Source organism: Vitis vinifera, chromosome 19, assembly GCF_030704535.1.
Source record: "Vitis vinifera cultivar Pinot Noir 40024 chromosome 19, ASM3070453v1".
NCBI classification, from domain to species: Eukaryota; Viridiplantae; Streptophyta; class Magnoliopsida; order Vitales; family Vitaceae; genus Vitis; species Vitis vinifera.
In genome coordinates this window covers 22,436,968-22,509,056 of record NC_081823.1, presented here as the reverse complement: position 1 = coordinate 22,509,056, position 72,089 = coordinate 22,436,968, and the positions used below count along the sequence as shown (strand labels likewise).

Here is a 72,089-nt window from a genome sequence, read left to right as displayed (position 1 = left end):
AATGTGATTTATCCATATAAAGTGACTTAATACTTTCTCTATATATGCCAATTGATGAACTAAAAGATCATCTGAACAATGCTCAATCCACAAGCTGAGACAATATTTTGTTTTTTCGAATCTTTTATTTCAAATTCCATTTTTAAATAATTAATTGTTTTTGTAAGCTCTTCAAGAGTTCTTATAAGATTAAAATCATCCACATATACTACAATTATTATAATCTTGATTGTCGATTTCTTAATGAAAATGCATGGACATATAGGATTATTCACATACCATTTTTTTTTAGAACATTTTCACTAAGGGAATGTACCACATATGTTCAAATTGTTTCAATCCATATAAGGATCGTTGTAACTTGATCAAGTACATGTCATGAGGTTTTAAATAATTTGCTTTAAACATTTTAAATTCTTCAATAATTTCACACATTTGATATTCTAATTTATTTCCTTCCGGCATTCAAAATCCTTCATGGATTTTCATGTATATATCGATTGATCCATGTAAATAATTTGTAGCTACACTTAGAAAGTGTGTATTAAGTCTTTTTGGGACGACTACTACATAATTGAGTCATTACGAGAGCTAATACATGGTTTCTTCTGAAAACTTCATGTTATAAGTAAGGATGAAAATATCGGGATATATTGGAGAAGGTGGATACGATATATAGGTAAGATATATCGTCTGATGAAAATATCGAGAAATATTGGTAAATATCGGTAATATGTCGGCGATATATCGGTAATCACGGATATATCAGTAATACAAGTAAAATATCAGCTCTAAATGGGAAAAAATCGCTTAAATTTTGGAGATATATCGGTGAAAAATCAGTAAAAAATTAAATTATTATAAAATAAGTTAATTTTAATTATTTTTTTATTTTGTATACTAATTAAATATAAAACAAATATAAAATCATAAATAAAATTATCAATATTTTTAAATAAAAATATTTTGTATCAAAATGTACCAATATTTTTAAATAAAAATCATAAATATATTTAAATAACATAATTAGTACATTTGCAATAATTTAGTTTTAAATTAATTATTTTATTTTATTTTGATATTCAAGTGTAATAATAGTCTATTGAGAATAAATTAACTTATTACATTTTTAAATTAGTATAACATTGAATTGAAATTAATACATTTTTATAGTTAATTAATATGTTTTCAATAGAGATTAGTAAATTAACTTAACATAATAATATATTTAAATCACATAATTAGTATATTTGTAATAATTTAACTTCATGATAAGTCTACACTTACAAAATTCACATTTCTTATCCGCCGATACTATATAATTAAATTTAATATCGCAAATCATATCATACATATATTAATTTCTTCAACAAAATAAATTTAAAATGTCTATTTTACTTGTAATTTCATTTTTAAAAGTTTTTTTCTTACATTTTCATAAGTTTTGATGAATTTTTGATCTATTGATATTTTGTATCAAAATATCCGCTAATATATCTCTGATATATCCGTAAAATCCAAGTATTGATATCCGTGACTACCTATATTTTCATCTTTGGTTATAAGTAATGTTTAATGTCTAATGATCTCATTTTTCATAATACTCTAATATAAATGCTCATTTTATCCAATAGGATTTAGGCTTTAGTTCTCTTATTTTTACTTTTGTATTGGACTTCAAGTTATAATATTTCTCGTTTTGTTAATGAGTTTAGATATATTTAGATTACTTCTTTCCACTTTGACTAATGGTTTTGTACCTTTTTTTGTGCAATTGGGATCCTCATTATTTTTTAATGATGTTGAGTCACTTTGGAAAGAAGGCATTATTTTGATCCCATTTTATTTGACCTATGGAGATCTCACAATTTTTAGGTACCTATGCCTCTTTAGGAGTTATTGCCTTTTTAGGAATTATCTTCCTCTTCAAGGGATGTTGTAAAATATTTTTATAAAAACAACTTGCCAAATATCCTTATTTTTATAAAACATTAAAAAAAAAAAAAGGTTCTTTAACTTAAAAACAATTTCTAAAAACAAGTCAAACAAGAAATTTAAAATTTTAATAAAAATGAATATTAAAATTATTTTTATCTTTTAGTAATTTTTGTTTCACTAGAATAAAAAATTAATAAAAAAATATTTCATAATTAAAAGAAATAATTATCTTTAACTCATACATAATGTAGATTTAATTTTTATTTTTTAATAAGACTTAAATTGAATTTGATTTCATACTATTATAAATTAAATTTATAAAATAAAAGTACGACATTGTTTTTAAAAACAATACAAATTCTTTTATCCAAACAATGTTTTTTATTTTAAAAAACCATTTTTTAAAACATCTTGCCAAACACTCTTGTTTTTTTTTTAATAATAATAATAATAAAAAAAGTGTTTTTTGTTCTCTATTTTGAAGACAATTTTAAAAAACAAATTTTAAAAAACACCACCAAACAAGCCCTAAACTTTTACAAGAAAACAATTTAGATTTTAAAATTTCTCTTGGAAAGTTCTACAAAGAATGAACCTATCTTATTCTTAGTTTTCAGAGTTTTTAATCCTCAATTAAGTTTCTCTCACTTTGACAATATAAACATACAAAATTAGTTAATTTATTAACATATATAGTCTAAAAATTTGCTCCTCTTACTTTTTGATTTAAATTGTCATGCCGTTTGATCCTTCTCTTACTTTATAATTAAACTTGATTACAAGTCACGTCAGGTTAAATGAAGGGTTGTTTGCTTTACTTTGCTATAAATAGAAAAAAGTTATATCCTTTTTAAGATCCTTGGAGGTTCCTTGAGAGGTTTTTGGAGAGTTTAGAGGATTCCCCTTTGCTCTATATACTTTTTGTTTTTATCTCCTGTTAAGACATTGAGTCTTATTTATGTTTGTTGGCAATTTTGTTCCTATTCATCCCGATTTAGGAAACTTTTTAGATAGTGATTCACTCTCCACCGAAGATTCAAGGTTGTTGGTTCAATCCAAAAGTCATAAGTAAATCTAAAAAGATTTGTTTAGTGACAAGTTAGTGATTAAAGGGTTAAAGTGGATTGATATTTTTTTCTATGAACTAAAATGCTTAAATTGATGTTTTAGAATAACAAGGGATGCTTGAACGATGGAACCAACACTTACGAATTGGAACCGATCAAGTGCTTATCCAACTCTCAAGTACTTGAGGCACTCGAGCAGTTGTTAAGTGTTCTTGAGCGATCGTCCAGAATATGACAAAATTCTTTTTTTTTTTATTTATAAAATTCACGGGTATTCTTTTTGGTAAATTCTAGATACTGATCTCTTAGGTCTGTAAGCCTATATAAACTCTCTCTTAACCCATTTTAGGGTTGGACACTTTGAGAGAATCAACCAATTTACCCTATCATTCCCAATCTCTCAAGAAAGAATTCATAGGATTGAAATCTTGGTTGTTGGAAGGACTTGCATCCCTTTAGAACCTAAGTGGAATCCTTTGGAGCATTAGAGGTGCTGCATCACATACATGGATCAAGGTATAAATGTTGGATAGTAAGTCTTTAGGGTAAAATATCTATTTAAATTTGTGTGCTTTGAACTCAGTGGATTCTAGATTAGAGGTCTTAGACTCCGTGGTTTCTTATCTCCATAGTTAGTGTGGGGGTATTCCATGTAAAAAATTATTATATCCCTTGCTTAATCTTTGATTACTTTGATAATTCCTAATATCTTTAGGTATTAATTTGAGTAAATTTATTCAACTCTTATATTGTAATCTTTAAACACACCCATTCACCCACTCTCACCCAAGATGTTACCCTACTAGATAAAAGGTTTTTCAATTGGTATTAAAGTGGATCTTTAAAATCATATTTTTATCGATCATGCAAGTCCAATATGGAACAACTGAGATCTAAATAGTCCACCTTATTTTGATGAGAGTAACTATCCCATCTAGAAGGCCCAAATGGATTTTTATTTTTATTTTTTCTGAAAATGTAAGGAGAAAGGATTTGGAATATAGTGGAAAAAGGATGGGAAGCCCCATTGAAACTAGATGTGACTGGGAGATCTACTAGTGAATTAAAACCCAAACAAGAATGGGATAAATTAGATAAAATTGAGACTAATACTCAGACTCTTTTTATCATATTCAATGGGGTGAATCCTGACGAGTTTAATAGGATAGCCACTTGTAAACGTGCTAAGAAAGCTTGGAACATTCTCCAAGTAACTCATGAAGGCACTTCAACAATGAAGTTGTCTAACTTACAAATGTTTACCTCTAGGTTTGAAAGCGTTGGGATGCAAGAGAATCAAACTTCCTCTACATTCTATGTTGAATCAATTGACATTGTGAACTCTTCCTTTAACCTAGGAGAACTAATCCCTAACTAAAAAATAATTAGAAAAATCTTGAGATCCCTTCTTAAAAGATTTAGGCCTAAGGTCACTACAAGAGGAAAGTAAGGATATTGACTCTATGAGGGTTGATGAACTTGGTGTTTCTCTTTAGACCTATGAAATGACCATGGACACATTTTTCACATGCAATCCCACTCAATGGCAAGACTCACTTTTTAATGAATACTGATTTTTATAAAAATTAGAGTTGCTACTTATTTTATTTTATTTTTAAGGGAAAACAAAATAAGAAATAAAATCCTAAGAGTGACTCCTTTTGGAAGGAAAAGTATGTCTTTGAAAACCGAGTCCAAGTCTAGGGTTTAGGTTACCTATCGGAAAGGTACCATAAGGTAACATCACTTTAAGCCCTAAATAAAGGTTTCTACTAATCAAGTTAAGATAATAATGACAATTAATCGGTAAATCATGGATACCAAAGAGCAAAAATAGGGTAAAGGTGATAATAACAAAAAGTTTAGCAAAATACCACTCACACAAAACATGATATCAAATGAAATCAAACATATAAGAAAATGAAAGGAACGTATCTCAATTGCAATCCAAAGTACTTTCATAAAATAATAGGGTTAGTTCAACAAGTATAACATAACAAATGTCCTATAATACACACGATATGCATTCCACTAAAATCAATAATCAAAGTAGTGATCAAGGCATACCAAGATGTAACAAAGCATGAGAATATATAAAAACAAGACATATTTTCATGGAATTAAGTAAATAAGTGATAGAAGAAACATACCTTGATACCATATAAAGAGTTTTCATAAGACCGAATGGATTAGCTTAATGAATGAAATAACGGATGCAATATCATAGGCAAGAACTCATATTATATACAATCAAATCCAAAATAAAGAGCAAATAAGTGAAATAAGGTAAAATAATACACAACAATCAGGTTGAAGAATTCAACATATATTGAATCATAAAATAATTTCAAATAACATGTCAAGAGAGGGATATGAATATGAAAGAGAACTCATATAGTATATACAATACATCTACAATTTATAACCAAATTCCAAGCAACCTAAAAGCATGCCTAAGGAAGCTAAATTATCAACAACAAACAAGAATTTCAGTTATAAAGCAAAACAAAGGTATTCCCAAAATAAATCCTAAATAAATACCTAAAAATATTATTTCATCAAAATAAAATATGGAAAACGTCTTCAATATGTTTAGATCACAACAAAAAAAGCCTAAATTAGGTAGCAATTAATACCAAATTAATTCATGCTTAGGACACTACACAAAATAATCAACATGCGACCATAATAGAGGAACTTGTAAAATAAATCCTAAAAAAATATCTAAAAATGAAATTTCACTAAAATAAAAATTCTACAATATTCTTAACAAGTCTAGAAGACATTCCAATTACCCAAAAAATTTAATCATGTCTTGTTTAATACTAAATTTAATCACAAACACATTGGTAAGAAAAAAAAAAGAGCAAATTTCAATAATATATCAAAATGAATTTATTTGACTAAACTAGAAGCATGGTAAAATCAAGAAAAAAATTGTACAATACATTCAATATTCCTACATTATAGGAAAAATAAAAACATAATGAAATCGCATGAGCATATTTAAACTAAGCCAAATAGTCCCTAACTACTAAATGGGGTTAATGTATTAGGTTTAGGAAAAATAATTTATTTCTCCCACTTGGAGAATTGGTTTTCAACGAAAAAGGGTCCTAAAATTAACTTTGAGAAGTGTAGATTAATGTAAAAATAACAAATAAAATTAATAAAGTCAACAAGTACTTTAATTTTGCAAGAACAATTCAGATGTCCAGAATAAGGTTAAAATTGGACTCATGTAAAAACCGATTTAAATCTCTTAATTGAAAAATGATTTTAAACCTAAATTAAAATTTTTTGATAAATTTAGGAAGTTAGGAACATTATAAAATCATCAAAATAATTTTAGAGAACTTAAAGTGCCTTGACTCTAGTTTTTTATTTCAGAGCTTAATGAGTCATGTAAAGCGGTAGTAGACTTTTGTTTGGAAGAGTTGAATGTATGTTGGACTTCACCATGGTTTAGATTAATGTCCACAAATTTAATCCATATTTCCCAATCCTCCATACTCATGATGAAGCTTATAAGGACCAAGAATTACTTTATTATTTGAACCCATGGATTTTATTCATGTGAGAAAAAAGACAATCAACAAGAAAAATGCATACCAATTAAAACATGGTTGCATGTTTAAAAAAAAAATGATTTTTTTTTTTAATCTAGAGATCTAAGATGAATTTAGAAAATGGAGAATCAAATTTTTATTAAAAAAAACCCTTCAAAAATATTTTAAAACAAACAATTCATAAAAGGTTTCAATATGAGAACAAGAAAATAAAACTCAAGGGAAGAGAAGGTGTGTGTATGTGAATGGGAGAGTGGTAGTAGCTAAGTCTAAACTCAAACATCTCAAAGAAACAATCAAATAAATGGAATCTAAAGTAAAGATCATATCAAATGGTGTAAGGCCTCATCTCATGTCATATCAAGGGACTTAAACTAAGTGAAAGAAAACTAAGAAAAATAGTGAGTGAAATAAATCCTAAGCATCAATAATCAGTCATTCAATCAATGAATACCAAAAATCTGTGTGGCCTATGCATCCATACCAACCAAAGAGAATTCTTGTGTCTAAGCAAGATGGAAAGAAAAGAGAGAGATGAAGAGATGATCAATAATAAGACATGCAGAAAATTAAAAAGGGCTTACTTGAAACGTTTCTCCTCAAAAGAAAAAAAAAAAGAAAAAAATCAAACTTGCTTCCTTCAAACGAATTTAGTGGTGTATCCCTCTCAAAATTTAGCAAGCTCCTTCTTTTCTTAAACTAAACCAATCTTCTCTCTTATCTCACTATACCATGACTCTTTTACCTCTCAAGACTTCACCTTTTTTCTTTTAATTTTGTGGTAGTCGTGCATCAAGAGGAGTCACTCCTATGGAAACCATGCATCCACCCCAACCCCTCCAACATCGTTCACCAAAAGAGACTTCCCTCAATCTAATCGTATGGCAGTCGTGTATCCTCCAACCTCTCCAATGTCATATATAAAAAAAGTCCTACCTAATCTCCAAAACTCTCAATGTTTTCTCTTCCAATCTCTTTGCCATGAATCCAAAGTGAGATCTACTTCATCGAAAAACTCTATGGCAGTCGTGAGTATCCAAGAGAGTCCTATCTCCTCTAAAACCCTTAAAATTTCTATGCCATCCACATAAGAGAATCATTTCTAACCTCAATCTCAAAACCCCCAAAGACGTGTCTTCCAAGAGAATCCTTCCTATGGCAGTTGTGAATCCTCACTTTCCTAAATCTCCTTGCTTTCCTTATCTTCTCCTAAAGTCGTGATTATCCTCTCAAAGACTTCACTGCTCTTCAAACTCTAATAGCAGTTGTGAGTCAATCTTCCCATATCTCATTCATTTCCTTATTTCTTTCTCCATGTCATGCACATCCTTCCCTCCATATGGAAACTGTGTATATATGGCAGTTGTGTATATCCTCTAAAAGTCTCTCTAAATCTTTCATTTTGATTTTTTTTCATGTGGCAACTATGTCTTCCACTCATTCCTCTCTCAAGAGACTTTCTTTTTCTTTTCTCAATCTTTATGCACCAAGAAAGTCCTCCTTCCATCTAAAACCCCCAATGTTGTGTGTCTTTCAAAGAGTCCATCCAATTTGGTTGCCTTCCTTATCCTCTCCTAATAGCCATGCATACTTTCCAAAGACTCCCCAAATCTTCTTTTTTAAAAATTTCCTTTGCTTTCCCAAACAACCTTCATGCACATGCCATGCAAGGTGACATGAAATGCTACCCTATAGTGCAACTAAGAATTTTCCTAAAATAAAATTAGAGGGACTATCCTAAATTGCACCTTAATGAAATAAACTAAAATTCACTTAGATGAACTATCCTAAGGTGCACCTAAGTGAAATGAACTTTCCTAAACATGAAACTAAATGAACTATCCTAAAATACACCTAGATGGACTATCCTAAAGTGTGCTTAAATGAAATGAACTAAAAATGCACCTAGATAAACTATCTTAAAGTGCAACTAAGTGAGCTAAACCTAAAAATGTAATTAAGTAAACTAAATTAATTAAGGTGCAACTAAGTGAACTAAACCTAAAATGCAACTAAGTGAACTAAACCTAAAATACAACTAAGTGAACTAGACTAAGAATGTAACTAAGTGAATTAGACTAATAATGCAACTAAGTGAACTAGACAAAGAACATAACTAAGTGAACTAAATCTAAAATGCAACTAAGTGAACTAAACTAAAGTGAAACTAAGTGATCTAAATTAAGGTACATCTAAGTGAACTAAACCTAAAAATGCAACTAAGTGAACTAAACCTAAAAATGTAACTAAGTGAACTAAACTAAGGTGTAATTAAGTGAGCGAAGTTAAAGTGCAACTAAGTGAACTAAGCTAAGGTGCAACTAAGTGAGTTAAGTTAAAGTGCAACTAAGTGAATTAAACCTAAAATGCAATTAAGTAAACTAAACTAAGGTGCAACTAAGTGAACTAAGATAAGGTATAACTAAGCAAGTTAAGATAAAGAGCAACTAAGTGAACTAAACTAAGGTGAAACTAAGTGAACTAGACTAAAATGCAACTATGTGAACTAAACTAAAATGCAACTAAGTGAATTAAACCTAAAATGCAACTAAGTGAACTAAACTAAAATGTGACTAAGTGAACCAAACCTAAAATGCAACTAAGTAAACTAAACATAAAATACAACTAAGTGAACTAGACTAAAATGCAACTAAATGAATTAGACTAAGAATGCAACTAAGTGAACTAAACCTAAAAATGCAGCTAAGTGAACTAAATATAAAAATGCAATTAAGTGAGCTAAACTAAGGTGCAACTAAGTAGGCTAAGCTAAGGTGCAACAAAGTAAGCTAAACCTAAAATGCAACTAAGTGAACCAAACTAAGGTACATCTAAGTGAACTAAACCTAAAATACAACTAAGCGAACTAGACTAAAAATGCAATTGATTGAACTAAACTTAAAGTGCAACTAAGGTCACATTTGGGATCCATAAAAAATCCCTCAACAATGAATCTCCAAAGGTGGCTCAAAATAGTAAACAAATGAGTGACAATGGACCACCATGGGACGATTATAAGGCAAAGGGAAGTGAAGGAAAATATATAAAATAACATGTGCTATTAGGACAAAATAGAAAATCTACAAATATGTCCCTCTTCGATAGAGATCACAAGTATAATGAATGGATCACGAATATGTGAGAGATGAATGGAATGAAGTGAACTATACCGAAAAATAGAAAAGAGCCCAAAAAAATTTCCAACCACGTGACATGATGAGCTCCAATATCGGGTTCATATATTGAGGAGGTGAAACTCTGGATAAAAGAAACACAAAAAAGCACATACAATGAAATGATAGAAATAATGAATATGATGAAATGACGAAAACAAGGAAAAGAAAACTGTAATCTCTAAACACTAAGAGACTGACTCCAAACATCAAGAATGGGAAAAAAAATGGATCTAAACACCAAAACTATGAAAAATGAGATGCAATATGCAACTCTAGATCTAACCTCTTAAGGGTTACAAAGGCCCATAGATGCTAATCTATGGTAGTAATAATCTCTAAGGCTTATAGCTGTCAATCTATAGTGGTGAATCTCTCAAAGACCCATAGATATCCATAAGATTTGAATTAAATTTAATTTATATTATATAAATTGAATTTGCAATGTTTTTACAAAACTAAATAAATAAAAAATATTTTTAAAAACAACTTATCTAAATGATTTTTCTTTTTTCAAAAATATTTTTTAAAAACAACTTGTCAAACACCCTTATTTTTATGAAACACTATAATTTTTTTTAACTTAAAAACAATTTTTAAAAATAAATTTCAAAAACATGGCCAAACAAGCCCTTAAGTTTCATGCAAAATTGTTTCAATAATAAAAGTTATAACATAAGGTTTGATAATTCCATTTACTTAATAAAATAATAACACAGAGTTACCACAAAAACATTCTTGGAGAAAATTTGAAAAAGAATTTAAAATATAATTATTAAGAAATTGGATGAAAAATTTTCAAAATTTTAAAGGTTCTCGATCTTCTTAGCATGAAGCCCAATGGTACCCTTTATCATGGTGTTCTTACCTATCAAAACAACAAAATCACTCTATAGACTCTTGTGAGTGATCTACAACTTGTTGGATCCACCATTGTGAGTAGCAAGGATAAGAATTTGATTATACTCATTCGAAAGCTGACATAGCTTTTGATCATAGGCGATCTTCTTATCGCCCTTAGAGGGCTTCACCGTCATTGATAAAGAGACAAAAATGTTTAAGATGAATTGATAAACAAACAAATTAAAGGAAAAAAAAAACCCTAAGCAAAAAACAAGGACCATGATGAATCCAAAAATGATTATGTGTATAGGACTTATCCTATATCTACAGTCCAAAAATAGTTGTGCCTATAGGACCCTCGTGTAGTGGCCTAAAAAGGATTGTGTGTATAAGACCTTTATAGCAGCGACTAAAAAACTAGTGCAACCTTGTATCTTTCTAGGAAATTTTCCCACCATGTAACAACACCTTTAGATAGGAGTAGAGTAAGTGCAAGACTGTATATCATATTTTATTCACAGATTTTTTTTGCCCTCTATTAAAACTATGTGACCATTTCACTCTTTTCTTATAATGATAGCCTAAGAGTTTCAGTATTTGTCTCAACATCATCACATAGCACAATCTTTCCATTTACTAGGCTAGGGTCTAAATACTGGTAAATGCATTTCTTGAAATGCAACAAGACTTCAAACTCTTGGTGTATTGATTTTGGAGCTATATTTCATATTTGTAATACATTACATGGTTTTAAGGAAATACAAAAACTAAATGAAAAGGGGGTTATGTTGCTTATGGGGATAAAAGTAAGTGTTGTAGATGTGTCCATTGGAACCTTTACTCTAATGCTACAAGGAGGAAGTGTTTTGTTTTTAAAAAACTATCTTATGTGCCTCAAATTAGGAGAAATTTGATTTATGTTTCCAAATTTGTTGAACATAGTTATTCTTTTTTGTTTGGAAAGAATAAAGTTACTATTAAACTCAATAATGAATTTGAGGCATGTGGTCTTAAAGAAAATGTTCTTTATTTACTCATCTTTACTCCTAATGTTTTGACATGTGAAAATAGTAGCACATCTTGTATTATGAATACAAGTAAAAGAAAAAATATATGAGATTATCCTTACCTATGGCATTTGAGATTGGGTCACATTAATGTAGATAGAATTAATCAATTGGTAAAGGATGGTTCTTTAGATTTTCTTAAAATAGAATCATATCCAATTTGTGAATCATGTCTAGAAGGAAAGAATGACCAAATTATCTATTACTGGAAAAGGTGCAAGAGCCATAGGTGTTTTAGATCTAATACATATTGATATATGTGGTCCATAAAATCAAAATAAAATCATATCCAATTTGTGAATCATGTCTAGAAGGAAAAAATGACCAAATTATCTTTTACCTAAAAAGGTGAAAAAGCCATAGGTGTTTTAGATCTAATACATACTTATATATGTGATTCATAAAACCATGCATCAAGAGGAGGATATTCTTATTTTATTTTATTTTATTGATGATTATTCAAGTTATGGATATATCTATCCCATGAAACATAAAAGTGAAGCTTTTGTGAAATTCAAAGAATTTTGCAATGAAATTGAAAAACAAAAGGGTAGATGCATCAAATTTCTTAGATCTGATAGAGGATGACAATATATCTTCGATGAGTTTAAGAATTATTTAATAGATAATGGGATTATATCTCAACTCACACCTCTAGGAACACTACAACATATTGGCGTTTCAGAAAGAAGAATTTTACTTTATTAGATATGGTACGATCTATGATGAGTATGGAAGATTTACCTTTATCTTTTTGTGGTTATGTATTAAAGATTGCAACCTATTTATTAAATAGAGTTCTAATTCAGTTCCAAAAACCCCATATGAATTGTGAACCGGCAAGGAACCAAGTGTAAAACATTTAAAAATATGGGGTTGTCATGCACATGTTAAGAAACAAAATGCAGACAAGTTGGAACCTAAAACGAACAAGTGTTTATTGTTGGTTATCAAAATGAGACAATATTTTTATGACCCTCATAAACAAAAGGTTTTTATAAATAGAAATGCATTGTTCTTAGAAGAAGATTTTACAGTTGATCATAACAAGAATAATAAGATTATTCTTGAAGAATAAAATGAATATTTAATGAAAGATTCTCATGTAGAAAACTCAAAGCAATCCTCCTAAGCTTGAGAAGTCAATGGCTCAAATTCGAAAGAGTAATAGGATCTCACATCCTTCTGTTAGATTAAGTTTTTTGAATGAAGTTTTCACAATGATTTCATAAGAATGTGAAAAAATCTTTATTCTTATGAAGATATTATGTTAGACATAGATAAAAATAAATGGATTGATGTTATGAGAACAGAGATGGACTTAACGTGTTTCAATGATGTTTGGACTCTAGCTAACCCTTCTATTAGAATTAAAACAATTGGTTGTAAATGGGTCTATAAAAGAAAAAGGGGTTTAGATGGGAAGGTAGAGACCTACAAGGCAAGACTAGTGACGAAAGGCTATAATCGAAAGAAAATCATTGATTATGATGAAACTTTTTCACTAGTAGTAATGCTTAAGTCCATAAGAATCATATTAGCAATTGTTGCATACAATGATTATGAAATATGGAAAATGGACATACAAATAGTCTTCTCTAATGGATATCTTGCAAAAGAAACCTACATGAACCAACTGAGGGCTTTATATCTAAAGGGCAAGAACACAAAGTATGAAAGCTTAAAAAATTCATTTATGGTTTAAAACAAGCTTCAAGTAGTTGGGATATTCGATTTAATGAAGTTACCAAAATGTTTGGCTTTATTCAAAATCAAGATGTAGCTTGCGTATATAAAAAGGAACAAGCAGGTGCAATTACATTTTTAGTTTTGTATGTTGATGATATTTTATTGATTGGAAATGACATTGGAATGTTATCAACAACAAAACTATGGTTGTCTAACCAATTCTCCATGAAAGATTTGGGCGAGGCATCATATATACTTGGTCTTAAGCTCTATAGAGATAGGAGCAATAGATTATTGGGATTGTCCCAAACTACTTACATTGAGAAAATATTAACCAAGTACAACATGTAAGATTGTAAAAAGGGTCTTTTTCCTTTTCAACATGGAATTTTTCTTTCCAAGAAAATGTCACCTCAAACAAATGAAAAGTTTGAAAGAATGAAAAATTGTCCATATGCTTCTACAGTGGGTTGTTTAATGTAGAACTAATATGGCTCAGGCAACGGGTGAGGTAAGTAGGATTCAATCTAATCCTGGAGAAATACATTAGACAACAGTTAAAAACATTTTTAATTATCTTAGACAAACAAAACATCATTGTTTAGCATTTGGAGGCAGTCTTTTAAAAGTTGAAAGATACACCAATCCTGATTTCCAATTAGATCCAGATAATAAAAATTACTTATATTATATAAAAATCATCTTAATAATAGAGATTATGAACAATGAGATATGATTTCTAATTTCCTTATAATCTTCAAATATGTTCACAACTTATAAGCTTGTCATGGACAACATGCTTACATAGACTCATCCATTCCCAGAGGTTGCAAATTAATGGTGAAAGCACTTTGCATAACACTTTCAGCAGCATGACTCTGAGTGGTGACAACAATTTTACTCCCTTCAGCACCAACCATCAACAAAGCTTTCAGCTGATCCCACTTCTCAAAATCAGCTGATCCCATTACAAAATATTCTTTTTTTTTCATGGAACCAAAACAGACGGTCTTATGTTGTAAAAATATTAAGATAAAATGTCAATAAAAGAAAATAGGAAGAAAAATTAAAATTGATTAATTATTTTATAAAAAAATTTAAACTCATCTCTTTATTTTTTATATAAAAATTAAATAATTTAAAAATATATAAAATTTTAATTAAATTCAACTATATTTTATATTTTATTATAATTTTTCACTAATAAATTAAATAAAAGAAATTTGTTCTAAATATGTGTTTCTTATTTCAGTAATTCCTTGAAACCAAGCGTTGTTAGAATAGTAGGTTAACTAAAAAAAAATATTTTAGAAATAGGCTCACAGTGGAAGAATTGTTAACTGATTATCGAATGTCAACCATATGACAGGCAACTCCATTCAATTAGTCTCTCTTTTCCTTCACTTTTATAATTCCATTCTTACTTACATCACTATATATACATATATAGTGATTAACTGAAGAAAAAAAAAAATCTATTTGCATTCCTGGACTAGAGTACGTGATCATTTTTAATAAGTGTTTGTATAAAAAGAATTTAAAATAAGGTGAGATATTAAGAGGTTGTTTGACAGAGATTTTAAAAATAATTTTCTGTTTTTAAAAACAAAAAATAATTTTTAAAAATTCATAATTGTTTTTTATTTCTAGTTTTTAAAGACAAAATGAAATAGAGAATAACTTTTAGAGAACAAATACAAGTTGTTTTCACTAGTTTTTAAAAATAATAAAAAAATACAAACACTTTATTATTTCTCTTCTACATCAAATTATTATTTTTTATCTATTTTTTCACTAAACAAATTAATTTCAAACTAAACAATATTTAATGTGTTGAATTTATTAATGAGTCTATGAATTTTTAAAAATAATTTAAAACTTAAATAATAAAGTCATTAATACAAAAAATTTATGAACAAAAATTGGTTTAAAACAACTCTATTGTTTTTCTTTTACATAAAATTATTATGTCCTAATTTTTTTTTTACTAGGCAAATGAACTCTAAATTAAATAAAACTTAATATATTGAATCCATGAACAAGTCTAATAATTTTTAAAAATAATTTAAGACTCAAATAATTAATAAACTTATTAATACTATACATTTATATATAAAATTTGGTTTATAATGACTCTATTATTTTTTATTTTTTATTTTTGAGCATAAATATATTTTTATAATTTTTTTTACATCTATATATATATATATAACTATTTATCCTATACATATAACTATTTTTAAAAAAAAAATATCACTAGGTAAATAGATTATAAATTAAGTAAGACATAATCAATAATTTAAATTCTATAATAAATCCTTTAATTTTTAAGAATAATCTACAATTAAAAAAATGGATCCAATTAATTATAGATTAAATCAAAACATTTTAAAATATTATATTCAAAATTGAGTACTAAATGTGTGGATATGTAATAAAAAAACTTTGCTCATTTTATATGTTAAAAAAGTAAAACTTTATTCATTATTCATTTTAAATAAAATATTATTGATAATTAGTATTATTCATTTTTAATAAAAAAAATACAAAGATGTTAATATCCTTATGTTTCTAACATAGAATAAAATAATATATTTTCTACTAAAAATATAATTTATGATTGAATTATAATATTACTATTTATGTTTTACTAAAAAATATTTATTTTTTTAATTTACTTGTAATTACAAAATTATTTTCATTTTAAATAAGACTTCAATTAAATTTAATTAATTAATATTATATAAATTGAATTTAAAATGTTTTTACAAAAATAAAAAATAAAAAAAAATATATCCCAACAAGTCTTTTTCTTTTTTATTTTTAGTTTGTTGGTTTTCAAGGGTTATTTATTTATGCTTATTCAAGGGCTATTTATTTTTATAATTTCATGTTGATCAGTCAATTTAGTGCTCTTCTTATGATTGTACCCTCTTTAACAAGACTAACTGTAGTCTCTTCATTAGTAACCAATATCCAATATTGTGTTTTTCTTTATGTCAGTCTCTTCTAGAGGAATATATATATATATATATATATATATATATATCATGTTTCAAGACTTTGAATATAGATCTATCATGTTTTAAGATTTTGACTATACAGATCTATCATGCTTTAAGCATATCTTACATTCATTTGCCACTATAGTGGCCGATTCTCGTACTAGGACATCAATTTATCACACTATAGTGAGTTTTATATTTATTTGTTGTAGTATTAGTTAATTATCCTTTAGGGACATTAACTCATACTCAAAATTTCATATCATTCTTTTGAAATCAGCTTATCTCCCCCTTAATGACAAGAAAATTGCCTCAGTAAATTAGAAATTTGCATAACGAATAATTATACCCTTCAAGGGCTCAAATATATCAATCACTAGTTAAAGAAACTTTTGGTTCTTTAATAGATGCCCAAATGACATTTTAAAGAGTTGATGCATCATTGTTTACTAGACCAAGTTGGTCATCTTTGATTCTTCTAGATTTGATAGAATGCAAAGTGTCATTAATATGGATTCATGTGCCACTAATGACATAGTATGAACTCATATGAAGCTTTCAACCAAGTTTTCATAACTTGATATATATGGTAATGACATCAATTATTGCCCATGTCATTATACAAGAGAAACATCGTATAATATATTTATTAAGCAATTGATATTATGTATAAATAAAATATTGACATGCATTAGCAAATATGATATGTAATATACTAAATAAAAAGACACAACATAAGAAAACAAATATCCTAGGTGAGGATTTAATAATAAATATTTTTCATCACTAATCAATCAATCAATTTTACTATTAGGATTTTCAAAGAATGTTATAATAATTTAGGTTAAATATGTTGACCTTCCATCTACTAATCTTTTTATTCTAATTCTAGTAATATAGAATGAAATGTTTGATTGTACAATTAGTACACATAAAAGATTGTTACATGTTTAACCCTTATCAATCATTTTCTTATCACATATGGTAGGTTTATTCTTCAAACTTGTTTTATTTTTTATTTTATATTATTATTTTTACCATGTTACCACTTTTGGTGGTAAGGTGTGAACTTCGTTTTAGAAAATAATGACCATCATTAGTTAAAAAGTTATTAAATAGATTTAGATCACATCCTAGTCTATGATCATATAATAAGTCAAACAAATATTATATTTTGATTATATTAAAATTGAGAAAACAAATGCTATGTTTAGTTAAGAAAAACACCCAAAAGGGGGGGGGGGGGGGGGGGGTGAATTGGGTTTTTAAAATTTTTTCAATCACAACAAATTAAAACAAAATACAAGCAAAGTAAAGAGATAGAGTTTAGAAAATTCAAACTCGGTTTATAGTGGTTCGGCACTTCCTTGCCTACGTCCACTCTCCTCAATCTCCTAACCGAGTGAGGGTTCCACTAACTTGAAACTTCAACCAAGCTTCCAATCTTCTTACGCTTGGATTCCGGCTCCAATGAGCTCTTACACAACCTCTTCAAGATTCAACCCTCTTGAAGGCTTTAATACTCAGATTGTTACAAGATATAATCACTCAACCTAGCTTAAAGATGGCTCAAATACAAGACAAAGCTAGGATGACAAACAAAAGTGCACTAAAGGATATGCAAGTGGTGATTTAATGCACAATGAAAGAATTGAGAGCTTTTTGATCAATAACTGGTAGGTAGGCTTTGAATGCAAGTGTTCTATTCTCAATAAATGAAGTGGAGCTCTCAATTTATAGGTTTCTAAGCTCGGGAGTCAAAAACAGCAAAAGGCAACCTCGTCTGGTCGATCTAGGGGTCGACCGGTTCACTAGCCGTTGAAGCATTTAATGCATGACAGGTTACCGTTGCCTCAATCGGTCCTCGACCGGACCTCGACCGGTAAAGGAATCACCTCGATTGGGAAGAGAAGACTACTGGGAGAGAAAGAAGGTTTTTGACCTTCCTCGACTGGTCCTCGACCGGATGACCACAACCGGTCAACCGGTTCCTTAACCGGTTGGCCATAGCCTCGATTGGTTGAGCCTTTTTGGCCCCGAAAAACCTATTTTTTTATTCCTTTCTTTTTTAACACTTAGGCAAGGTCTTTAGGTAAATTATTAAGCCAATTTTGAAACATTTTGCGTAAGGTAAATTAGTTAAAAACTCGGGCTTTAATGAAATCGACATTTTAAAGAATAAACCGAGTTTTCTAAGATGCATGAAACGTATGAAAATCCTAAGTGCACTCATGCATTCATCTTACATTAGTTTCCTATGATCACAGGTCTTCCAAGCGTGTCGATCTTTTATCCATTTGGTCATTTGATGAATTTTCGAGTTTATACCTGAGATTCTTAAACATTTAAACCAATTAGTCACTTAACCATGATTTGTTATCATCAAAACCCGATTAGGAGAACCCTTGGGCTAACAAAAATTATATACAATAACAAGCTAAACAAAGAATTAAAAATATTTAAGTAAATGTATAAATGTGAAACACTTGTAACTACGCATTTTCATGAAACATGAACACTATTTTTAAAAATAAATATTATTTATCTAGTGTTGTTATTGCTTCATTTTCAAAAGTGATTTAATTTCTTCAAAGCATAAAATTTATAGTTCTAAATATTTCAATCTTTATATCCAATAGAAAGAATATTAATGATACAACATAATCCAAATCAAAGAAAATAAATCAATAATTCAATTCTTAAAAAAAAAAATCATATTTCATAATTTCAAGCTATGAAAATATATAGACTATCTTTGGTAACTGTTTTTAAAAACAGTTTTTGAGAACAATTTTTGAAAATTGTTCTCAGATGTTTTGTAGAACAAAAGTCTATTTACAAACTTAAAAAGTTTTTAACATATTTTTAATATTTTAAAATAATTTTTAATCATTCTACATGTTTGTATAATTATTTTTTAAAATAACCCTTAAAAAACAAGTGAAAACAACTTAAAATGTGTAAAAGATATTATCTAAAAACACCTTATTTTATGTTTTTAAGAACATAAAATAGAAAACGATTTCCTAATTATCAAATATGTTTTCCTTTTTTTTTAAAAAAAATAGCAGAAAATTGTTCAAAAACAATTACCAAATAAACCCATAAAATTCTTGTAACTATAGGTATAAGTGAAACAATAATTTTATATCATAATATTTACAAAAAATTTTGTTACACATAATATATATTGCTTCATATATATGGCTTTATGTCATAAATTTTCTATATGGCTTCTAGCCATGGCTCTTAGCTCTGGGAAATTATATTATATATATAAAATAATAATCTCTATAGTTTCCATTTATAGGAAATATATATTTGCTTTCATAAAGCTTCAAACTATGAAAATATTTTACATTTTTTTTCAAGATATAAGAATATATAAAAAAATTTCCACATACTTTTAGGCTATAAGAATATGTAAATAAATTATTTTATAGATTTAGATTATAATAATATACAAATTATTTTTCATATAGCTTGAAACAACTAAAATAATTGTTATATAACTTTTAATGATAAGAATATATAAAAACATATACTTACCTTCTCTACATAACTAAAAGTGATGTAGTATAATAAAATAACTTTATATTTTTTTCTACATAAGTTGATCATGAGCAACAATATTTTCATATTATCATAAAGTAAAATATTTACCATAAACTCAAGAAACTAACATAATAATTAGGTAACATTAAAATAAATAAATAAAAAGAAGTGAAAGAATAAATTTGTCATAACTTCTAGATATGGATAATTTTATTACGATAAAATGAAAATTTTGCATATCATTACGTTATGAAATATTCTCTATATAAAATTTTATAAAATTGTTGATTGACAATTTAGTTTTATATAACTTTTATACCATAGTTAGAAATTCTCTATATAACTTTGGGATATAAAATTTTTTATTAACAATTTTACTTTATATAACTTCTATTTAAACAAAAAAAAAATAGAAATTGTTTACATTGGTTCTACTATGAAATAATTACCAATATAAATTATTTTTTTAAATTGTTTTTTAGAGTTTCTAATAGCAGGAAATCCTCCACTGATGATAGGAAGATATCTTCTGCTGAAATCAATAATAAATCCTCCATTGAAATCAGCAAGAAATCCTCCACCAAAATCTCCATTTGACATTCAAATGTATATTCCACCTATGCATTTATCTCTCCTTATATTCTGCATTGATCCTTGTCAATATTCTCTCCATTTTGTTCCATTTTTGTAGACTTAACAAAGGCTGCTCTCTTGTATATATTTATTGTCAATGAAATATAATATGCAGATTCTTTGAAATATCAAAACCATTTTTAGTTTAAGAAAATTTCCATATAGCTTCTAGCGGTACCAAATTAAAATATTAACATTTTCAAATTTCTAGTTCAAGCATAGAAAATATGCCTTACATAGCTTTTGGCTATGAAAAAAAATTCTATATAGTTTTTATCTATACATTATGTTTTATATATTTTAATATAACAAAAATATACAAATATATATATATATATATATATATATAGCTTCATGTTATGAAATATTCATCGTATATGTTTTAGTTATATAATTTTGTTTTGTATAACTTTCAATTATATGATATAATTAAAAGGAATTAGAAATTATATACATAACTTCTGTTTATGTCTTTGTAACTTTGTAATTTCCCAAATAATTTTTGGAAATGGGGATTTTAGATATTTTTCATAATTTTTTACTATAAATATTTTCTACATTATATTTGCACATATTTTTGTATTTAAATAAGAAAAATGAATAGAAAATAAAAATAAAAGTAAAATTTTATCATGTACCTTTTAAACAAGAAAAAATAGATTCTGCAACAATCGGAGGGGAGAAATTTCTGCAACAATCGCCAAAAAATCTACGATATATTGGCTCTTGGCAATAAATTCCCAATATAATGGGAAAAAGGGCAAAAAAAAAAAAAAAGATGAAAATCGCCGATATTTTGGCAAAAAAGATATTTCAGCGATTTTTCGGTCGGTAAACTTGGGTTAACACGCTACAGTGCACTGCTACGACCACCAGGGCAAGCTTACCTTTGTTAAATAGATTGCACTTAAAATATATATTCAAAGTCATCTTGTAAAGAAAATTTTAAAAGAATATTTTAGAGCGCAAATTAAATATAATTATCTTATAATTAAATACAAAAACTTCTTTTAATTGATTACCAAAAATAAAAAAATTATCATAATAATTTTCTTCATAGTGTTTTCAATATCATTAATGAATTAATTAAATATTAAAAAATTGTACATATGTCATAATTTATTTTATATTATTTAATACAATTGAATTAAATGGATCCTAATTTTAATATTAATATATATTTTTAAGTTAGACATATTATAATCAAATATCATAATATTATTATGAAATAATATTTGATATAATTTAATAATAAATGTATACTTATAAAATTCATATTTTTATCGATGCATACGATATTATTATCAAATATGATAAATCATATTATACATATATCAAATTCTTTAATAAAACAACTTTAAAATATCTATTATACTTTTAATTACATTTTTATGAAGTTTTTCTTGTATTTTTATAAATTTTGATCAATTTTAGGTTTATCGATATTTTTTTCCAAAATATCCGTCGATATAGCTCCGATATATCCGTAAAATCAAAGTACCGATATATCCGTGATTACCGATATTTTCATCATTGTCTTCCACAAACACTTTTCTACAAGAGTTTATAGAAGTTTTCTTTTGTAGAGATTTTCATGCTAGTAATCTATTAGAAATAAAAGGAATAATGAAGAAAAGAAATAGAGAAGAAATAAAGTTATATAAAAACTCTAAGATCTGATTTTCATTGATCCATATGTCCTATTTATAGGAGTTAGAATCAAATATAATATTTAATTCCTTACTAGAAATAACAAAAGTTTTTATGGGTAACTTTGTGGTCATTCACAATTATTAGTGTATAATTATAATATATATTAAAATTTAAATAGTAAATAAGACAATATTTTAAGATAATAATAAAAAAAAGTAAAAATAAATTTATATATCTTTTAAAAAAATAAAAAAAAAGTATATAATAATATAATTTGATTGTTTTTATTAAATATCTAAAAAAATGAATATAATTATATAACATAATATACATTATAAATATTATAAAAACATTAATTCAAGCTTAGATTAGACTCAAGTTGTTCGAACCTTGGTCCCATCCCAATTAAAATTAAGTTTGGGTTGAAAAATTTTAACCCAAGTTCAACTTAAGTATTGAAAATATTTGTCTAAGGCTAATCAAATGTTGTGTTGGGTTCTTATTGTGTTGGGTCTATTAGAATTAAAATACTCTAATCCTATTTTACAAAAATGACAGTAAATGAATGTGAAAAATTGAAGTACAAGAACATATGAGATTTATAGTGGTTTACTTTCGATATGAGAGTTACGTCCACTTGCAGCTATTGCAGATTTTCACTATGATGAAATGGAGAATACTTGAGAATCATAAAACACCTCTCACCCTCTAGATTACTGGAGATTTGCTTTTTATATTTTTTTTCTCTCTCAATACACTAATCTAACCAAGACAATTACCCTAAACATAATATAATTAAGGTAACCAAATTACATGTGTGAAATCCCTAAAATACCTCAACAATTGTCCAGTCTGCACCCTTCAACCCCTAAGAAGGGAGAGGGGGGCCTTCCAACCCCCACGTCAACCTTATCTTCAACCCCTAAGAAGGGAGATGGGGGCCTTCCAACCCCCACGTCAACCTTATTATGAAGGTCGATCCTCGTGTTGTCTCTGTGTAGGGTTAATCTAGATTAGGATGATCATTGTCAGGATAATAATTAGACTCCAAACACCTTAAGACGGTTAACCAATCCAAATTACACCTTTACTATAGAGATGAGAAATTATTTTCTTATTTTCAACTTTTTGAAAATATTTCTTTCAAAAACAAATAATTTTAAAAACATTTGTAAAAATACACTGCTTTGTGCTATAGAAGCCATTGAAAGTGACTTGACGAGGAGAATTGAATGGGTGAAATAATGTATTTAAAATATTTTGTATTTATAAATAATACATTTAAAGAAAATGATAAGTGCTTTTATATATATATATATATATATATGATTTATTGATTGAAATTAATTAATTTTTTGTAACATATGTGTTTATAATGATTTTCTTATATTTTAAAAATAATATTATCTTCTTCACCTTACGGATTTAATTTATTTGCAAACTTCTTATAATAATTTATTTTTTTCATTATTATGATTTTATAGCATCACAAAATTGTTCGATGCATGTAGAACATGCAATTGCATTTAGAAATGGATTGTATGAATTTGTTTTAAAATTTTGTTTTTTAGGTTTTGTTAGTCCAAGGTGTCCCTAATTGAGTTTTAAGGATAATAAAATAAGATCAATGATATTAATGGTTCAATCAAGTTAATTGTTTAAGATTTTCAAGAAATTAAGGCCAATTCAAATCAAATCAATAGATAACCTTATTTAATAAAGATTTGATCACGTTGAAGACCTTTGATAGAGACAATTGTAAGATTGATTTTGTTGGTGTACTTGATTCAATTAAAGTCTTTTTAATGCACTTAACGATTTCAAAATCATCCTTTATGCATTTTAAAATGATGATTTGATGTTTTTTAATAAACTATAGCTCAAATTCTTTCAAAAATATATTTAAAAGGTTTATATGGTTTGAAAATGATGATTTGATGTTTTTTAATAAACTATGACTCAAATTCTTTTAAAAATATATTTAAAAGGTTTATGTGGTTTGAAAATGATGATTTGATGTTTTTTTAATAAACTATGGCTCAAATTCTTTCAAAAACATATTTAAAAGGTTTATGCAGTTTAAAAGTGATCCAACAAGTTCTCGACCTCAACTCGATCTCAAACTTGCAAAAATAGTAAGATCAACCGGTTAGATAAACTGCCTTTAGGAATATTTTAAACACAAAACAAAGGAAGTTCAAGAAAAGAAGTGAAAATAGCAAGCCATGGGCAAACATATTTGTTTTGGCAAGCAGAACCACAAAAGGATTGCTTGGAAATGATTCCTTTATGGTAAATAAGATCACTAGAAAAGGAACGTACAAACTACGAACGAAAAGAAAAGTACATTTCATGTTCTATTTCTTTCCATTTATCATCCATTTTTTATTTCCTTGGCATTTTTAAGGAAAAGACATAGCCTAAAGGGAAAAAAAAAATTGACATCTAAACTTGTTAATGGTATGCAATTTGATGGATTCATTGTCCACATCTCCAAAAAGCTTCGAAAGATAAAAGTGCTTACTTTTTCACTTATGTCATCGTAGTAATAAATGATGATTTATTAATCCATTGTTTCAAAATATACACTTCTCTTCAAATTTTACGAGGGTTACTAGTAGATGGAATAAAGAAATTTCGAAGGGGATGGAATGAGAGGTGAGTGTAAATGGAACTTCTCATATCTTACAAATCATCCCGAAGTTTGAAAATAATTTTCTTTCCCTGAATTTTTTCTTCACGGTACTTCTTTGGTAGACTTGATTCCATGCAGTGTGGTTTCTTTTCTTCCTAGGTTTATAAAATTAGGGTAAGTCATATCATTAGTTTGGTTAAGGATGGAAGTTGAAAAGCTCACATCCCTTGTATGAATTTCCCTTTCATTTTAATATTACAATGAAGCTTTAGTTGAAGTTAGATATGGTGGTAAAATAATTTTATGGTTTTTGGTGTAAGAAATAATAAATATTATTTATATTTGAAAAATATCTTTGTATCCACTAAGGGTCGTTATCTTTCACATATCATCTTGATAAGGAAATTTTGTATATTATTTTTGTCACGAATAAAATCTAAAAAAAAAAAATCAAAAGTCAAATGATAGATTTTGACATGACGCTTAACCAATTTTGTTGTCAGACTAAAAATTTCATTTCCAAAAAAATATCAAAATTAGTTTAAATATATAAGTTGGATCAAAATAAGTCAAACATCCCATTAATTTCAATTCCACATCATGTTAGGGTTTTACATATAGAGCCCAAGTACCCATCAATTTCTATCTCGATTCTATTTACCCAATTACCCCTGGTTACAAGTTTTATCTCACTCACTCAGTGAAGTTTTTTAATAAAGATGAAAATGTCGGTTTTGACGTAGACAACGATAACTTAATTTTATAGATATGGATATATCAGAATATAATAAAAAATGTCAATAAATATTTTGATATAAAATATGGATAAGACGAAAATTGATCAAAATTTATAAAAATATTAAAAAATTGCTCACAAATGATATAAAAAATAATGATACATATATTATATGTTATAATTGATATATGAAAAAATTAATATATAAATTATATAATTTGTAACATTTTACAATAGGTGGTATTTGAAAATTGATTTAATATGGAATTTGAAAATAAATTTAATATTAAAAGGATTAATTTATCTACTTTATAATATATATATATATATATATATATATATATATGTATAATTATTATATTAGTATTTAATTCATTATTTTTATGTTTTTAATAATAAATAAATGAAATTTGAAAAAAAATAATTAAAATCAATATATTTATTAAAAATTTATTTTAGTATTTTATTTTTTAAAATATACACAAAATGTAAGTGCAAACATAAATACATGTGTAAATGTAAAATACTTATGATATATAAAATTTAGGTGAAAACATAAAGTATATAGAATGTAGGCCACAATGATAAACAAGGGCATGGTGGGCCCATTGGTGTACGGAATGCTTTTTGAAGCATGGATAGCCAAGTTCAAAGATAAACAAATCTAGAAAAGATAAAAAAAATTTGACAATAAATGACCAAAAGTTTTGAAATATCGGGTATGAGATATATTCACTTAGATTTTGTATTAGAACCCAATCCATGGATATTCGAAAAATCAAAGATATATCGATGATACATTCTAATATTTTAGACCATGTTTATAATTTGGTGACACTCCTTCAATTAAGATTTATTATCATATAACTTAACTATTCTGAACCTATGCGTATCTTAGATATCATTTTCAAGCTGTTATTTCATCGATAATAGTATATTACATAATCTACAAATCCAAATAATTTAGCATTTTACATTTGATATTTGAGTTAAGTATCATTTAAATAGCTTCATATTGGATATCCTTGGTGATATTATGATGAGGTTGAGAAATGTTAATTGGATCCACCGTGCTTTATTGATCATAACTTAATTGAGAATTGTCGACACCGACATAACATATTACAATTTAATTAAAATCATATTTAAAAATCAATTTAATCCCCATAATGTATTTGAACTATGGAATTTAGGTTTAATGCTATAAATACGTGGAATATGGACAGACAGGTGATATCAAAAAACCAGAACCGCTTTAATTATAAACATTGATTAAACAAAATGGAAGTTGAGTGCATTGCAAGCTTGTTAAGGGTAAAGCAGAGATGGTAGATGCTCGTTCTCTTTTTGAATGAAAAAACATGACTTCCATGTCATCTCACCCATGTGGGACTGCCAGGTTGGCATGCAACTCTACACCAAGTCACCAAGTCACCAACTAACCCCGTACCAGGACCAGGAGAAGGTCGTCCAATTTAATAACATCCGTGGTGGGTCCCAAACATTCATCATTACCATGCCAACCTTCCTCCTACTATTACTAACCCACACAAAAGGAGCAAATAAAATATACCCATTTTATGCCGTGTTATCAGAACTTTTAGCAACTTGCTTTTGGTGAACTTCTGTTGCTTTTCCACAAGCATCGTCTTGGAATGCTTGGGAGAGGCCTAAGTCCGTGACAATTAGCTGAAAAAGTAAGCTAGGGTTTGTTTCTTCAGATTTGGCTGAGGTGTGTTCTGTGTGGAATCCATTAAAGCCAAACTTTCTTTTCTGCTCCTTTGTCGGTGTTCTGGTCTAGGGTTTTTTTGACCTAAATCCTTGTTGGGATTCAAAGAAATGGACACTGGAAAAAGGCGGTGAGCTAAGACTTACTTGTGAAGCAATGCCCTGTTTTTTTTAGGTTTTTGCAAACGACGTCGTTTTTCTCTGGTTTGATCTTTTTTTTTTCTCTCTGCTGAGTGGTGTGAACATGGAAGCTTCTGGATTGCAGGCGCTCTGATTTATCCATGCGTTTCCTGAAACGGCGTCGTTTTGTTGTCTCGATCCTTCTTCGAATGACACCTGTGGCAGTGTGAAAATGGCGGCTTCTGCTTCCGAAGCGCAGAACCCACTGCTAGCTCTGGCGGTGTGAAAATGGAAGCTTCAGGACTCTGGAACCTCTGAACGGACTCAATTACTGGTTTTGAAGTTTGAATCAGTGTATTTTTCAATGCAATTTTGGGGGTTTTGATGATATGGAAGATATAGGGTTGTTCAAACAAGGGTGGAAATGGGTTCAATCGAAGAGCAACAATTACTCTGCTGTGAAAACAGCTGCAGGCGGTTTTCGGGACAAAATTGGGAAATTTATGGAGCGGCATTGGCCGATGGTGTGCAGCGGGTGCACGAAATTCTGGCGATTGGTGTTATTGGTATTGCGGAAGTGGAAAGATAGCACTGTTCGGGGTTTTCGATCTATTATAGAACTGGGTTCGGCGGCTTTGCTTATTATAATGTGGAGTTGCTTTCTTAGTTTAACTTCAATGACTTGTCTAGTTTATGTACTGCTTAGTATGGTATGCTACATCTTCCCTTTTTTGTTGCATATTTAGCCTTTAATGTCTAGTTTTTATTGTCAGCTGCATGTGGAAAGTAGTAATTGAGTTCTATTAAGTGTAGTGTTTGCTTTCATTTGCAATAATATCCGTTGCTTGAATTTGTTGTGGCATATTCATTTTCTTTAATGACATTAATGGGTAGATGGATATCATCTGCTGGTTAGATAACATTGGCCATGTAATAAATTGGGGAGGAATTGGGAGGGTTTGGTTCGGGCTTTTAAATGAAGTTCCAAGCTGTTGTTTATGCAAGTTTTGATTTTAGGGCATAAATCTGTTGGGGCCTCATGATTAATTGTGGGGTCTCACCACCAACTTAACCTCCATCTTGAGGAGAGAAGACGAACAGGGCTCACTGGGTCAGGTTCTGCTCTGATTTCTCCAGTTTTTAAGAAATTCACTGTGCTCTTATTTTGGGGATGCACATTCTCTTCCTTAAATAGAGATCAAGACCTGTGTAGTTTTCTCTTTTGTCTAGTTTCCATTCACATTAGAGTAGTTCCTTATGCTTAAATATAGGCTGTGACCTTTGTAGTTCTGTTTTCTCTTTAGTGGAGTTCAATTTCACATTAGAGTTCTGTGTCTCATTAGTTATTTATTTATTGGATGAGAAACTCCTTGCTTTCCCACAATGGATAAAAAGATGGTTAGCAAATTCTTCTTACATTTGCTCAGACAAGAACACTTTGCAAGAGGTTGTCCTTTTCTTCTTTTGAATTGATCCAAAAGTCAAAATTTGACAATATATGCGATCTATTTATGTACATTAAGGCATGAGCTGGATAGGGAGCGTCAAATGAAAATATGTGGTCTGATGGTTTTTGGATTCTATGATTGAATAAGCAGTGGGCATAGTAAACCACTTTTGAGCACCTCCTAGACTTGGGAATGTGAAGCTCTTATCAAGAAGCAATGGACATAAGATTTGGGTTCTGTATGAATAATGCATACATAAAAGGTCCTTATCAGCTCTCTCTCTCTCTCTTTTTTTTTTTTTGGTTTGTTTTACACCCCAATAGCTCATATTCAGCCATGCTTGGTCATAATAGGAGGACAACAACAAATGTTATTAGCATAGCAAAATTGTATATCCCATCATTAGTATGTTTGCTTGTGGTAATTATGGTCTTTTAGGAGAATTCATGACTGCATCTTTGATGCATTGCTTGGACTAGTATATCTGAGTATGCTTAATTGGCTAGCTGTAGATAGCCTCAGGACTATAGAACGAAGGAAAGTATTGATGGTGATTCTAACATATTGCAGTACAAAAGTGTGAGACAATGGGATAGAATTCAATTAAACAAAGACGATCTTTTTCCTAAGTCCTCGAATTTTATGATTGGGGAATTTCATAGATTTGAAAATTGGATTCAAACCCATGTCCAAACCCATGTAGCATATGATTACCATGAAAGACATTTCAAAATTTCATTTAAATTTTATTTTAGTAGCTTCTTGAAAATGTGGAGTCATTTCCAAGTGAATTTGATAGTCTTCATTATCAAATTATCATTAGTTACCTTAGGCACACAAATATGGTTGTAACACACCATTTAGAGAGGCTTATTGTTGCCCTCAGGAAGCCAACATCATATCTTTCCTTTGTCATTTACTTTACATACGAAGTTGCTTGGACATCTAATTTATGTCTGAAGTTGTTCTGGGATCCAATGTCAAATGTTGGAATTAATCTCTTCCCAACTCTGTCAGTTCCACTTTTGGATCTGGATAGTACCAATTTTGTGAGATATTTCAATGTCTCAGAAGTCAGAAATGTTATAATTTTAGTTTCATTGAGATACTCTATCCCAGTTTAAATTTCTCAATCCTTTCATGATTTTTGAACTTGGGCCCTTCTCTGTAGTGAATGTTCTCTTGCTAATTTTCCTTCATCTCACTCTAGTTTGATATTCCCAAGTGACAAGGATGTTGTAAACATACTGTTGATGCCAGTAAAAAAAAGATTTAAATTAAGAAAAAGAACAATTACTTAGGGTTCATCATGCGGGAAATGGGCCTGCCTTGTATTCACATGAGAGATATCAAAACAAATAGATTATGATTGGGTGATGTGTGTTTAAGTCGTAAAAAAATAAGTGTGATGTTTAAAATGTTTGTCAAATAAAATGTAACTATATTATAAGACATTAGTAGTTTAATAAGCTAAATAGGTCAAATAAATATCAATAACTGAATTCTGTGCCTTAGTGAGTTAAAGATGTAGAAAGTCACACTCTTGACTGAGCATGCTTCTGACAAGTACACAATCTGTTCCGTTAAGTCTGATCAAAGAAGGAAAATAGATGTATAATTCATACAAAAATGCAAATCTATCTGCACAGCACAAAAATAAAAAATGAAAAAAATTGAAAAACAAATCATAGAAGTAAACAATCTTCTAAAAGGAAACCAATTTTTTGCTCCAGATCTGATATGTCTTGTAAGGAAAATTACTTTGTTATTTCTAAAGGTGCAAGGCATTTTTTAACGGCCTTTTATTGGTACCCTTACTTTGTTCTAAGATCAGTAACTCAATAACTGTGAGGGCTTTGTTGAAGAACATTAGAGAACAATGTAGAGTGTCCTTTGGCTTTGCCACTGAAGTAAGTTGCGCTAGGCCTCACTATTAGACATATTTATATATATTTACTGTTATTTTATGTTTCTAGTTTCTTGGCATTATCTCTTTCATGTCTTATGTCTTTTTAGTTCATTGTTCGCATTTGTTTCTGTTTGCTACTACTATGGATAAACAAACTTTGGTATGGAAGCAAAATGGTGGACATTTGGTAACTTAAAGATGTGATTTATTGGTATACTGCCTTTTTGGAATGAAGGTCAAATGAATGGGTGGAGGATATAACATATAGATATAGCACCTATAAAAAAATTATAACATATAGATATAGCATCTCACTTGCACTAGTATCTTGAGTGATGTGATTGATCGAACAAAATTAAATAACAAAGGTCAGCACTTGCAAGTCATGTTATCTATCTTTCTGGATACTGTTGAACTTGGCTTAATGTTCCGGTTATTTCTACATAGGCTTGCTAAAAGTTTCTCCTTGATTTACTAAAGGGATATTTCATTGTTGACTATTTTCTAAATGAGGTGCTAAAATAAAGAGTTGGATAGTATTAATTTGATTGGATTTCTTAAATTTTTTCTTAAATGAATTTAAGAATAGCCTCTAAGAGTTGGATCCATATTATTTCAGGGAGCTGCTGGAACTGCTATTCAGTACTTGGGCTATACTCCTGGGCTTTTTATTGTAGGGCTGTTTGCTATACTGATTTTATGGATGTATGCCAACTTTTGGATAACTGGGACATTGTTTGTGGTTGGAGGTATGAAATGGCTTTCTCCCAAGTAGTTTGAATTTAAATGTAATAGACATGACATATTATGAGTACATCCATTTCATCATCTTTCTTTTTTCTTTTTTGGTTAAATATATTGTTTTCATGAGTGGATAAAACTCTAAGAATCTGGTAGATCATGGGCTTGTCTATATGATGCATAAAACACATTCAAGGGTTATGCCACTCCAAAGTTGTTGAATAGTGTAAATCTCAATAAGGCTTTTCTTTGTAAATGGAATTTGCGTTTCACAAATGAGAGAGAAGCCCTATGGAATCAAGTGATCAGAGGGAAGTATGGGGAAGAAAGAGGGGGATGGTGTTCTCGAGAAGTGAGAGAGGCGCATAGTGTTGGGCTATGGAAAGGGATAAGGATGGACTGGGACTTTGTGGGTTCTAGGATTTCCTTCCTTGTAGGTAACGGGTGGAGGGTGAGATTTTGGAGGGATAGATGGTGCAGGGATTCTCCTTTGTGTGTGTCCTTCCCTTCCTTGTTTGCTTTAACCGATGATAAGGAAGCGTGGGTGGTGGATATTTGGGACTCCTTGGTTGAGGGGGAGTGGGGGTGGGGGTGGGGGGTTTCTCAAGAGCCTTCAATGAGGGAGGTGGAGGAGGCAGAAAGCTTCTTGGAGCGGCTGCATGGGAAGAGAGTGCGTGGAGATGTGGAAGGCATGGTGTTTTGGACCGAAACAAAGAGTGGAAAGTTCTCGGTCAAATCCCTCTACCTTGCTCTAGAGGCAGGCGACCCTTTTTTTTTTTTTTTTCCTTCAAGTTGCATTTGGAACGTCTGGGTGCAACCCAGGATTAGCTTCTTTGCTTGGGAGGCTATGTGGGGCAAAGCTTTAACCTTGGATTTAATTCAGAAAAGAGGATGAGCCTTGGCAAATAGATGTTTTTTGTGCCATGAGAAGGAAGAGACTATAGACCATCTTCTTCTTCATTATACAAAAACAAGGGTCTTATGGGATTTGCTCTTTACTTTGTTTGGGGTGTCATGGGTGCTGCCTTCCTCAGTTAAAGAGACTTTCCTTAGTTGACATGGTTATTTTGTGGGAAAAAAGCTCAAGAAGGTGTGGAGAGCAACTCCTCTTTACATATTTTGGACGGTTTGGAAGATGAGAAATAGATTGACCTTCTATGATGATGTGTTGTCAATCCAGAGACTCAATTACTTTTTTGTTTTTTTCTCTTTGGTTAGAGGCCAAGTTGTTTATGGTTGATCATCCTCTAACTTTAGTTAGTTTTATTAATTGGTTGGGCTCTAGCTAAGGTTGTTTTTTGGCCCAGTTGGGTGCTTGTTTATTTGTTCTTTTTTGGTTGGTTTGGCAGTGGGTGTACATGTATTGTATACCTTGAGTTGCTCTTTTGGTGCCTCTTTTTTATAGATCTTTTATTACCTATCAAAAAAAAAAAAAAAGTTGCCGAATAGTGTAATAAAAGGTGATCTATTGATTCCCACTGCTTTGTACACAGAGTGCAACAATTTGGACTAAGGGTTTTGAATTGTTTTTCACTTAAAGCAAGTCATTGATGTTAACCTTCTTGTTGGTCTCAAGGTAGGTCAGCTGCCATCAACCTACCTGGGGCTGCCCCTAGGTGCGCCTAATAAAGCTGGTTATGTGTGGGATGGGGTGGAAGAACGGATGAGGTGGAAATTAGCCCTTTGGAAGCGGCAATACCTGTGTAAGGGTGGTAGAATCACCCTCATAAAGAGTACACTGGCTAGCATGCCATTATACCAGCTGTCCCTATTCCGTATGTCTAAGGTAGTGGCGAGAAGACTTGAAAAATTGCAAAGAGACTTCTTGTGGGGAGGGGGAAGTACGGAAAAAAAAAGCACACCTAGTCAATTGGGAGAAGGTGTGTGTGAGCAAAGAGAAGGGGGGGTTTGGCTTGAGGAAAATAGTCCATTTGAACAAAGCCCTTCTTGGAAAATGGGTATGGAGATTTGCTCGTGCCAAGGATGAAATGTGGAAACGTGTTTTGGTGGCAAAATACGGGCAAGAGGATTTTGGGTGGAGAACTAAAAAAGCAAATGGGGCGTTTGGTGTTGGGCTTTGGAAAGAGATTATGAAAGAAGCAGATTGGTGTTGGAACAATATGACACTTAAGGTTGGAAAAGGCACCAAAATCAGGTTTTGGAAGGACACTTGGTGCGGGGATGTGGAGCTGGCCTGAAGATTCCCTCAACTCTTCAATGTGGTTGCCCAAAAAAGTGCCATTGTGGGGGAATTATGGGACCAAAATGCTGGTCAAGGAGGCTGGAATCTAAGGTTTATTAGAAGCTTCAATGATTGGGAGCTGGCCTTGGTTGACGAACTGCTGCAAATCCTAAGGAGTCAAAGAATTACCTTGGAGGAGGACTTGGCCTTATGGAAAGGGGGAAAAAATGGGAAGTTTGACGTCAAGGATGCGTATGGGCTGTTGACCAGCCATAGTACATCTTTGTTTCCCAAAAAGGGCATTTAGGTGGAGAACGTGCCTTCCAAGTTAGCGTTTTTTACGTGGGAAGCTACTTGGGGGAGGGTTCTTACTATTGATAGGCTTCAAAAGAGAGGATGGCAGATTCCTAACCGGTGTTATTTATGTGGTAGTGATGAGGAAAATGTAAATCATCTTCTTATCCATTGTATAGTGGCTAGTGTGTTGTGGGGGATGGTCCTTAGTCTGTTTGGAGCCCAGTGGGTCTTTCCAGAAACTGTAAAGGAGGTGATTTTCAGCTGGAAGGGTTCTTTTGTGGGCAAAAAGAGGAAGAGAATTTGGAGATCCATATCGTTATTTATTTTTTGGACGGTGTGGAAGGAAAGGAATAGATTAGCATTTAGGGGGTGGGGGGAGCTAGCTATACAGAAAATTAAGTATTCTTTTGTCTGTAATATGTGGGGGTGGGCAAAATTGTATAATGGTGCAGAGTCCCGTTCCCTTATAGGTTTCCTGGAGTGGATAGCCTCCAGTTGAGGGCTGGTGGGTTTTTTGTTGTTTTTTTTTGTTCTTTGTTGTGAGGCCTTCGTCGCCTCGTATACTCCCTGTATGCTTTGCGGCGTTTGCCTTTGCTAATATATGTGTGTTTACTTATCAAAAAAAAAAGATTTTGCAACTCTTTCTCGATTTAGGAAGGTGGAAGATGGAGCTGTTTGGGTGTTCACGGGAGTGTGTGGCCCGTTCACCAAAAATGAAAGGGAATGTTTGTGGGATGAGATTGGAGCGATTAGAGGATTATGGGAAGAACCCTGGTGTGTAGGGGGCGATTTCAACATTATCCTTTCTCAAAGAGAAAGGAATAGGCAAGGGAGAATAACTGCAGCGATGAGGAGATTTGCTCAGGTTATAGATGAGTTAGGCCTGGTTGATCTTCCTTTGCAAGGGGGAGGGTATACTTGGAGTGGGGGGCCTAATAATCAGTCATGGGCTAGGTTGGACAGATTTTTGGTTACTTCCAGTTGGTTAGATCAATTCAGTAGTGTGATTCAAAAAAGGCTGTCTAGGCCTGTTTCTGACCACTTTCCTATGTTGCTAGAGGGTGGAGCTATAAGAAGAGGTCCCTCCCCTTTCAGATTCGAAAATATGTGGCTTAAAGTTGAAGGGTTTAAAGAGCTAATTCATAGCTGGTGGCAGGGAATAGAGGTTAGAGGCAGCGCTAGCTATAGGTTGGGTACAAAAATGAAAGAGATCAAACAAAAGCTTAAAGTGTGGAATAGGGAAGTGTTTGGGAGATTGGAAGACAATAAAGCTGTTGCTCTCCAATTAGTGGACCACTGGGACCTGGTGGAAAGTGAGAGAAGATTATCAGAGGAGGAAACAATTTCAAAAAAGGAATCTAAGGAAAGTTATGCTAAGTGGGCTTCTTTGGAAGAAACTCATTGGAGGCAGCATTCAAGGGAATTATGGTTAAGGGAAGGGGACAAAAATATAGGCTATTTTCATCGAATGGCGGCTGCCCATTGTAGAATCAATCATATGGACAGAATTAAGATAAACGGGGTGTGGCTGACCGAGGAAAAGGATGTGAGAGAAGGGGTAGTTAATGCTTTTCAATACTTACTCACAGAAAATTCAGATTGGAAGGCGGATATAGAAAGGCTGCAGTTGGAGCAAATTAGTCAGCAAGAGGCGGATAATTTGGAGCACCCTTTCTCTGAGGATGAAATTCATAGTGCCCTGATGGAGATGAATGGGGACAAAGCCCCAGGACTGGATGGATTTACTATGGCATTTTGGCAAAGCTGCTGGGCTCTAGTTAAAGAGGAGGTCTTGGATTTGTTTAAGGAGTTCTATGAGCAAAGTGCCTTCATCAAGAGCATCAACAATACGTTTTTGGTATTGTTACCCAAGGAAGGGGGGGCCGAGGATCTTGGGGATTTTAGGCCAATCAGTCTTTTGGGGGGGTTGTACAAACTATTGGCCAAGGTGTTGGCCAATGGACTCAAGAAAGTGATAGGGAAAGTGGTCTCCATAGATCAGAATGCATTCGTAATGGGCAGGCAAATCCTTGATGCCTCTTTAATTGCAAATGAGGTGATTGATGCTTGGTAAAAAAGGGAAGAGAAAGGTCTCATTTGTAAGCTGGATATAGAGAAAGCCTACGATAGTTTAAATTGGTAGTTTTTGATGAAAGTCATGAGAAAAATGGGGTTTGGATCAAAGTGGTTGGGTTGGATGTGGAGTTGCATATCCACAACCAAGTTTTCGGTGTTGGTGAATGGAGTGTCAGCTGGTTTCTTCCAAAGTTCTAAGGGGTTGCGGCAAGGAGATCCTCTTTCTCCTTACCTCTTTGTAATGGGAATGGAAGTGTTGAGCACTCTCATTAGGAGGGCTGTTGAAGGGGGATTTTTATCAGGGTGTAGGATCCGAGGAGGAGGAAGACAACCGGTGCATATATCCCATCTGTTATTTGCTGATGATACAATAGTTTTCTGTGAGGCTAGGAAAGAGCATCTAACTCATCTAAGTTGGATCTTGTTTTGGTTTGAAGTCGCGTCAGGGTTAAGGATCAATTTGGATAAAAGTGAAATAATCCCAGTTGGCGAGGTGGAAGAGATGGAGGAGATGGCAGCGGAATTGGGCTGCAAGGTGGGTTTTATGCCTTCTGTGTATTTGGGGTTGCCCTTGGGGGCTCCTAATAAGACTACCACCATGTGGGATGGGGTGGAAGAGAAGGTGAGGAGAAGACTTGCGCTTTGGAAACGCCAATATATCTCCAAAGGCGGGAGACTCATTCTCATAAAGAGCACGATGGCTAGTATACCATTGTATCAAATGTCCCTTTTCCGTATGCCCAAGTCTGTTGCACGGAGGTTAGAAAAATTGCAAAGGGACTTTCTTTGGGGAGGAGGAAATTTGGAAAGGAAAGTGCACTTAGTTAATTGGGAGGTTGTTTGTATGGAGAAGGAAAAGGGGGGACTGGGCTTAAGGAAGCTAGGCCCGTTGAACAAAGCCTTGGTGGGTAAATGGATATGGAGGTTTGCTTGTGAAAAGGAAAATCTGTGGAAGCAAGTGCTTTTGGCGAAATATGGGCAAGAGGGTTTTGGTTGGAAGACCAAAAAGGTTAATGGGACGTTTGGAGTAGGGGTTTGGAAGGAGATTTTGAAGGAAAAAGATTGGTGCTGGGAAAATATGGCTTTTACTATTGGAAATGGTACCAAAATCAGATTTTGGACTGATCTTTGGTGCGGTTGTACAGTGCTGTCCCAAAGGTTTCCTCACCTTTATGACATGGTTGCTCATAGAAACGGCACGGTAGAAGAAATGTGGGATCAGAATGTCGGCCAAGGAGGTTGGGATTTAAGGTTTGTGAGAGATTTCAATGATTGGGAGTTGGATATGGTAGGTAATTTGCTTCATGTTTTGAGGGGCTATAAACCTACCTCAGAAGAAGATGCAGTTTATTGGAAAGGGGGAAGAAACGGGCAGTTTAAAGTCAAGGAAGCTTACAACTTGGTGGTTAATACCGTAGCTAACAACTTTCCGAAAAGTAACATTCGGGTGGATAAAGTTCCAACTAAAATTTTGTTTTTTGCTTGGGAGGCCACTTGGGGGAAGGTGCTTACGTTAGATAGGCTTCAGAAAAGAGGGTGGCAACTCCCGAACCATTGTTTCTTGTGTGGCTGCGAAGAGGAATCTGTAAATCACATTCTCGTACACTGTATAGTGGCAAAAGTCCTGTGGGATATGATCTTTACTTTGTTTGGTGTTCAATGGGTCTTTCCAGAAACTGTAAAGGAGGTCTTATTGAGCTGGAGGGGCCCTTTTGTAGGGGAAAAAAGGAGAAAGATATGGAAGTCTATCCCGTTGTACATTTTTTGGACTCTTTGGAAGGAAAGAAATAGATTAGTTTTTAGGGGGGGAGTGATAGCAATTTAGAAATTAAAAAATTTTTTTATCTGTAATTTATGGTGTTGGGCGAGATTGTATAGTGGAGAGAGTTCGCTGTCTCTTATAGGCTTCTTGTAGTGGATAGCCTCCAGATAAGGGTTGGTGGGGTTTTTTTGCTTTTCTTTTGGTTGTGAGGCTTAGCTAGTTTGTATACTCCCTGTATACTTCGTGGCTTTTTGGCCTCTTTTCAATATATTCAGCGCTTATCTATCAAAAAAAAGATTTTGCAACTTTTTCGCTTTGAAATTAGAAAAAAAGTAGTGTCATCTGCAAATTTCAAATAATACACCCTAGTTTTGCTTCTCCCCACTAGGAAGCTTTGTTATCAACATCCTACATAAAACAATTGCTACAATGGTGAAAAGGAAAGGAGAAAAAGGGTCTCCTTGCTTTAAGCCTCTGGTTGCTTGAAACCATCCTTGTAAAACCACAAAAGTAGTGAGGACAAACATCCCCTGATCCATGATCTCCATCTAGTACTAAACTCCCTGTCAAGTGCATGGTCTAAAAACCCCCCATCCACATGGTCATAGGCCTTTTAGAATTAATTTTGAAAACTGTTCCTTCCTCCCTCGATCTTCTTTTCTCATCCACCATTTCATTGGTTATCAATACTACATCTAGGATTTGTCTCCCCTTTACAAAAGTTCCTTGGAAAATGTGGATAGTTTCATGAAGTACTCATTAGATGCAATTTAAAAGAACTTTAGTTATAATCTTATATAAGCTTGTGACCAAGCTGATAATCCTAAAATATGATATTTTGATTGGACTCATTTTTCAGCATTAGAGCAATAAAGATGGCATTGGTGCTCTAGTTAATTACCCCTACTAATATGAAACTCCTTAAACACATTTCCTTTTTTATTTTTTATTAATGGATTCTCCTTTATCACATCCCAATACTATTGAAAACATTACTATAGAGAAACCATCAGGCCCCAGGTTCTTTTCCTTGTCTAATTGAAACATAGCTTTATGAACTTCCCCTTTTGTAAAGGGTCAGTCCAGCAAATTTTAGGAATCACTTCCCTACATCATAATTATAATAACCCTAAGATATAATTATTATTATTATTATTACCCTGAGATCTTGAATTCTTACCTCGAGCTTTTCTTTTAATAAATAAATCTCTGATATGTTTTGAAACAAAATCACATGACTTGATTGTCTTGGCCCACATTTTTTTCCTTTGATAACATGGAAACCCACTAGCCTTGCTTCGCAGGAATGGATGGTATATTTGGTAAGACTAGGACCTAACATTTTGAAGGAGGACCTCCCCGTTTGAGCTGCCCATGGGGAGTATTGTTGCGGCTTACATATGGGAACCCTTTGCAAAATTTCAGCATAAAATTCTAGTGTATTTGGTTTGATGTGTAGGTTAGCATAGATCTGTGTCTTCTAATAAAGTTCTTCTATCTTAACTCTAACATCCAAACAATAACTTGGTATCTCGTTAAACATGATAGCAATGTGGATTAGAGAAACAGTTTCTGTTTACTTTTGTATTTTGGTCATCTTTACCTATTTGACATGAGTGCCTCCTATCGATGATAAGCACTATAAAATGGCTATGTTTAAGATCTTTACTCCACTGCTGCATTTCTTTAGATCTAAAATACTCTAATTCTCTACCATGAAAATGCAGGTTATTTGTTCTCCCGAAATCATGCCCGGGTTGTGGTGCTGGTGGCAACTCTATATGCTATCTATTGTGTCAAAGTTCGAGTTGGATGGTTTGGAGTATTGCTCTCGATAAACCTTTCATTCATCTCAAATGATATATTCAATTACTTGCTCCCCTTGTGTGACAATGTGAGTGAAAGCCAACACTTTGAAGAGCAAAAAGAATCAGAATCAGAATCAATTACAGAAGATGATATATCTGGAAAATGTGACTTCTCTGTTCCTACCGAGGAAGCTGAAAAACTGCAGTCATGTAAATCAAGCAGCAAAGCAGCTGCTACTATGACTGTTATTAGTAAGCTGGAAGAGTCTTCTACTAGCCAGATTGTTAAGGAAGATGCAAGTTCAGTGGATGAGATGAACAGGATATTATGTAGTGTAGATCATTATGATGCGTTGGGATTTCAACGCCACAAGAAAATTGATGCTGCTAGTTTAAAGAAGGAATACCGGAAGAAGGTCTATGCTTTTTTCCTTTTCTTTTTTTGGGTTTTATGCTTGCACATTCTTTCTTCTACAATTTTTTTTTTTTTTTTTGATCAGACTTTCTTCTACAATTTCTCTTTCACCAAACGTAAGCTGGATTAGGCTAACATAAGTGTCAGTTCACTGATAATGTTGATGTAAGCTTCTGAAGGGGACTTAGCTGCTTACTCAGGTGGAGGGTGGGGTTTGAAGTTTCTGATGCATAATCTCAGTTTCCTTGTGTGCTTGGCTTCTTCTTTGTATAGATCATTTTTCAATATTCCAATGTACATGTGTGTGCACACGTGTGTGTGTGTGTGTGTGCATATTTCATTTTAGTGTCTGGAAACAAGGAAGAGGAGGAGAGGTGCTCAATGTAGGACTATAAAATGGAAGTAGCATCTGATATGCTGCATCATTGTTGCATTGCACCTTGTGAGGTGATTGTAAGTTTATACAAGTGGTGTGGTATGCTTACTGTTTTCTTTATATGTGTGGGTGTAGGCCATGCTTGTGCATCCTGATAAAAATATGGGGAGTCTACAGGCAAGCGATTCATTTAAAAAACTTCAATGTGCATATGAGGTAATTATCTTTTGCTGAAATTACTTCTATTTATTTTATTTGTTCTTTTGTGCTACTTAAAATATATGTAAGAAATGGAAATGGAAATGGAAATTGCACTTTTAATACATTCTCTTATTTATCAAACACACATATATATATATATGTGTGTGTGTGTGTGTGTGTGTGTGTCAAAAGGAAGTTGTGGTTTGGCTCTTTATTTTTATTTTTATTTCTGGAAAATTACAGAGGTATAGAACTTTCAGGCTATTTTTGCTAATCATAGTGGCATAAGTCTTTTTCAGGTTCTTTCTGATTCTACAAAGAAGCGAGATTATGATGAGCAGCTGAGAAAGGAAGAATCCAAAAGTGTATGTCAGAAGTCGCATGGAAGTTCACATCAGGTATCAGTTGTGATGTTGACATGGTTGTGGATGTTATTATCAATTAGTGTGGAGATCTTACTTAGTTAAAGTTTTATCTCTTTGAACCAAATTATAACTAACATGGAGTTGTCACTATTTCGAAGAGAGTGAGTTAACAGTTTACTGTTGAACTATAACCTCATTTGTAGGATTGAACTTAATAATAGCTTTATCATAAGCAGGGTAATCCAGATTATTGCTCTGAAGAATCAAGGCGTATACAATGCACGAAGTGTGGCAATTCACATATATGGGTGTGCACCAATAGGACGAAGGCCAAGGCAAGATGGTGTCAGGTCTGGCCTTTTCGAATTTGTTTGTGAATTTCTCTTACTCATTCAATCACTTACTCATCTCTGCATCATGACTGGTCTTTGGCATCAGGATTGCTGTCAATATCATCCAGCCAGGGATGGAGACGGATGGGTTGAATATAGAGGCTCATTAGTCTTTGATAGGCCTCAAAAGGTAATTTTCTTCCAAGTAGAGGACCAACTTGTTAAAATTTTGTGGGTGTGGAAACTGACCTAAAATTGTGTGTGGTTTTTGACTTCTGATAAGTTGGTAACTGTAATTTAATCTTAGTTGGTCTATTTTCTGATTTCTGAATGATATCTATATGGATTCAGATCTGACAACCACTTAAATTGGGAGTGTTTGGCAGAAAGTTCTATTTTCCAAAAAACAGTATTATTCTCAATACTGTTAAAGGAACAGTCTGATTACCATCATGTTTACTAATGTAGAGAAGTGTTTATAAAAGCTCTCTGTTGGTGGGCAAAGCCTATGAAAGGCTATATTTTGGGGGTTTTAAAGATGGAAGACTGTTAGGTTTCAAAAGTAGTGTCATTGAAATTCTTGAAAGCATGTTGTTGAAACTTTTGGATAGCAGACAATCCATGGTTTTGGGCAGATGGTCTGAAGGTAGAAAGAAATTGAGGGTTAAAAAATAGGACCTAGGTTAGAGAAAATAGAAAAAAAAAATGACAGGTCTGATGGGGCTAGAAAATATAGCAATGGCCCCTCATCAACTACAACTTTCATATTTTTTTTTTGATCGATAATCACAAATATATTAAAGGGCAAAGGCCACAAAGCATACAGGGAGTATACAAATCAGCCTAAAACAAGAACACAAAAAACAAGCACCCTCACCCACCCTTAAGTGGCCGCTAGCCACTCCAAAAAGCCTAAGAGCGAAGAGGACTCCTCTCCAATATACACCCTAGCCCAACTCCACAAGGTACATACAAAAGAATTTTTGAGTTTCTGTATATCTGAAACACCTCCCCTAAAAGCTAATCTATTCCTCTCCTTCCATATCGTCCAAAAAATACACAACGGGATGGAATTCCAAATCTTTTTCCTTTTTTTCCCCACAAAAGAGCCCCTCCAACTGAATAACGCCTCTTTAACTAACTCTGGGAACACCTACTGAACCCCAACAAGGGCAAGGACGATCTCCCATAGGGCCCTTACCACTATACAATGTAAAAGATCAACTACAACTTTCATATTTTCATCAATCAAATTCAAATTTCATTTTACACCGAATGACTATCTATACTCTAGAAACCTTACTAGGCTAGTGAATATTGTCTAAACAAAGCTTTCTAATACAGGGACCAAATAGGATTTAATATATAAAATATGAAATTTTGAACATCGAATTCCTGGTTTGAGATCCCTGTGAAAGAAGGCAGAAAGATGGGTAATTGTGCCTCAACATCCACTTAAACTTTATACCGCCATATCTACTCTCAAGAGCTTTCTAGAACCAAAGCTTTGATATTTTCATAAATCCAACTCTAAGTTTCATTTGACACCAAATGATCATATTAATTATTGAACTTCATTTCACACCAAATGGGTAATTCTACTCTTGAGAACTTTCTAGGCTAGTGAAAATCTTCTAAAAACAAGACTTGCCAATATGTTAACCCAATAGAATTCATTATCTGAAGAGATTTCTGAACACATTATGGCTAGTTGTGATCCAATAGAAGACTGAAGCAACTAGGAACTTTTAGAACATAAAAAAATTTAATGAAAATTGAAACTTAGGACTTCCTGCTAGAACTTTTGAATCAACAATACCCAAGCAAGAAATATACCCATAACCAAGCTACTGGTAAGCCTGTACCAGAAAACTGTAACTAATAAAATTTCAAAAATGCCCTTGGCAAAACTAAAACTCACTATAATGTTTATAATGATAAACAAAGAAACTATTGAATCAAACATCTATAACTGGCACATGCCTATGCACAAAAATGTTTCTGAACTTATGTGCATCCCAAAACTTTAAGATTAAACTTCCAAAGAGGATACATCTTCTCCAACAAAGCAACCAATAGCATGATATGATCTGGGTAAGGTAACTGTATTTGATTAATTTTATCGCTTATTATTTAGTTGAATGGATAGCAGTTATATGGTTCAGTTAATTGTTACTCTTAAAAGGTAAAATATCTTGGCTTAGTATGGGTTTCTTATGAGTTGAATAGCTTGAATATAGAGGGGTACTTAGCAAGACAGTTTGTCTTCACTGTCCTCTTCCACTTGGAGCTAAAACCTAAAAATGATACAGCCAAAAGCACGTGGAGGATTTACTTAAAATGAGTGCTGCTAGTGTGCAAGGGTTCAAATACCAGAATCTATTCCTTTTTATATCCCCATACCTGTCATTTTGTTTCTCATTGCTATATTAGTAGGGAAACATTTTCTTTGTTAAGCTGCATCTTTGTCGAATACTACTGTCTATTTCTTTCCCATTTACTGTGCTTTGACAGAAATTATTTATTTTTTGTAATGGTTTGATTGGTTTTTCCCCCCATTTCCAGGTAGAAATACCTCGTGCTTTTGTTTGTGCTGAGAGCAAGATCTTTGATGTGTCAGAATGGGCTATTTGTCAGGTTAGAAGTTTGTTTTTTATGTGTATTTATTCAAACAATTTATCATGTATTTGAAGATAAAAAGAAATTCATCAAAAAAAAAAAAATGTATTTTAAGATAAAAAGAATGTGGAAAGCCTTATGGGTCAATATCAAATTAGCTGCCAAGAATGGAGAGAACAGAACAACCTAAGGGGAGAGGCAGGGCAAGAGCTTATATGTTTCCTGCATCAGTTCATGCCAACAAAGAAGATAACATGTGTGAAAACATCATGATTCATGTTAGATTAATTGAGTCTCCCTTCTACTGTGCTACCCATGATGAGTCATGCACATGGCCTATTGATGCAATGACATCCATGGGCCATCCCAAATGATTGTGATAATTCAGGAATTCCAGTCACCCTGTTTGATGTTATGCAGTGAATTGATGTCTTATAAGTAAACCATGCTCCTCTTCCCCTATGCCCACAATGGAAAAAAAAGGACAGGAGATAAGATTTAGTTTGTTTGATGTGTTACTACAAATTGGATGGTTTAGATGTTATTGAATATCATTTTGCATGAAGCACCATCCTTTGGATCCATCAACATCTATGCAGAAGATGGGAAACAGGCATGATGAGGCTTTTTGAACGCATGGACAGCTCCTTCATCCTTTGGCTGTGTTCTAGTGCTGGTTTTTGTAGCTTTAATTTGTACTCCGCTGACTACTCAATTCCCTTCTTAGTATTTTACGGTTTGAAATTGCTCCATACAGGGAATGGCATGCAGACCCAACACCCATCGTCCGAGCTTCCATGTCAACATGGTTGGTTTGGAGAAGACACAGAGATCCAAGTCAAGTAGATTCCCATGGGACTTAGGTGCTGAAATGATGGATGAAGATGATGAATTCGAGCTGTGGTTTCAGCAGGCTCTGGCGTCAGGGCTCTTCTGTGAGCCCTCCAAACGTAGAAAGAGCTGGAGTCCATTCAAGATGCATCAGAAGAAAGGGAAGCAGCAATGGCGAAGATGGTCCTGAATGACCCAAGTAAAGGTGGTCACAAGAAAACTTACTGTCCACCTGAAATGGAAGATGAAAAGGTTGCCCATACCATTATCATCAATGCCCGATTGATGAAGCAAGAAGAGGCTGGATTTGATCATAAAGGAGAGGGACAACTACCAACCGTTCTCACCTGCTCCTTGTGCCTGTAAATAGATTCAGGTATTTTAAGGGAGCCCTTTCATCTTGAAAGTATCATTTTTGTTGTGGTACCTTCTGGAGAATGTTGGTGTTGGAATTATTAGAGAAAAACCATAAAGATCCCAACCTAACCGGGTGAATGCCTCCTCTTTGTACATTGTTGATACAGCTGAAACTCCCGTCTTACATTACTATGCAGTTGTAATAAGACCAAAAAAAGGAAGAAAAAATCTGGGCAACATGTTAGCGATTCTTATAATTTACCCCATTTTCTAGCCAATTTCTTCTGATTTTCCTGGAGCTTTGAAGAGTCGAAGGATGTCAACAATTTATTAACTGCTTTTAAAAATAATTTAAGACAAATAATATTTTCAGAAAACAAGAATATATTAGGGTCCATTTAACAATTGGTTTCAAGAACCGTTCTTCATAACAAAATAAGAAAATAAGAAAATATGTTTTGGCAATTAGAACTGTTCTTAAGAAGAGAAACTGAGATGTTTTTGGGAATAATTTTTCGTTGTTTTATTTTATTTTTACTTGTTCTTTAAGGATTGTTTTAGAAAATAATTATATAAGAATGTAGAATGATTAAAAATAAAGCATTTGGATGTCAAAGTTATTTTTAAAGCATATTAAAAAAAAATTAAAATAGGTTGAAAATATTTGAACTTTCCAAACAGGTTTTTACTTTATAAAATATCATAAAATTCTCAAAAAATATTTTTTAAAATTATTTTCGAAAATTACAAAACAAGGTTTTAATTTTTCTATCATACAATTCCTATAGAAATTATTATATAAATAGTGAAGATCAATGATTTGAATATTGGAAATATTGATGGTTGGGTTTTATAAAAATATCAAAAAATATAAAAAATTATGGGGCAGTAATAAAAATATTAGAAAAACTTCAAATAATGATAAAACAAATAATAATACATATTGAAGTTAAAATTTGAAAATATATTTTATGCTAAAATAATAAATTATATAAAAAAATTTGATATAGGTATAATTTTTTATTATTTAAAAATTATATGTAATTATATTTTAAAATCAATATTTATTTATTTATTTATTTATTTATTTATTTATTTTTTTATTTTTCATAATAATTTAAATGAAATTTGAAAATTATAGCAGGAGATTATACCATATAATCACAAGCTATTTAAAATAATAATAATAATCATGATTTGAAATTTAAAACATTTATAATTGTTTTTTATTTAAAATTATTTGTAATTATATTTAAAAATATATATTTATTTTCATTTTATTATTAATATTATTTTTCATAATAATTTAAATGAAATTTGAAAATTATAGATAGAGACTATTTATATCATATAATTGCAAGCTATTTAAAAAATAATAATTATTACTTGAAATTTAAAAATTTAAGATAGTTTTAAAAATGTAGGATAAAGTGATATTTTTTTGTATGACACTTATTTTTTTTTTATATATAAAAAGTTATTATTATTTATTATTAAACAATTTCTTAATTTAATTTTTTTTATTTATTAAAAAAGGTCAAAGGGTGTTTGATTGGATCGGGGTCAACCCGACGATGCCCCGTTAAAAATGGGCCAAGATCGAGCCCGGCCCATTACATTCACCTGACTGCCACTTCTCTGTTTTCCCGCCATTTCGCTTCTGCTCAGAAGTCTCAGACAACCAACGGTCTAATGAAATTACCATACAACCCTTCCACCATTAGAAGTGAGATAGTTAAAAGGAGAGGAAAGAAAAAACTAAAAAAGAATCGTTATTTTTCTGTCTTCTGTTTGGTACCCGAGAAAATGCAAGAAAACTAAAGAAGACGAAGATTGTTAATACAAGTGAAGAACTCAACTGAAGTAAGCCAAATAGGGGTGATGGTAGTTGATGGCGGGATTTTCTTTTCTGAGATTTTCTCAGCAACCAAACAGAATGTTAACAGGAAGTGTTATTCCATGATTTGCTCTATTGCAGATAAAACTGAATTGAACATGGAAATAGCGAGACTTCAGGATCGGATCGATCAGCTTGTGACGGAGATGCTTGTTGAGACGAGTTATTCCATCTCTTTTTTTCATCCTTCTTGGAAGTTTTGGTTTATTTTCATTAGATTTAGGTTTGAATTTTGTTTCTTGGATGTTGTTCAAATAATGAAAATAGATAAAAATTTTACGTAATTTTGAGCATTTTCTCTGTTGTGTAAGTGATTTATTGCCCACTTTCAAGGTTTTGTTTGGATATTGGGAAGAGCAATGGGAAAGGAAAGGAGAATGTTAAAAAATAGCTTGAGAAAAGAATCAATTTTGGAGTAATTTTCATAATTTTTATTCCTTCTTCCCAAAATCCAAACGAAGCCTTAGTGTATTTGTTAATTATTCCAGTTTGAGTTTGTCACTTATGGCAATTGGGAGATGGATTATCTTTCTTTGCTTAAATTTTGACTGTTCCAACCCTCTAACTACTTATAACTATTGTTTGTATTGAAATTTTTATGTGTGGACTTACATAATCAATGTGATAATACCATAAATCAATGTTGTGTTGGAATTTTTATGTGTGGACTTACATAGTCAATGTTATAATACTATAAATCAATGTTATTTTATTTTTTGCATTATGGTCCAATGGGGCTGGACACATTGTTGTTTGATTTTTTTATGGGTTTGCCCTAATTCACTTGACTAATTCACTTGATTGACCATTAAGTCAAGTGATCCAAATTGTGTGCGTAATGTGGTATATATATATAAGGGAAAAAGGAAGGTTTTTGTTCTGTTATATTCTCTTGAGGGCTGAAAAGGGCTGAACTGAATTTGGGTGTAGAAAGGGAATAGCTCATTGAACCCAAATTTTCACATCATCACCGACTGAGCGTATTCTTGGACACCAGTGGAGTATGAAAATGGCTTTCCATGGGATTAATCAAGGTAAGCATTTCATCAATTGCCCTTTTATTGCATGCTTTAAAAGTTTGGAGCTCTATTCTTTGTAGTTTGAAATAAAAGCATTTCATCAATGGCTTTCCACGGAAATGTCTGTTGACTTAGGTGTTTTTTTTTTTTTTTTTTGCTGTTATCTCATATTAGATGTGAAAGTTTGGAGCTCTATTCTTTGTAGTTTGAAATAAAAGTTTGCATTCTTGTTTTGTTTGTTGGTGCAGTGTTGGAGCTCGATCCATAGAACATGCTTGCCCTCTCTTAATTCAATCCTGGTCACATAGATCTAAGGAACAGTAAGAAAGACATTGCCACATGCATTAGTTTTCTGCTACTGATGGTTGAAATTTGTAGATCTAAGGAAGTAATTCAAGTCATAAGTGAACTTCAGAGTGGTTTGTTCTCTTGCTGTCATTTCTTTTTCTCTCTTCTGTTCTTGACAAAACCTAAAACCATGTACATTTCATCTCCACCATCTTGGTACCAGAGCTATCGTAGAGTTTCCTGATTGGAGTGAAACTATCTATATGGGAGAGTAGGAAAATTCACTAAAATTAAGTATGGGTTTTCAAAATTTATAGAGGGTACTCAACCCAATCCAAGTTTATAAATTTCTAAATTCATGTCATTAATGCATTTGCATTTGAGTGCAATACTTGGGAGCTTCATTTTCAAAATTAGTTATAAAACACTCTTAAGTTATTTGCAAAAACTTCTTTTACAATTTTGATTGCAATAAAATAGGTATAAATTTAGCTTAATACTTAAATTAAAGAGCTAATAAACGATATTTATTATTAATATAAAAAAAATTCAAAACTTATTAAGCTATTTGTAAATGACTCATTTAAATGAAAAAACATTTATCTCATAGAGTTTTACGTAGATTTAGTTCATTTTTCTTTTTCTTTTTTAATAAAAGAAAGTACTTCAAAAGCATTTTTTGATGATTATATACATAACAAAATTGTTCTTTTTGGAAAAAAGTTCCGTTGCTCGTTAATCTAAAAGTCATTAGATAATTTTTTGGATTTTTTTAAACTTTATCAAATATCCCATTTTTATAAGGAGTATATTTTTAAATATTGTAAAATACTTTTAATCTTCTAATAAAAATTTAATTTGAAGCTTTGAGAGTATTATTTTCAAAGAAGTACCATTTAAAAACTAATAAAAAGATTAAAAAAAATGAATAATAGTCCATGACTTGTAATTATGTATATAATGTTTTTGGTTGACTCGAAGATTGGTCTCAATGAACTAGTTTTATTATCCCCAATTACATGATAATAACATTAAAAACAAAAACAAATGAAAAGAAAAAAAATATATTGTAAAAATAAATCTTAATTTTTTCGAAAAGTTTGGATAAAATATCTTATTTAACAATATAGTTCTTTTCCATTTTTTTCATGACCAATCAAATAAAAAATTACAATTTTTTTTTTACATTATTTATGTCCTTATATTTTTCTCTCTCTACTTTCTTTGCCAAGCAAACACATCCGAAAGTAAGTTTCACTCCATGACTAAAATAGCTTGATTTGCAAATAAAAGCACCCAAAATATGAAAATTAAGATAAAATGTTATACACCAATCCATAAAAGATAAAATGGCAAAGCGCCAATGAGCCATGACATCTATTTTTACAAAAACCTTACCCCAAATAGAGACTGATAGAAAACTTTCAATCCAAACAGAACCATATGAATGAAATCTAGAAAAGAAAAGTTCTCCTTCCTAAGGAGTCCCCTTAGACCAAGAATCTTAAATCTAACAGCTCCCCCCTTCAAAGATTTTCTTCTAACTTTCCTTCCAAGTGCACCAAAACAAGCTCAGTGTTGTAGCTTTCTGAACTTTCCTTCTCATTTTCTGGTGCATATTATTCTACCTTTGTGGTGTGATGATCAAACAACACAAATCATGTGCCATGGGATGTTAACGGGGATTAGCCACTCTAGGAGTATTCAAGAAAAAGAGGAAAAGGGGAAAAAGGGGGAGGATTTTAGAATTTGGGAAGGTTTAGAATTTTCTATTCTTTAATCTCTCTCTTTCTCTCTCTCTCTCTCTACATATGTATGTATGTATATATTCAATTTTAAGTTTCCATTACAGTTGTTTTTACAATTTGAAATTTTTCTTTGTGACGAACTCTTATTATAAGAAGTTTCCATAGAGTTAAAGTTTCTAATTCTAAAAACTTTCTTTCAATGGTAGTTTTGAGGAAAGGAACAAGAGTCCTAATAAACTATTACTTTGGTCAGGTTTCTAGTTTCTTGATTTTATTCAATTTTTTAGGCTTTGGAAAGACTAAATTAGGCTAATTGATGAAAGTTGGATTAGTGACTGATGATTAATAATATTAGGTTTTTATTTATTTATTTATTTTTATTTATTTCCTATCTTTATTTTTTTTACTTCTATTTGCTGCCAAAATTTTTATTTCACGTTCCTCTCCTTAAATCTTATAAGATTGAAGCTTTGTCTAACTTACTTGATTGTGTACAACCATCCTAGAGTTGCCCTACATCAATTTGGGAATTGGAGTGAAAATTCTTGTCTTGAAGGTGTATGCAACTAAGGAGTGGAGCAATTTACCCAATCATGAGTTCTGAGAGTGATGCTAATTTCAAGATGTTGCTTCAATATAGTAAGAGTAAATTTAACAGTCTAAACAAGAGGCCATTATGGAACTAACAATAGGCTAAATGAGATAGTGCGATTATTAGAAAGAAATCAAGAAAAGTAATCTATTGAAAAAGATGGTGGGAGCTAGCACACTTGGACCAAAATCCCAATAGAGTATGTGAGACAAACTTTGAGAAAAATCATGATGTGACATAAAAGGTATGCATTGAAGTTGCTGAATTTTGGGAAAATTGAATTCTATGGATTTTCTTGATTGGCTTTTGTTTATGGTAGATTACCTGGATTGGTATGCTATGCCCGAGAATATCAAGGTTCATTTGGTGAAGGCAAATTATGTTGGTGGTTGGAGAGAACTTTGGATAAGCTCTAGCTAATTATCAAATTATTTTATTAGAGTACTTTTTTTTTTTTTCAAATAAAGATATTTACCCCCTTAGTTTTTAGCTTTCTGTTTCTTAGGTTCTTAGTTCTTAGGAATATTTTATTTTTGGTAATTATCTTCCTAAATAGATTGCCTATATATTTAAGGCTTGCAATCTCAATCAAATATGACAAAGAGTTACATTTTTCCTCTCTGATTTCATGGTATCAAAGTCGCAGCACATCTGGGCCTAATTCAATCTCATGGCAAAGACTTCCATGGCCGGAGGATGTCGTGGAAATGAGTCTTCAATGACTACTTTAGGTCCTATACAATAGATGTTTCAAACTACGTCTGCTTCCTTGTTATACAAAGTAGACAATACCTTTCTACAATTTCCTGGATGGAAATTGAATGGAAAAAATTGGTTGTAATGGTTGATTAAAGGAAGAGGAAAATTAGGGCACTTGACAGGAGCCACAAAGAAACTTCCTGAAGATGATCCAACCTTTTAAAATTGGGACTTAGAAGATTCCATTGTTATTGCATGATTGATTAATTCAATGGAGCTTAAGATTGGTCAAATGTACCTACTTCTGCCTTCAACAAAGGAAGTGTGGGATGTAGTAAAGAGGACTTATTCATATCTCAGAAACTCAGCCCAAGTTTTTGAAATTAGGTGCAAATTGAAGGAAATCAAACAAGGTAATCATTGTGTAACTCAATATTACACTGATCTTCAAGCTTTATGGCAAGAGTTAGATTTATTTATAGAGGCTAATTGTTGCCTTGAGTGTACTGAAAAACAAAGAAGGTCAATAGAGAAGGAAAGAATGTTTGATTTTTTGGCTGGTCCTAATGAAGACCTAGATGAGGTGGATGAAGGATTCTTGGAAAGGAACTGATGTCGCCTCTTGATGAAGTGTTTGCTGAAGTCAGAAGGGAAGAGAGTCGAAGAAAGGTGAAGTTGGGAGAAGAGAATGATTCAAAAATACCCCGATGGAAGGCTCTGCCCTGGCTTTAAAAGTGGGTGAGAATGGATACCATGGAAAACAGTGAACTAGAAAAAGAGTGCATTGTGATCATATAGCAAACTCAGCCACACCAAAGACAAATGTTGGTTGTTGCACGAAAAACCTGCGAATGAGAGGCCTAGACAGAGTGTTGGAAGGGGCTTTCAAGTTGCAGTAGATGCAAGAACAACCTTTAAAAGGGCAGAATCTGCAACCACTCAAATATCACTTAGCAAAGAACAAATGGACTTGCTGTATAGACTTCTGAATCAATCACAACAACCCAACACCAATTTCGGATCTTGAAATCTTGCTCAAATAGGTAATTTCTCAACAGTTGTTAGTGTCACAAAAAATTTAAAAACACCTTGGATCATAGATTCTAGTGCTTCGAACCATATGACAAGTAATTTCAATTGGTTTTTTTCATTCACTCCTTGTTATGATAATCTAAGGGTTGAGATAACTGATGGGTCCTTGACAATTGTTTCAAGAAAAGGCTCAATTAAAATCACTGAAAATATTACCCTAACTTCAGTCCTTTATGTTCCAAATTTATCATGTAACCTACTGTCTATAAGTAAGCTTACCAAAGATTTCAATTGCATAGCTAAATTTTCCTCATCTTTTTGTGAATTTAAGGAGTTATACTCAAGGAAGAAGATTGGCAGTGCTAAAGTATATGAAGGGTTGTATTTCTTTGGGGATGAGGACTCTAGGACTAGACAAGCTCTTGTTTTTGGATTTGAATCTATTTCTGTTTTATTTTTTTATTTTTTTATGATAAAATAATGTTGTGGCATCATAGATTAGGCCACCCTAGTTTTCTTTACCTAAAAAACTTGTTTCCATATTTATTAAAAAATAAAGACCCTTGTTCCTTTCAATGTGAAAATTTTCAAATTGCCAAACATACTCGAGTTCCTTTTTTCCATCATCCATAGTGATATTTGGTGACCGTCTAGGGTAACTAATATTTCAGGCACTAAATGGTTCATAACTTTTATTGATGACCACACAAGGTTGTATTGGGTATACCTTCTAAAAGAAAAATCTGAAACTTGCAAAATATTTCAAACCTTTCATTCAATGATTAAAACCCAATTTCAAGCACAAATCCAAGTCCTTAGGACTGACAATGGTCAAGAATATTTCTATTTTATTTTGGGAGGTTACCTAGTGTAATTTTGAGAAGAAAAGTAATTGTTCTTCTTAAATTTCATAAAGTATGAGTACATAGATATATAATAGAAACTACTTACTAGCCCTATAACCAATTCAACTATAAAATAGGAAAATGTAACTACTACATAAAAATAGAAACCCCCTAACTACAATCTAATTTCAGATTTTATTTAACAAAAAAAATATATATATATATCCTAACTACTTCCTAAAACTTCGATAACCCCCCTTCTCCCCCTCCTTAAGTTGGCGCATAGATATCAATCATGCTTAACTTGCTGACAAGAAGTTTGAAGTTAGGGTTGAACAATCCTTTGGTTAGGATATCAACTATTTGTTACATTGTTGGAACAAATGGCATACAAATAGCTCCATTGTCAATCTTCTCTTTTATGAAGTGTCTATCAATTTCAACATGCTTTGTGCGATCATGTTTTACTAGGTTCTGTGCAATGCTGATGGCGGCCTTGTTGTTACAATACAACTTAATTGGTGTGTTAATTTGCATATTCAACTATTCTAATACCCTTTTCAGCCATAACATCTCATAGGCTCCATGAGCCATAGCTCGATATTCTGCTTCGACACTGCTTCTTGCAACCACGTTTTGTTTATTACTTTGCCATGTGACCAAGTTACCCCAAACATATGTGCAATATCATGATGTAGATCTCATATCAATAATTGAACTTGTAGTAGACCTTTGCCTGGTGTACTTTTTAAATACCTCAAGATTCGATATACTGCCTCAAGGTGTTTCTCATTGGGCAAGTGCATGAATTGACTTTACCATGCTCATGGAAAATGCAATATTTGGTCGTGTATGTGATAATTAAATCAGCTTCCCTACCAATCCTTGATATCGAGATGTATCCATTAGATTGCCTTCTTCGTAATCTCCAAGTTTTTGGTTAGGGTTAATTGGAATGTCTACTGGCCTGCAACCACTCATTCCAGTTTCTTTAAGGAGATCAAGAACATACTTTCGTTGTGAGACAACTATTCCTTTCTTTGACTGAGCAACCTTCATTCCAAGAAAGTATCTTAAGGATCCCAAATCCTTTATCTCAAACTCTGATGAGAGAAATTGCTTTAACTGGTTCTTCTCAAGCAAGTCACTCTTGATGAGAATTATGTCATCTACATACACAATTAACACAACTACCTTCCCATCTTATGAGTGTCTTACAAACATAGTATGATCAGCTTGTCCCTGAGTGTACCCTTGACTTTTAACAAAATAAGTGAACTTCTTGAACCAAGCCCTTAGTGACTATTTCAACCTCTATAAAGATTTCTTCAATTTACATACCTTTGAACCAAACCTTTCATCAAAGCCCGAGGGTGCATCCATATATACCTCTTCCTCCAAGTCTCCATTAAGAAAAACATTTTTTCACATCTAATTGTTGTAGAGGCCAATTGAGATTTGCTGCAAGTGATAAGAGAACTCTCATAGTATTTGACTTTGCTACAGGTGCAAAAGTCTCTAGGTAGTCAATGTCGTACGTCTGAGTGATTCCTTTGGTGACCAACCTAGCTTTATACATTTCAAGCGATCCATCTGACTCGTATTTAATTGTAAATACCCATTTACACCCCACAGTTGTCTTTTCTCTAGGAAAATCCACCGTCTCCCATGTCTTGTTTTTTTCAAGAGCCTTCATCTTCTAAAAAAAAAAATCCTTCTTCCACTTGGGAATCTTTAGAGCATCTTGCACACTTTTTAGAATCTCCATACAAGACAATTGTGAGGTAAAAACACAAAAATTGGGTGAGAGATTTTTGTATGACACATAGTTAGACAATAGGTGTTTGGTACCTAACCTTACACCTTTACGGACAACAATGAGAATATTAGAATCGGTAGACTCACTAGACTCGAACCTAGGACTCGTGGACTTGGGATTAAGACCTAAAGTAGAATGAATAGGTTGTGTAGGCTCAAGAAAAGTGTTACTTGGAGGATCTATGGACTCATGGTAGTGCAAGAGATCAAATGACTCTTTTTTTGAGTTGTATTCATTCGCAAGTAGACAATGTCAAGTATTAACCCTATGTTCTTGGTACCTATTTTTTTTTCATTCGTTATGTTGGAGTCGTGATCTATATGAGACAACACCAAGGATGGATATGCATTTTCATTATTTAATATTTGGACTCTCAAATTGAACTAAGGGTGTGGGAGAATAAACAACTGGTGAGTCCTCAAGTTGAAAATATTCTAATTGATCTGAATCTTCATTTTTTCTTCTTTCCTGAAAATCAATAGTGAAAAATGGTGTTAATTTGAAAAATGTGACATCCATGGTGACAAACATTTTTTTAGAAATCGGGTCAAAACATTTGTATCCTTTTTTATTAAAGGCATAACCAACAAACACACCTTTTTGAGCTTAGGGTTCAAGTTTTCCTCAATTGTGATCATTAATGTGAACAAAAGCGGTACACCCAAATATTTTTAGAGGCAAAGTTGATGAAATAAAACTTATGAAAAATATTTAAAGGAGTCTCAAAGTTTAAAACCTTACTAGACATTCGATTTAAAAGGTATGTTGCAGTAAGGATGGCTTCGCCTTAAAGATATTTAGGTGCCTTAGTTGTAAAAAGTAATGCCCGAGCTACTTCTAATAGGTGTTTGTTTTTTCTTTTAGCTAACCCATATTTTTTAGGAGTATCATTGCAAAAACTTTGATGAGCAATACCTTTTTCCAAGAAAAAACTTTCCAAAATTTTGTAAAATACTCTTTGCCATTATCACTCCTAAAAATTTGAAAATTGTTTCCACCTCATATTTTTCTTTCTTCAAATAAACCCAAGTTAACCAAGTATGATCATCAATAAATGTAACAAACCATATTTTGTCAAAACTTGTAGAAACCCGACGAGGTCCTCAAACATCACTATGAATCATAGTGAATGGTTTAAAGGCCTTGTAAGGTTGTGGAGAAAAATATGCACGATGATGTTTAGCTAATTGACAAATCTCGCATTAAAAGAAAGATGGACTTTTATTATGAAAATTTTTTGGAAACAAGTACTTCAAATACTGAAAACTTGGATGGCCTAGCCTATAATGCCATACCATTATTTCACTATCCTAAAAAACTGAAATAGAAATAGAATTGAAACGGGTATGTTGGTTTTGTCTACTTGAGTTGGTTCCATATTAAAAAAAAGTAGAGTCTAACATACTCTCTAGCACTGCCAATCATCATCTCCGAACTCATGATTCTTGAAACTCACAATATGAAGGATAAAAATTAGCACGAAACCTATGATCAAGAGTTATTTTACTGATGGATAGTAAATTGCAAGATAGGTTAGGAAAATGAAGCACATTATGAAGAATTAAGGAAGAAGAGACTTGGATTGATTTAGTTTCGGCTATGGTAGAAAGGGAACCATATACAATTTTGACATTTTTATTGTCTGCACAAGGATTGTAAGAGGAAAATAGTTTCGAGTAACCTATCATGTGATCAGTCGCTCCAAAATTGATGATCTAAGGATTTACTGAATTTGGGATGACACTAAGAGAGGTAATTGTGAAATAATTACCTTTTTGAGCCAAAGAATTAAAACGTGTTTACAGACAATTTTGGAGATGAAAAAGTTTGTGTAAGTGCTTTAATTTCTCCTTCATGAATAAACTATTTCTGAATTAATTTGGTGCTTAGAGACTCCTCGATTGTGGCTTGAAAGGCACGTCCATCTCCACCAAATTTTCTCTTCCAATTTGGTGGTTTACCATGAAGTTTCTAGCAAGTCTCCTTTATATGCCATGGTTTTTTATAGTGCTCATACCATGGCTTCTTTTGCTTATCTACCTTAGAGTTAAACCCTTGATTTTGCAGCATAATTCTCCTCCGGGTCTCCTTACACCTAACTTTAGAGAAAACTTCACGAATGGAGGATAGTGGTTTTTGGCCCAAAATTTGTCCTCTAACTTCATCTAGATTTCTATTAAGATTAGCGAGGAACATGTAGACTCGATCATTCTCTTCATTCTTCTTATGACAAGCACAATCATTGGAATTTTCCCAAACATCATCATAACATCGGTCTAGTTCTTGCAATAAAGTCACCATCTCGTTGTAATAGGTAGTAACGTCACATTTGCCCTGTTTGGATTGCCAGAGTTAGGTCTTCAAATCAAAGATTTGAGACGAATTTCTCTAAATCAGAATAACAGTCTTACACAACCTCCCAAACATCCTTGGATGTTGGTAAAAAAATATGGGGCTTTCTAATTGTCGGCTCCATAGAATTGATGAGCCACACAATGACAAGGGAATTTTCATAATGCCATTTTTTCAAGGATGAATCATTTGTTGTAGGTTGTGTCACTTAACTTGTCGGGTGCCCTAATTTCCCTCTTTCATCAATCGCCAATTTCATCAATTGTGCTCATTCGAGATAGTTCTTCCCGTTGAGCCTGTGAACTGTGAGTTGTAGATTGAAATTTTGGGAGAAAGAGTCGTCATTCAATGTCGAAGCAACAGATTGGATGCTCTAAGATTAATTTGTAGAAGCTGTAGAGTTTCTTGTTGCACCGGTCATCACCGTTTTTGTCATGAGAAAAAATGGATCAAGAGTACGAGGCTCTGATACCATGTAATTTTTGAGAAGAAAAGTAATTGTTCTTCTTAAATTTCATAAAGTATGAATACATAGATATATAGCAGAAAGTGCTTATCAGCCCTATAACCAATTCAATTATAAAATAGGAAAATGCGACTACTGCATAAAAATAGAAACCCCCTAACTACAATCTAAATTACTGATTTCATATTTTGTTTAGTAGAAAAATAAAATATCCTAACTACTTCCTAAAACTTTGACACACTTAGAATAAAATGATGTAATTCATTAGAGTTCTTGTGTCAATATACCTTAGCAAAATGACCTTGTTGAGAGAAAAAACCGTCACCTCTTAGAAGTTGCTCGAGCCCTTATACTTACCATGGGTGTACGCAAATACCCGTGAGCATAAGTTGTCATCACTTCTCGAATCGTGTCCTTTAATATCATACACCTATGTCTATCCTCATTGAGTCTTATCCTAGGTTTTGATCACTCAATTTCTTACCCTTGAAAATGTTTGGTTGTTTGTCCTTCGTCCACGTCCATTACCAAAACAAAAGCAAACTTGATCCATGAGCCATCAAGTGTGTGTTCTTAGGATAGTCTCTAGCCCAAAAAGGGTACAAGTGTTTTTCTCCAACCATAAAGAAATCGTCTCCAAAGATTTTTTTATTTTTTTTGTCTCGACCATACTTTCCTGTGAACACTCTTCAGAGGGAGAATCTTAAGAGTGAAGAGTGTTTCTAGGAAACAAACACACAGTATATTAGTGTCCTATCTACCCCTGAGCAACCGAACTCTAGAAATTTACTTGAATCCAAATCCACAAACCTACTCAATTCCACTAATCTCAATCCAATTGAGCCTACTACGTTACCAACTTAACATATTTTGGAAACATGGGAGATCCAGAGAGATAAGAACTCCATTTCTATAGTAGAAGAATTAAACCTCAAAGGAAGCTGCCTATTGTGGAACCACACTGTCAAGAGCCTAAACTAAATGTGGTAGATTTGCAAAACAATCTAGGTATTTTAGATTATGCCTAGAAAAATCCAAGTCAAGTTGTCTTTGAAAATCTAGATTTGCCCATAGCCCTTAGGAAAGGTTTTAGATCTTGCACCATGCGCCCCATATCCCACTTTGTGTTGTATAAAGGTTTATCTTCTTTTTTTTGAACCTTTACTACTGACATTTCTTGTGTTGAGATAAATACCTAGTAACTTGTTCAATTTCCAAATGAGAAAAATACAATGACTTGTAAATGGGTGTTCACTGTCAAATACAAATCAAATGGAACAGTTGAGAGGTATAAAACACATTTAGTTGCTAAAGGGTTCACTCAAATGTACAGGATAGATTACCAAGAGACATTTGCACCTATTGCTAAATTAAGCACCATACGAGTTCTCCTGTTATTGGTAGCCAACCTAGATTGGTCTCTTCAATAGTTGGATGTCAAGAATGCATTCCTAAACGAAGAACTAGATGATGAAGTTTATATGGACTTGCTATCAGGATTTGAAGACAATGGAAGAAATAATCTTCTTTGTAAATTGAAACGGTCCCTTTATAGTTTGAAACAATTCCCTAGGGCATGGTTCGAAAGATTCACTAGAACAACAAAAGGTCACGACTTTACACAAGGGCAAACTGATCATACCCTATTCTTCAGGCACTCGTCAAATGGTAAGATCACCATCCTTACAGTGTATGTTGATGATATAATTCTCACAAGGAATGACCTTGAAGAAATGGAAAGGCTCAAAGGCGTTATGGCTAGAGAATTTGAAATTAAGGATCTCAGACCTTAAGGTACTTTCTTGGAATAGAAGTGACAAGGATTAAAAAGAGTATTGTGGTCTCTTAAGAAAGTATACTCTTGATTTATTGAAGGAAACAGATATGCTTGATTGCAAACCTGTTGATTCACCAATGGATCGTGCCCATTGAGCTGTCCATGGGGAGTATTGTCATGGCTCACATATGGGAATCCTTTGCAAAATTTCAGCAAAAAATGCTAGTGTATTTGGTTTGATATGTACCTTAGCATGCATTTGTGTCTTCTAATAAAGTTCATATATTTAACTTTGACATTTAAATAATATCTAGGTATCTTGTCAAACATGATATATTTGGAAAATGTGACTTTTCTGTTCCTACTAGTGAGGCTTAAAAAACTAGAGTCATGTAAATCAAGCAACAACTATTTTCTAATCGTAGTGGCTTTTGGCACAAAGTTTTCTTTGCTAAGCTGCATTTGTATCAAATAATACTCTCTATTTCTTTCTCATTTACAAGTGCTTTGATAGAAATTATTTAGTTTTCATAATGGTTTGGTTGGTTTCTCCCCTCATTTCTAGGTAGAAATACCTCATGCTTTTGTTTGTGTTGAGAGCAAGATCTCTAATGTGTTAGAATGAACTATTTGTCAAGTTAGTAGTTTATTTTTATGTGTATTTATTCAAGCCATATGTCATGTATTTTAAGATAAAAAGAATGTGGAAAGCCTTATCGATCAATATCAAATTAACCACCAAGAATAGAGAAAAAACAAAAGGGTTCTAAAAGCTCATTGTTATGTTTGGTTTCTAAAAAGTACTATGGAAATGAAAAATGATTTTCTTATGTTTGATTTTACCATGAAAAATATAAAAGAAAATTAAATATAATTAAAACTAATTAGAAATTTATATATTTTCAAATTATTTAATCTTTATATTGAAGAGTTAAAATAAGTAAAATAAATTTGAAGTAGCATAAACAAATAATTTATTAACTTTAAGTCTATTTTTTTTTATTTTACTTCACTTTTCCTCTATTTCTGTTTTTTCTTTCTATTTTTTTCCCTTACATTTTCCCTCAAATTTTACGAGAACCAAACATAGCCTACATGTTTCTTACATCAACCCATGCCAACAAAATGGAAAATGTATGTGAAAACATCATGATTCATGTTAGATTAATTGAGTCTCCTTTCTCCTGTGCAACCCATGATGAGTCATGCATATGACCTATTAGTGTAATGACATCCATAGGCCATCCCAAGTGATTGTGATAATTTAGGAATTCTAGCCATCATGTTTGATGTTATGTAGTTAATTGATGTCTTATGAGTAAACCATTCTCCTCTTCTCCTATGCCCACATGCAACATCCGTACCTTTGATTTAAGAATATTTATGTATTTTAAAAGGACCTACCTTGAACTTGAATTTAGGGATATTTATGTTTTTTTTTAAATAACTGAGATATTTTTATACCTTTAATCACCCACTATCATTATCTTGTTATGGTTTCTCCATAATATCAAAAAATGAAAAAGACAAAATAGGGAGAGAAAAAAACATCTCTAGAGAACTTTGATTCGAAGAGTTAAAAAGAAGAAAGTTTTAATATTTACTTTGTTCTTCAATTTAAATGTGTAGATTACTTCTTTTAAGAATTTATGTGACTTCTTTGGGGTGAAGATTAATAGTATAGTAAGTAATTTTATAATTTTTTTGTAATATTTTTATTTGTTTTCATTTGCTTGCAAATGATCAAAATATTTCAATTCCTGAAAGTGGATCAATTAATATTTTATAAAATATTTCTATTTTATCTCTTAATTTATAAAATAAATTGGGAATATCATATGATTTGTTTGATTGTTATGCAAGTGAATTTTATCGTTTCAATTAATTAAAATAATTTTGGAAACTCTAGTTTTCAATTACCCTAGTCAACAAGGGATAAGTTGTTGACCTTCATTACTCTTGGTGAGACAGTGATTTAGTGTAACCCTAGCCAATAAGAGTGTTATTGACATTTTTATACTATTGATTAAAAATTGTTCCGTCCACTAATAAGAATAATTTAAGGCTAATCACCTAATGCAAATTTCACTATGTGGGCATAGAGTTATTGTGAGTGGATCATAGTGAAATATTTGCTTATAAATTTCTTTTAAATATGATCTGGTTATGCATAGTATGTTATGTTATGTTATTTTTAAATTGAAAGTGTTAAAATTTTCAAAGAAAATAAATTAAATTATTGAATTAAATAAACTTATTTGTTAATTGACTTATATATATATATATATATATATATATATATATATATATATATATATATATATATATATATATATATATATATATATATATATAAAATGATATCTCCTAGGATTTAATTTTGTACTACACTTAATTTTTCTTATCAAACTATTTTTTCCTTATTGAGTTGTCAAGTTCACTATTTTATATTATTTCCCTTTTTCTAATACAAAGTGACACCTCTGAGGAAAGATCGGGATAGGAATGGTGCTTCAATTAGAAATTATTTTAAATATGATTATTTAGGATTCCTGACTTAAGACTCAATTTCAATTATAATTTCTAGAATTTTTCTATCTAAGTGTTAGGGATTTTATTTAGCTTTGGTTTCGATATGTGAAATGATTGTGGTGTTGAGTCTGGGGTGTCACGGAATTCAGAGACATTAAATAAAATTGCTACGATACAAAGAAGATTAGCGTGAACCTTACGCAAGGATAATATGCACAAATCGAAACATGATCCAAATTTTTTATGATATTATTTTGTAATGACTTGCTCTAAATCATGTAGATATTTTTAGTTCTAAACCTAAATGGCTCTCACGGCTATAAAACACATCTTCAAAGTTAAAAAAAAGTTGATATATATATATATGTATAACTTTAAAAACTTTTTCCCTTATCAAATGTGAGATATCTATGGACCCCGCATTTCCGCTCATGTGCTTCCACTCGATGGCAAACTCGCTTTTTATTTGAAAATGATTCATTTTTTTTAGAAAATGACTTGGAGTTGCCACTTATTTTTGTTTTATTTTTAAAGGGTAAACAAAATAAGAAAGAAAACCCTAAGTGTGACTCCTTATTTGGAAAATGTGATTTGTGAAAAAAACCAAATATGCCCATCGAGGTTAGGTTACTTATCGGGAAGGTATGATAAAGACCATAGCACCCATCTAAGTCCCTAAAAAGGGGTCTCTACTGATGAGATGAAACAAGTATGGAATTTGATTGATCAAATATGGATACCGAATGAATATTAATCAAAACAAAATAATCGAATGAACAAGAGAAACAAAGAGTGTACCTGAGTGATAAGTTGATTTGCTTCATGGAAACAAAGGTTAGTAAACAAACACAGAATAATCGCATGCGTGTCATAGAATGGAATAAGCCAATCATGTATAGCAATCAATCAATCAATAAATCATACATTCTATTTACTTTTTGCATGAATCACATATGTTGGGCCCCCACCAAAACTTAATTTATTTTGCATGAATCAATTATATAAATTCCATCATTTGGAATTATAGAATTGAATTTATGTTTATTTTAAAACATTTTAAAAATCAAGGAAAAATGTGAAAATTTTATTAAAAAAAAAAAAAAAGATTCTTGAGACCTAATAAGAAAATCTAAGGATGAAAATTTGAAAAGTTAGGATTATTTAAAAAACTAAAATCCAAAAATTTATTTGAAGAAAAGGATTTGGAAAATTATTTTCAAAAATAAAAAAAATAATGAAGAAATGGAAGAAATAACAAGAGGTGACACGTGGCCACCAAGATTGCATGCCAAAGGTAGCCATGCATAACCATGCAGGAATGGGCACGGGATGGAGTGATGTTGGTAGGGACGTGGGCTTATTCTCTTAAGTCCGGTCTTTCCTTTTATCTCCTCTGCCTGTGTCACAACTACAGTCACCAAACCATGGGCCTTTTGGTCAAAGGGTGACCCCACTGCTGATGAAAATTTGGAAGACAACTTGATGGGTCTTTAAAGAAATAGCCTCATGAGTAGCTTTCTCGGTTTCCGATCCTGAATATTCCTTCAATTGCCCATTCTCAATGTCCATAATGAAAGAGAATAAGTCACAATGGTAGTCACTAGGGGTTTGAACTAATTAGGAAGCTCTCCAAATAAGGCTTGCAAGTCCCATACCCTTGCCACGAACCTACCATTCCTTTAGACCTGGATTGCAAACAAGTTGAGGGAACTTATAGGAGGCATCAACCAGTTTACAGGCTCACCAAACCTCCATAAAATCTTAGCAATCGCGACCTCATTTTTAACTGGATTCAATGAGCAAGTGGAGTAAACCATTATACCACCAACTTTAAGCAAAAATATACCTCAATGGTTATTTGAACTTATAGACGGTGGGTCCCCTTACCCATTCTTACATTCCACTTCCTTGCACTTTCTATTGAGTCACTCCCAAGAATCATATTCCCCCTCCCTAAATCATGATAATACCTGGGCCAGAAATGATGTACTCAACCGACCCATTGAAACAAGGCTTTGGCAACAGGTCCTCGTGGTGCTTCTAAGTGAAACCACATTCCACGCTCAAAAGCTTCAATTCTTTCAAAGAGAAACCCTTTCTCTCAAATCTTCCAATTATCTCCACACTACTCTTCTCATACTTGTGAACCAAGACTTTGAACTTTTGTGTTACTTTTGATTGAATTTATGCTTCCTGCGCATAGACTTTAACCAAACTAAGAAGGTTGTTGTTTTTCACAGAGAACAAGGATTCAACGAAGATATGATAGGCACCAGGCGAAACGAGCCGGCGATGGAGCTCGACGACGATGACAAATTTGAGGGGAACGGAGATCTTGGAAGCTTCACAGAGTTATAGGTGAGACCGAGAGCCTTGATCTACGCGACGCTCCGTGGACTTGAGAGTGAGCCGATGTTTGACAGGGTAGTGAGTGAAGCCACCATTGATGGAGATGTGAATGGAGTGGAGTTATCGATTCCTTATCAGTTGCAATAAGTTGTGCCCAACCTGCTACTTTGGCTCCACGTTGTTATAGAAATCTGAGAGGTATGGTATAAGATGAGAAAAAAAAAATGATAGATATGAGAGGAATAGGTTTGGCGGGTTAGTATAGGTGGAATGGGTAATGAAGGGTGATGAGGATGTGGGAAAATGAGAATGGCCATGTGCATAGGGTAGATTAGAGTGAGGTTAGCTGTTAGTGGTGGGTAAGGTGGGTATGAGGATGTGGGCATGGTGATGGGTATAATGGAATATGAGGGATGGGATGGAATGGTAGAAACGTTTGCAAAGGTTTGTGTGGCCATGCATGGCCATGCAAAGGTGGGAGGAATGGGTTTAATGGGTATTGGAAGATGGGTATGAAGGGCATGCGGTGTAGAGAAAAGGGCATGGTGGGTATGATGCTTAAAAATGGAGCGAGATAGAGGTGTCCATGTGCATGGGACTAGGAGAACGGGTTTGAATGGATGAGATGGTGAAACGAGCTGCTGCAATGGGTATGATTAATAGAGAAAATGGGTATGATGAGTAGGAGGTGTGAGAGAAATGAGGATGGCCTTGCATAGGGGGATTGGTGTTGAGTAGAGCCACGAGTAGTGAGAGAAAGTGAGGAAAATAGGCTAGTGATCTTGTTCATGGGTGGAATGGATGATGAGGGGTAGTGTGAGAAATGGGTTTGGTGGGTCTTGGAAGATTGAGGATTTGAATGAAGATGGGTGTGTTGGGGTATGAAGAATGGGTTAGGCTAATGAATGTGAATATGTATAAGGTGGAAGGTGGGAATGTGGTGATAACTTTGATAGATGAGTCCTATGGGTATGTAGGATGGAAAAGTAAAGGTGGCCATGCACATGGAACTTCCTGTAACTTGGATAAGTGAGACTGGATAGAGCCAACAAATTGACCGTATTGCTCCATTGTATCTGTAATAGCATCTTCATCACTGGCAGACACTGTTTCCTTTTCAGTGGATGGAGCATATGTTATCGCATCAAATAGGAGCATGTTAGATGTAGAAACAGTCCCCATAAAAATTATTGAATGTATGTCCGTCATAAGTAGGAGATCTTTCTCTCTTCTCCCAATTAGCAACAAGCGAATGGGTTCTTCCTCCTTTTTGAACTTCAATAGAACATGCATCTCTGTTTGCTCTATGCACCCATGTCTCATAATTTTGATGCTGGTAGTTAGGAGGTGGCTCCATCATTGAATTCATTTTTTGCCTGCCAAATCTAGTACACCTATCATCTTTCATATTTCTTTCAGCTGCAGAAATTCTTAGAGTTAAGCACTTAACTGTGGGAAAACATTCCTATCTACAACTGTACTAAGATCAGCAGCTTTGGAACCTACATTTTCAAATTGGACGGAAACAATTGATATTTCTAATTCATGCACAAATGAAGTATGCTTTACAGGCACCTCCAATGCAGTTGTAGTTTCACAGGCGACTTGCTGCATCGTCATCCCAGTGAGATTCCTTAAAGGCGACAACTTATTGGCCTACATTGAGAACATTTTTTATTCCAGTTGATGACAAATGCTATGATACTGTCATAATATCAACACCCAATTTTGCAGGTAATACAACTGGAACAGAAGCCTTGCATAATCAAGCTCTCATCATTCTTTGCATTTATGAAAACTGAAGAGTAAAAAGAATGCAAAAAGCCCCCGTCCTTTATCTGCCATTCTCAGGGAACATAGTATCCATTTATGTAGTCACTAAGACTTCTAGGAAAAGAGGAGATGTCTCAAATCCTCATTCCCATTTTCACTACCAATAGATATCTTATCAGACCCAGACGGCAAAGCAAACTTGAACACAAAACTCTAATGTAATTCCATGGCCACCATTTTGAACCAATAGATTGAAGCACATATACAATCACCGAAGTCCTTCGTTGAGTTCATTTCCCCCCATGACCACACTCATTGAATCCCACCAGCTTGGTTATTGAAGACATCACTCCACCCTCAACAAGAAACCGAGTAATAACCAAGGAAGAACGAAAACGTAATAAAAACAGAGTATGAGTTTAGCTTTATGCCCTGGACCGTCAAAGAGCTTTGAACAGGTGGAATACGGAGGAAATAAGAGCATGGTCTTGATACATCAAGTTATGGGAAGGAACAGAGCATCAGATATTTTCAAGAGAAGTAAAAAACATCCAAAATAAATCTAAAACAGAGCATGCATACCCAGAGTCCCACAAAACAAACGAGTGGCCCATAATATCCACACCAATCAACAAACCAAATACTCAGAAAAAAAAATACTGAAAATGAAAGTTAATCAAGGTGGAAATGAGAAATAAGGAGCTCACGAATAATCATACCTGGAATGCTCATTTCAAGCAAAGAGTGGGTTAGCTTGCAACTGTGCTTTTGCTTCTCTTGCAACTCTCTATTTTTCTAGTCCTCTCTCCATCTCGCTTCCCCTCAAGCTTTCTTCCCCAAGTTTTCTCCTCTCAAACCTTCCTCTCCCTCAAATGGTCTTCTCCCCCGTTGTCTTCTCTCCTAAGCTACCCAAAAATCTCTTCGTCTGTCACCCAAAATATCTCCCCCCTATCAGCAATAGAATACACTCCTCTAAATCCTCCCAAAACCACTCGAGAATATTCTATAACACGTGTCGCCCTCCCATTGCTTCTAACCACTAATATGATTCTTCCACAGCCTCTCTTGAGGCAACACGTGGCTCCTTGAGATACCACCTGGTAAGAATGAGCTGCACAAAATGCAAAAAAAAAATGAGCCACAAAATGGGGGTCTATAATATCACATATCACAATTGTGTCCCAACGGTCGAGGATTAATTTTAATACCATTTTATATTGACTAAGTTTGAAATTATTTATAATTATTTATAAACTTATTTTTATTTTTATTTAATTAAGTTTATAATTTTCATAATAATTCAAATTAAATTTGAAAATTATAAATAGAGGTCATATCATATATTTACAAGCTATTTAAAAATTATGATAATTTTAAAAACTTATTATAAAATTTCTTAATTTAAAATTTTGTTTTTTTTAATTAAAAAGGAAAAAAAGGGAGTTTAAATTGGATCGGGCTCAACCCGACCATGCCCCATTAAAAATGGGCCAAGATTTGAGCCCGGCCCATTACTTCCACCAGACTTCTCACTTCTCTGTTTTCCCGCCATCTCGCTGCTGATCAGACAATCAACCGTCTATTGAAATTACCATACAACCCTCCCACCATTAGAAGATTAAATAACTGCAAGTTAAAAGAGAGGAAAGAAAAACTAAAAAGAATCGTTATTTTTCTGTCTATTGTTTGGTGCCCGAGAAAATCCAAGAAAACTGAAAAAGAAGAAGATTGTTGACACAAGTGAAGAGCTCAACTGAAGTAAGCTAAATATGGGTGATGTCAGTTGATGGCGGGATTTTCTTTTCTGAGATTTTCCCAGCAACCAAACAGAGTGTTAACAGGAAGTGTTATTCCATGATTTTCTCTATTGCAGATAAAACTGAATTGAACATGGACATAGCGAGACGTCAGGCTCGGATCAATCAGCTTGTGAGGGAGATGCTTGTTGAGGCGAGTGATTCCATGTCTTTTTTTCATCCTTCTCGGAAGTTTTGGTTTATTTTCATCAGATTTGGGTTTGAACTTTGTTTCTTGGATGTTGTTGAAATAATGAAAATAGATAAAATTTTACGTAATTTTGGGCAGTTTCTCTGTTGCGTAAGTGATTGATTGCTCACTTTTTAAGGTGTAAGCGATTTATTGCCCACTTTTAAAGGTTTTGTTTGGATATTAGACAAAGCAATGGGAAAGGAAAGGAAAATGTTGAAAATAGCTTGAGAAAAGAATCAATTTGTGAGTAATTTTCATCCTTTTTTTTATTCCTTCTACTCCTTCCCATAATCCAAACGAAGGCTTAATGTATTTGTTAATTATTCCAGATTGAGTTTGTTACTTATAGAAATTAGGAGATTGATCATCTTTCTTTGCTTGAATTTTGAAGGGTTATAATATATTACTTAAGAATGAATGATGTTTTCTTCGACTACTTTCTTGATTGTTTATTTCTTGTTTTTGATATTATTCCCTGCAGGGACTTTTGAATGATCATTTCCATCTAGTTCAAGCAATACGAGTGGCCGGTGATTTTCAGTTTGTTGCAAAAATTATCCTCCTTTACTGCACTCAAATTAGGACGAACATCAGAGCTATTGCCAACTATCTGTACTTCCCAATCTGATGTATTTTTATACCTAAGTTTTAAGTAGTTGTTTCATGATTTAGGTATTAAATTTCTGAGTTTAATTTGTACAGGACAGAACCTAACATTGACTATGCAGGAGCGGCTGTTTGTGCTGGCCACCTTGGAATATGTAGTTGTAGGTAATTTAGCCATCTCTTTGCCAATGCATTAGAGGGCCTGATAAATTTTTTATATGGTCATTAAAAGCAAGTTCTTCACTTGAAGTTTGAGTGCTAGACTTATACATGCCTTACATGTAGTGTACTAAAAGAAGGATTGTAAGTGATACTTTTAACAATCCTAAGCTTTTTGAATTTTTATTTTTATTTTATTTTTTATTAGTTTTTATTTTTTTGCATTTTCTTCTCTTCATCTTTCTTTTACATTGATTGGATTAGATATGACAATTGTTTTGCAGGCTTTATTTTCTTTTTTAGTCTATGGCATGTGTGTTATGAGAGTTTCTGTCATTATGATTGCATACGTGAGGAATCATGCCTGGCAATCATATAAAGCTGATAGAGTTTGGATTAGATTTCATTAAGGAAACCTTTTGATACATATTTATCTCTTGGGGCCTTGTTTGAGCCGTTGTGGAGAAAAAACTGATGTAGCTGATAGAGTTCCAATGTGGATTTCCAAAATATCAAGATTTTGGTTCAATATGACCTCATACTTTACTAGACCAAAGAAGCCAAGATTGATGCATTGGACTGCCTGCTCTCACACAATTAAGAATGACACCATTAGTTGACAGTGTCATTATGATGGTCCATTTCTATGATTTCAATTACATCTACACAGAATTTGAAGATTCAAATAAATCATGCTATCACATAGTTCTCTTGGTATATTTATTGCACCATAATACCATTTTTGTCTATTAATTTAGGTTTCTTGCATAGCACTTGACTTTCTTAATTGTAAGTTTCTTTCCTCTAAAAGAGAGATTGTGGACAATATTATTTGAAGTTCAAATGCTTTTCCACATCATTAGCAGTGACAGGTGTTTTTTGCTTTAATCTCATATTAGCTTTGAAATCTTGGAGCTCTATTCTTTGCAGTTTGAAATAAAAGTTCACATTCTTGTTATGTTTGTTGGTGCAGTATTGGAGCCCAATCCATACAACATGCTTGTCGTCTCTTTATGCAGGCCTGTGCACATAGATCTAGGGATCAGTAAGAAACGCATTGCAACATGCATTAGTTTTCTGCTACTAATGGTTGTAACTTGTAGAAGTTCCAGTAATCTTTTATTCCCTTTGTGCATCACATAAATTGAGATCAGTTTTTAATATTACTAACTTCCAGTGTTTGTTTCTTGCATAAATTATTTGCTCTTGACATCTTATGTTCATAGGTGATGGTTATTTGCTTTCATGCATAACATGTGTTTCAATTGAATTAGTGGTCGGTTAACATTTTCTCCATAAATAATGCCAATTTTTATTGCTATGTTATTCAAAATTGTGTAAAAGCTTGTGGAATGAGAGCTTTTCTCCCCCATCTACATGCACTGAAACAAAAGGAGACATATATGAATAATACTTACCTTGATAAAATTGAGAAGTTTATTTGAGGAAGTAATTCGGGTCATGAGTGAACCTCAGAGTGGTTTGTGTCAGGAATATTTGGATATCTTAATTCCCCTCCTTGGACCATTAGGGTGCATGCTAAATCTCCCTAGGGCCCTCTAGATCTATGCACAATTGAAGCAATAGGCATTAAAAACTTTATAGATCTCGATATATGTGCTTTACCTCAAATCTGGATGTTCCCAAATTGATTCCTATTGGTAAAGATGTGCTGATATGGAGATGCTAAGTCTTCATTTTCTCAATTAAGTCTCTGTGCTTCTCTTTATCATGCGGTAAAATGGAGATGTTCCCTTATAGTATAATTTGGAATCTTTGGATACCATCAATAATGGACTTTTTCGCTTGGGAAGCTACATAGGGTAGGATAATGAATTGGATTAACTTAAAAGGAGAGGATGGATGATATACCGAATAGATCTATCTATGAAAAAGAGAAAAAAAAAAAAATAGTATGCAACTTTTTTTAGAAATAGGATGAAAAAGGCTTAAAGAGTTGCTTCTAGTTAAGAATTAGGAGATTCTGGAGCTTTGAAAGACTTTGCAATTATCAGTATATTAAACTTTACTTGAGTGGTTTTGCAGAATATATAGAACTTATGATAACAGATAAGAATAAAGGGCAGAGGCTATCATAACTAACAGATAAGGATGAGAAAGGGGCTTCTCAGAGAGAGAAAGAGCTCGGATTGAGTCTGAGTCCTGTGGGAATCTGTAACTAATTCTGATAAGATAGGTTATTTTCTACGTATGAATAACTCTTCAACATGCTCCCTCAAGCGAGGCAGTGGGGATTGAACAACAACAAGCTTGCCTTTGAGAAAGTGGAATTGAGAGATGGATAACAGCTTTGTCAAGATATCAACAATTGATCTTGAGTTCTTTGGTAATAACCCTATTAAAAGCGAGACTGTGGGCACATGTTTTATCTCCAGTTTTTTGGTAATAACCTTATCTCTAATAAAATGAACATCAATCTCAATGTGTTTTGTTCTTGAGTGGAAGACTGGGTTAGAAGCAAGTTGTTTAGCTCCTATATTGTCACACCAGAGTGTAGGGCAATCATTTATCTCAATTCCAAATTTGAGAGAATAGAGATTGTAACCAAACAAGTTCTGTTACATCTTGAGCATGGGCACAATATTCTGATTCAGTGCTTGAGTGAGATATTACCTTTTGTTTTGTGGAGTTCCATACAACTAAGTTTCCACCAAGATAAATACAATAACCTGTAGTGGATTTTCTATCATCCAAGGAACTAGCCCAATCTGCATCAACATGCCCTTCTAGTGTCATTTCTGTTGTTGGTGAGAAAAGAAGCCCATAGTCAAGAGTGCCATTTAAGTATCTTAGTATACGTTTGCAAGCTTTCTAGTGATTAATTGTTGTTGCCTGCAAATATTGATTCAATTTGTTTACAAAAAATGATATGTCTCGCCTGGTTAGAGTTAGGTATTACAAAGCTCCAATGATGGTCCGATATAGGGTTGGTTGTTCAAATAAATCACTATCAGCAAGGTGAATTTTTATTCCTTAGCACATAGGCATTGGGTTGC

At 32.5% G+C, this 72,089-nt stretch overlaps 2 protein-coding genes and 1 non-coding gene across 14 annotated transcripts in view; all 3 read left to right on the top strand.

Annotated features, from left to right (window-relative positions):
* The first annotated feature begins 27,115 nt into the window (after nucleotides 1–27,115).
* LOC100242245 (uncharacterized) lies at nucleotides 27,116–45,408 on the top strand. 4 transcript variants are annotated; one of them, XM_010646712.3, is made up of 10 exons: nucleotides 27,122–27,260; nucleotides 27,557–28,121; nucleotides 31,388–31,517; nucleotides 39,554–40,050; nucleotides 40,561–40,641; nucleotides 40,926–41,024; nucleotides 41,228–41,341; nucleotides 41,430–41,513; nucleotides 43,889–43,960; nucleotides 44,700–45,408. In XM_010646712.3, the coding sequence occupies exons 2-10, from the start codon at nucleotides 27,801–27,803 to the stop codon at nucleotides 44,961–44,963; spliced, it is 1,662 nt and encodes a 553-aa protein (XP_010645014.1). In that variant the 5' UTR covers nucleotides 27,122–27,260; nucleotides 27,557–27,800; the 3' UTR covers nucleotides 44,964–45,408. The 4 variants fall into 4 exon arrangements, with proteins under 4 accessions (XP_002270123.2, XP_010645014.1, XP_010645013.1 ...); XM_010646711.3 differs by having other exon boundaries at nucleotides 27,122–27,295; XM_010646710.3 differs by having other exon boundaries at nucleotides 27,122–27,422.
* Nucleotides 45,409–62,331: 16,923 nt separating this feature from the next.
* On the top strand, nucleotides 62,332–62,438 carry LOC132253504 (U6 spliceosomal RNA). Its single transcript, XR_009465353.1, has one exon. It is a non-coding gene; the product is annotated as a U6 spliceosomal RNA (small nuclear RNA).
* Nucleotides 62,439–67,883: 5,445 nt separating this feature from the next.
* The window catches only part of LOC104877766 (histidine-containing phosphotransfer protein 1), a 12,338-nt gene continuing 8,132 nt past the window's right edge, over nucleotides 67,884–72,089 (top strand). Inside the window, exons 1-5 of one of the 9 annotated variants that reach the window (XM_019216891.2) lie at nucleotides 67,902–68,076; nucleotides 68,192–68,268; nucleotides 68,789–68,837; nucleotides 69,036–69,078; nucleotides 70,046–70,117. In XM_019216891.2, the coding sequence (XP_019072436.2) occupies nucleotides 68,209–68,268; nucleotides 68,789–68,837; nucleotides 69,036–69,078; nucleotides 70,046–70,117 (224 nt within the window). In that variant the 5' untranslated portion in view covers nucleotides 67,902–68,076; nucleotides 68,192–68,208. Of the gene's footprint in view, nucleotides 68,077–68,191; nucleotides 68,269–68,788; nucleotides 68,920–69,009; nucleotides 69,079–70,045; nucleotides 70,118–72,089 lie in introns of all 9 variants that reach the window. The other 8 variants (XM_019216886.2, XM_010646713.3, XM_019216892.2 and 5 more) reach the window with 8 other exon arrangements.

Coding starts and splice junctions, on each gene's coding strand:
- LOC100242245 (XM_002270087.5), top strand. CDS start 27,801: ATGGAAGATATAGGGTTGTTCAAACAAGGGTGGAAATGGGTTCAATCG. Junction 40,642..40,925: donor AACTTCAATGTGCATATGAG/GTAATTATCTTT, acceptor AGTCTTTTTCAG/GTTCTTTCTGATTCTACAAA. Junction 41,514..43,888: donor TCTTTGATAGGCCTCAAAAG/GTAATTTTCTTC, acceptor CCCCATTTCCAG/GTAGAAATACCTCGTGCTTT.